The sequence below is a fragment of the Hypanus sabinus genome, unplaced genomic scaffold (genome assembly GCF_030144855.1).
Source record: "Hypanus sabinus isolate sHypSab1 unplaced genomic scaffold, sHypSab1.hap1 scaffold_1146, whole genome shotgun sequence".
Lineage (NCBI taxonomy): Eukaryota > Metazoa > Chordata > Chondrichthyes > Myliobatiformes > Dasyatidae > Hypanus > Hypanus sabinus.
In genome coordinates this window covers 73,281-137,754 of record NW_026779204.1, presented here as the reverse complement: position 1 = coordinate 137,754, position 64,474 = coordinate 73,281, and the positions used below count along the sequence as shown (strand labels likewise).

The 64,474-nt window shown below is 44.6% G+C and overlaps 2 protein-coding genes across 6 annotated transcripts; both read right to left on the bottom strand.

Annotated features, from left to right (window-relative positions):
• Positions 1-4,742: 4,742 nt before the first annotated feature.
• Positions 4,743-19,227, bottom strand: LOC132386404 (zinc finger protein 850-like). 4 transcript variants are annotated; one of them, XM_059958675.1, is made up of 3 exons: positions 19,115-19,185; positions 17,500-17,625; positions 4,743-8,105 (listed from the first exon to the last, which is right to left on the bottom strand). In XM_059958675.1, the coding sequence occupies exon 3, from the start codon at positions 7,699-7,701 to the stop codon at positions 5,554-5,556; it is 2,148 nt and encodes a 715-aa protein (XP_059814658.1). In that variant the 5' UTR covers positions 7,702-8,105; positions 17,500-17,625; positions 19,115-19,185; the 3' UTR covers positions 4,743-5,553. The 4 variants fall into 4 exon arrangements, 3 of the variants coding, with proteins under 3 accessions (XP_059814658.1, XP_059814659.1, XP_059814657.1); XM_059958676.1 differs by lacking the exon at positions 17,500-17,625 and having other exon boundaries at positions 19,115-19,174; XM_059958674.1 differs by lacking the exon at positions 19,115-19,185 and having other exon boundaries at positions 17,500-17,694.
• Positions 19,228-29,613: 10,386 nt separating this feature from the next.
• Positions 29,614-36,375, bottom strand: LOC132386406 (zinc finger protein 229-like). 2 transcript variants are annotated; one of them, XM_059958677.1, is made up of 2 exons: positions 36,366-36,375; positions 29,614-31,245 (listed from the first exon to the last, which is right to left on the bottom strand). In XM_059958677.1, exon 2 carries the CDS (start codon positions 30,832-30,834, stop codon positions 29,863-29,865), a length of 972 nt encoding a protein of 323 aa, XP_059814660.1. In that variant the 5' UTR covers positions 30,835-31,245; positions 36,366-36,375; the 3' UTR covers positions 29,614-29,862. The 2 variants fall into 2 exon arrangements, with proteins under 2 accessions (XP_059814660.1, XP_059814661.1); XM_059958678.1 differs by lacking the exon at positions 36,366-36,375 and adding an exon at positions 35,216-35,360.
• Positions 36,376-64,474: the final 28,099 nt, after the last annotated feature.

The window sequence follows — 64,474 nt, the reverse complement described above, 5'->3', positions numbered from 1 at the left end:
TACAACGGTACATCGAGCTGATATACGATAAAACAATAACTGTAACAAAGCATTATTGCTGCAGAGAAAGTGCAGTGCAGATAGACATATGGTGCAGGGTCACGTCGAGTTACATTGTGAGGTCGAGTCCATTTTATCATTCATTTGGCTTATAACTGCAGACAGGAAGCCATCCTTCAGCCTGGTGTTACGCACTTTAAGGCTTTTGTATCTCTTCCCCGATGGGGGAGCGGGTTTGCAGCGAGAATGTCCAGGTTATGAGGTTCTTTGAGTGCATGGCCTGCTTTTCCAAGGGAGGGGAAGTGTAGGGAGAGTCCATGGAGGGGAGGCTTGTTTCCCTGATGTTCTCTGCTCTCCAAAGTTCTCTGCAGTTCCTTGCAGTCATGGGCAGAGAAGTAGCCAGACGAAGGCGTGAAGTATCGACATGGAGCTCAGAGACCTCGGCCTTCACCCTGCCTTGTGTAGCTGGATCCTGGACTTCCTGTCAGATCGCCGGCAGGTGGTAAGAGTGGGCTCCATCTCCTCTGTCTCTCTGACCCTCAGCACACATACCACACAGGGTTGTCTCTTTGGCCCTCTCCTTTACTCTCTGTGCACCTATAACACTGTGTTGCCACCCACAGCTCCAACCTGCTAATGAAATTGGCTGACAACACTACGTTGATTGGCCTAACCTCAAATAATAACTTTCAATCGATCAAATGCCTCCCGACAAGGTTCGGTCCAAACAAACTTTTCACGCTTCTTCAGGAGATTGGTCAGAGGAAGAGCGATAGCAGCAAAGTTCTTACAGAACTTACGATACTATCCATCCATTCCCAGAAACCTTCTAAGAGCCTTCTTAGCAGTCAGAATAGGAACTTGAGAAATTGCCTGGACTTTTGCCCCAACAGGAGCCAACTTGCTTTGACCAACAACATAGCCAAGACAGGTCACAGTGGCATGGCCAAATTCACTCTTAGCCAAGTTAACTGTAAGGTTGTCCTGGGAAAGCCTGTCAAACGGCTTCTCTACTGCAGAGATATGCTCTTCCCAAGTGCCACTCCCTGTGGCTAAGTCATCAATATAGGCATCTGTATATTCTAACCCTCGAATTAGAGAATCAATCATTCCCTGGAATGATCCTGGACCATTTTTCCTTCCAAAAGAGAAAACATTGTATTCACACAACCCAGAAGGTGTCACAAATGCAGAAATTTCTCTACCTCTGTCCGTCAATGAAACACACCAATACCCTTTCAATAGATCAATCTTTGTAAGAAATTTAGCTTTTCCAACCTTATTGATGCAATCATCCTCCCTAGGGATAGGAGAGGATTCTGTTTTTGTTAATGAATTTACCTTCCCATAATCAGTGCAATATCTAACACCACCATCAGGTTAAGGCACAATAATGCAGGGTGAGCTCCAATCTGATGCTGAAGGACTCATAGTACCATTTTCAGCATATATTCAATTCCTTGCTCAGCCAATTTACATTTTTCAACGTTCATACAATATGGGTGTTGTTTAATCGGTTTGGCTTGACCAATATCTACATCATGTACTGCGACCGTGGTTTGCTTGAGAACATCGGGAAATAAATCTTTAAACATCCGGATTACTTCCTTCAGCTGTTGTTGTTGCTTTGGCTGCAGATGAGCCGACTTGTTAACAATGTTTTCTGGAACATCCGAGTTGATTAGCCTAACTGCGACCATGTTTGGCTTGTGAAAATTCTCAGACGAGTCAATTGTTTCATTCTCAGGGTTACCAGATTCATATGTTTTGACAACAACACTCACAGATGGAGCCTGCTTGTCAAAATAGGCTTTATCATATTTATGTGTACCACCTGTGTTAGTTTACGTTGGTCAGGTGTTTTAATAGCATTATTCAGATCATTAATTTGAGAGACTATTTCATGCGGTCTATTGAACTTAGCCTGAAGTGGATTCATCAATATTGGAGATAAGGCAAGCACCTTATCCCCCACCTGGTATTTTCTTTCCAAAGCCAACTTATCAAACCAACACTTCATTGTGTTTTGAGAAATCTTTAAGTTTTGTCTCACTGGACTACAGACTTGTAGTTTATTCTTGAACTTCTACACAAAGTCTAACAAGTTAAGATGTACATCCCCATCAATCCACTGTTCCTTTAACAAGGACAAAGGTCCCCTCACTATAAATTTTAAAAAGGGTTCACCGAATGCAGGTATAGGGCAGAGTGATTCGGTTTACCCACAACTTGACAAGTGTGACAGATTATGCAAAAGGTCACAACATCTTTCCTCAAATTAGGCCAGTAGAATTATTTCATAACTGTTTACAGTTTTATTCACTCCAAAATGTCGACCTGATGGCAGACTGCAGGCCAAAGTTAAAATTTCAGCCATATAACTTTAGGAACTACAACTTGGTGAACAATTGCCCATTCCTCACTCGCTGGAATAGCAGGTGGCCTCCACTTCCTCATTGACGCTCCATCCTTGAGATAATACCCTACTGGCACTTTCTTAATCTCATCATCTGAGAAAGTTGTTTCTTTTAAAGCTTCAATCTCAGGGTCTCGGTTCTGTTCTGCTATAAACTCCTTCCGACACAGGGATAAATCTTTCTCATCAGACTTACGACCTGAATCCTGTTGAAACAATGAAGGCAGAAATTCCCTGACATCATAACCTGAATCCCGATGTTGGCTATCATGGATATCAGAATCATGCTGCACAGAACCGTCTGCATCGGCAGACTTCTTAGCCATACTTTGAGTTCCTGCGCAGGAAGGATAAATGTTAAATTCCATCTGTGGGTCGTCAGTGGTTGTCTTAGTTGTCAATAGCGCTGCAGGAACAACTTTAGGTCATTCCCTAACAGCAAACCAACATCTTCCAATGGTAAAATGGAGTATAATCCGATTTTAACAGGTCCCGAAACCAACCCTGACAGTAAAGTTACCTTGTACAACGGCACAATGCCTTTAATAAGATTTACCTCACCAGTGTTAAATCTCATCACCAAACTTTAGAATGCTGTCTAATATAAGTGACCGAGAATCGCCAGTAACTCGAAGAATTTTCACTGGTTCTTGGGTTCACCCTTACTTTACTAATACAAACCCATTTGACATAAAATGATCAAAAGCCTTCTTAATTCGGTCAGAACTCTCAGTCCATAACTGAGCCTCAACAGAATGTTCAGAACCCTGTGGGTTGATAGGTGCTTCAACAGACTGATCACAGGTATTCGGGACTGACACCTTTTCCTTTTTCTTCTTCAGGACAGAACAATTAGCCATCATATGACCAGCTTTCTTACAATAGTAACAAGCAAGACCAGAATATTTCTCTTTCAACTGCTTCCCTTCATCCTTACACTTGTCACTAGTCCCAGCTATAATTTCGCGTTTACCCTGGTGATCCCTGCTACTCTTTTGGAAGCTCTTATTCTGGGTAAACTTAAACTTATGAGTTAAAGCAAACTCATCTGCTAATCTAGCAGACTCCTGCAAAGTGGCAGCATCCTTTTCATCTAAATATGTTTTTGTGTCATCAGGGACACACTTTTTGAATTCTTCAATTAAAACTAACTCTTTCAAGCTATTAAAATCATCATATATTTATCATCATCATATATATCATCATATATGTGCACCAGCAATCAAAACACACAGACTTCTCATAAGCAAATTACATATGTCCGGTTCACAGATTTCCACAAATTTCTAAACTTTTGCCTGTATGATTCTGGGACCAACTCATAAGCTTTGAGCACAGCCTGTTTCACTATGTCATAATCAGCTGCTTCATCAACTGTCAAAGCAGAATAGGCTTGCTAAGCCTCCCCCTTTGTAAGAGAACCAACCCTCTTTTGGCCACTTTAAATTCTAAGCAACCTTCTCAAAATGCTGTAAGTATTTATCAACCTCTGTCTCATCAAATGGAGGTACCAATTTAATTTCCTAACTGGCCTCAAACTCATCACCAGAGTCTAACGCTAGACCCCTTTGCTGCAACCACTGTATCTTTTCCAGCTCGAATAGCCTCTGTCCTTCTGCTTCCTCCCTCTGTTTTTCTGCCTCCTCTCTGATTTTCTGCCTCGATAGCCTCAAACTGCCTCTGCCTTTCCGCAGCCTCCATCTTTAATTTTTCTCACTCATACTGGAGCTCAAGCTCACTAGATTTACTTTCAGGAAACACCTCCAACTCCTCCACTTTAAACACACTCTCAGAAACATAATGTTCAGCTGTTATCCTCTGCAACTGTGCCCTCCTCATTGTCAATTTCAACATAACAAGTTTTAACCTTCTAACAAGACTCAACAACTCAATCCTTCTGGCATCCTCTAATGCCTCAGAGGTTGCTGCTTCCAAACAATAATCAGCATCCGCTGCTGATTTTCCACACACAAATAAATCAAAAGGGACTTCCCCAATGAAATCGATAATTAATGACGACGCCCCCATAGATGTTCATATCCCGGATGCAGGCCCCAATTTTGTTATGAATCGTAAAGCTTTAAAAAAGAATCAGCACCAATAGACTACACCTGGAACAACACACACAAAATACTGGTGGAACACAGCAGGCCAGGCAGCATCTATAAGAAGAAGCATAGTCGACGTTTCAGGCCGAGACCCTTCATCAGGACTGCCTGAGACTGCCGGACAAAGGGCCTCGGCCTGAAACGTTGACAGTGCTTCTCCTTATAGATGCTCCCTGGCCTGCTGTGCTCCACCAGCATTTTGTGTGTGTTTGAATTCCAAGCATCTGCAGATTTCCTCGTGAAGACTACACCAGGAGTCTGTTTTTGATCTTAAAACTATCTTTATTAGAATCGACTTATAATGTAGTAACTTAAGCAAGATAAACAAAAGTTAACAGTGTTATGTGTATATATGTGTGTAAATATAAATCCAAAACTATTGAGCTTGGGGAGAACAAGGCTTGGAGTCTTGAGATGGTAAAGTATGAAAGTTCAGTTCAACCACAGAATAGGTGATGAGAGAGATATATGTAATCCAGGGTAAATGTCGAGAGAAGGCAATTATGTCGAATTCCACAGGTTCCATGGTGGTAAAACAAGAGAACAGTCACTGTAGATATTATCTGTCATCCTTCCAAATCCACATAATAATTATCACCCAAAGTGACTTGTCACAAGACGTATCGTCTTCAAGTGAATTACCACACCACACCCAGGCAAGGGTTAACACATCGGTGGTCTTCACATGATACCCCAAATCAGATCCACTCCTATGGATCAAACGAGGTGACAACCACACATTCGATGTATGATGAATTGATAATTAACCCACACTTGCGGGCACCTATTTCCCTTGTATCGATCTTTCCATTTTTCCTCCTTCATCTCCGTCTGACTCTGAGTGTCTGTGTCCTCAGTTAAAACTAAACAAGCTGTGAGTGATGTAAACAAGCTGCAAGTCAGACTGATTAAACTTCCTAATCTCTCTCTCTTAAAATGACAGTCCACAGCAAACAAAACCTAGGGATTCATATCAACTGACTGGTGTGCCAGTAGTTGGAATGACTGAGTGAATCCTATCCCACATTCTCAGCAGGTAAATGGCTCCTCTCCAGTGTGAACTCGCTGATGTCTCTGTAGTGTGGAAGAGTGAGTGAATCTCTTCCCACATTCTGAGCAGGTGAATGGCCTCTCTCCAGTGTGAGCTCGCTGATGTTCCAGCAATCTGGATGAGTTATTGAATCTCTTCCCACAGACTAAGCAGATGAACGGCTTCTCCCCAGTGTGAACTCGCTGATGTTCCAGTAATCTGGATGACTCAGTGAATCTCTTCCCACAGACTAAGCAGATGAACGGCTTCTCCCCAGTGTGAACTGACTGGTGTCTCTGCAGGGAGCGTGAGTGACTGAACCTCTTCCCACATTCTGAGCAGGGGAATGGCTTCTCTCCAGTGTGAACTCGCTGATGACTCTGCAGGTCGGATGAGCGAGTGAATCTCTTCCCACATTCTGAGCAGAGGAACGGCTTCTCCCCAGTGCGAGCTCGCTGGTGTCTCTGTAGGGCGGATGAATGAGTGAATCTCTTCCCACATTCTGAGTAGATGAACGGCTTCTCCCCAGTGTGAGCTCGCTGGTGTTTCAGAAGGTTGGATGACAGAGTGAACCGTTTCCCACATTCTGTGCAATTGAACGGCTTTTCACCAGTGTGAACACTCTCATGTCTCTGTAGGTAGGATGACTCAGTGAATCCCTTCCCACATTCTGAGCAGATGAACGGCTTCTCCCCAGTGTGAGCTCGCTGGTGTCTCTGTAGGGCGGATGAATGAGTGAATCTCTTCCCACATTCTGAGCAGATGAACGGCTTCTCCCCAGTGTGAGCTCGCTGGTGACTCTGTAGGGCGGATGAATGAGTGAATCTCTTCCCACATTCTGAGCAGGTGAACGGCCTCTCTCCAGTGTGAACTCGCTGATGACTCCGTAGGTTGGATGACTGAGTGAATCCCTTCCCACATTCTGAACAGGTGAACGGCTTCACCCCAGTGTGAATTCGCTGATGACTCTGTAGGTGGGATGACACAGTGAATCTCTTCCCACAGACTGAGCAGGTGAATGGCTTCTCCCCTGTGTGAACTCGCTGGTGACTCCGTAGGTCGGATGACTGGGTGAATCCCTTCCCACAGTCTGAGCAGTTGAACGGCTTCTCCCCCGTGTGAACTCGCTGATGTCTCTGTAGGCGGGATATCAGAGTGAATCCTTTCCCACAGTCTGAGCAGGTGAATGGCCTCTCCCCAGTGTGAACTGGCAGATGACTCTGTAGGTGGGATGACTGAGTGAATCTCTTCCCGCATTCTGAACAGGTGAACGGTTTCTGCCCAGTGTGAAGTCGCTGATGTCTCTGTAGGGTGGATAACTCACTGAATCCTTTCCCACATTCTGAGCAGGTGAATGGCTTCTCCCCAGTGTGAACTCGCTGATGTCTCAGTAGGCTGGATAACTCACTGAATCCTTTCCCACATTCTGAGCATGTGAATGGCTTCTCCCCAGTGTGAACTCGCTGATGTCTCAGTTGGCTGGATAAATCACTGAATCCTTTCCCACATTCTGAGCAGGTGAATGGCTTCTCCCCAGTGTGAACTCGCTGATGTACCAGTAGGTTGGATAACTCACTGAATCCTTTCCCACATTCTGAGCAGGTGAATGGCTTCTCCCCAGTATGAACTCGCTGATGTCTCCTTAGGTTGGATGACCGACTGAATCCCTTCGCACAGACTGAGCAGGTGAATGGCTTCTCCCCAGAGTGAACTCGCTGATGTACCAGTAGGTTGGATAACTCACTGAATCCTTTCCCACATTCTGAGCAGGTGAATGGCTTCTCCCCAGTGTGAACTCGCTGATGTACCAGTAGGTTGGATGACCGAGTGAATCCCTTCGCACAGACTGAGCAGGTGAACGGCTTCTCCCCAGTGTGAGCTCGCTGATGTCTGTGTAGGGCGGATGAATGAGTGAATCTCTTCCCACAGACTGAGCAGGTGAAGCGCCTCTCTCCAGTGTGAACTCGCTGGGGACTCCGTAGGTTGGATGACTGAGTGAATCTCTTCTCACATTCTGAACAGGTGAACGGCCTCTCCCCAGTGTGAACTCGCTGGGGACTCCGTAGGTTGGATGACTGAGTGAATCCCTTCCCACAGACTGAACAGGTGAATGGCTTCTCCCCAGTGTGAACTCGCTGGTGAGCCATAAGGTCAAATGACTGAGTGAATCCTTTCCCAGAAATTCAGCAGATCACCAGCCTCTACCAGGTGTGGTGTGAACTGACTGGTGTGTCCACAGGTCCAACTGAATCCTTTCTCACACACAGAACAGATGAATGGCCTTGCCCAGTGTGAACTTGCTGATGTACCTTTAATTGTGATAACTGAGTGAATCTACTCCCACTGTCTGAGCAGGTGAACAGCCTTTCTCCTGTGTAAGATGACTGGCTTGCTATTTGGTCAAATGATCAATTGAATCCCTCTCCACAGTCTGAGCATGAAGGATGGTCGATTGAATCCCTCGCTCCACTTCTTAAATATCCAGACAGAGACAGCAAAACTGGCGTTTTCTGTTTGAGATCCCCACGACAAATTCCTTCTCGTTTTTAACCTGTGAAAAGATTTACAAAATCCATCAATGGGTTTAGGACAACATTTCAGATGAGATAACTTGAGTTGCCATGGTTTGACTTGGTATCACACGGTTACAGTGAGGTTCAACCCAAGTTGGACAGAGAAATCATCTTCTGACTGGGCACAGTGCTGGTATCTGGAAGACCATCAAACTCTCTGATGCTCTTCCTGTCTCTATAAGAATGGGGCATTTCTGCCATCTCCAATCTGTGACCTGGCTCAGTTTGACTCTCTCCATTGGTATTATTCCCCGTTCCTGCTGAGCTGCATGGGTGCCTGGCCCCACAGTAACTGAACCAGTCTCACGCAAATTGTCTTTGTGGATGTGCATCTGGGATTTTCTTTTATGTATTATTAACTTAAAGTGCTACAGCTTTAACACCATGTAAAAAAATTCCTGCTGAGATGACTGGTTGGTCCGCACAGCTGTTAAAAGGGGTTAGAGTGAATTTTTGTAATATTTCAGGTTCTTGTAGAAAAGTACAACACAGAAACAGGTCCTTTGGGCCATCTAGTCTTGTGCTGAACTATTTAAATTGCCCCTCCCACACCCCTACAATCCAGGTACCTACACGAACCTCCTAAATGTTGAAATCGAGCTCGCATGCACCACTTGTGCTGGCTGCTCATTCCACACCCAGATGACCATCTGTGTGAAGAAGTTTCCCCTCATGTTCCCCTTAACATTTCACCTTTCACCCTTAACCCCTGGCCACTGGTTGAAGTCCCACCCAATCTCAGTGGAGAAAGCCAGCTTGCATTTACACTATCTGTGCCCCTCTACCACAATCAAATCTCCCCTCAATCTTCTACATTCCAGAGAATAAAGTCCTGACCTGTTCAATCTTTCCTTATAACCCAAGTCCTCCAAACTTGACAACAGCCTTGTGAATTTTCTCTGAAATCTTTGAATCTCTTTTAAATCTTTCCTGTAGGTAGGTGACCAAAACATCACACAATACTCCAAATTAGGCCTCTTTTACAAGTCAACATAATATCCATCTATTGTCAGTATTTGGTTCACGAAAGCCAATGGGCTAAAATCTTTCTTTCCGTCACTATCGAACTGTGATACCACTTTCAGTGAATTAAGGACTTGTATTCCCAGGTCCCTTTCTTCTACAACACTCCTCCGTGCCCGACCAGTCACTATGAAAGACCTCCCTTGGTAGGTCAGACCAAAGTGCAACAGCTCACACTGGTCTGAATTAAATTCCATTTTCCATTTCTCAAACCATTTTCCCAGGGGGTCCAGATTGCACTGCAAGCCATGATAGTCTTCCTCGCTGTCCACAACACCACCAGTCTTGGTAGTCATAAATCTGCTAATCCAGTTAACCACACTATCATCCAGATTACTGATATAGATGACAATCCACAACAGATCCAGCAGTGATCCCTGTGGCAACCACTAGTCACAGGCTTCCAGTCAGAGAGGCAACCATCTGCTGCCACACTCTGGCTTCTCCCAAAGACAGTGTCTCATCCGATTTACTGTCTCATCTTTAATGCTGAGTGACTGAAACTTCTTGACCAACCTCCCATATGAGACTTTGTCAAGTGCCTTGCTAACGTCCATGTAGACAACATCCACTGCCTTGTCTTCAACCACTTTCCTGATAACTTCCTCAAGAGACTCTGTAAGACTGGTTAGACATGGCCTACCATGCACAAAGCCATGCTGTCTATCCTTAATCAGTCCACATCTATCCAAATACTTATATTTCCGGTTCTTGCACATACGTTCCAGTAACTTCCCCACTATTCACTACTAGTCACCACTCCGTGGGTTTGGAGATTTCCCTTGAATTTCATAGAATGATAGAAATCTATAGCACCTTACAGACCCTTTGGCCCACAGTGCTGTGCCGACTATGTAACTTACTCTAGAAACTGACTGGGGTTTCCCTAGCGCATAGTCCTCTATTTTTCTGAGCTCTAAGAGAGTGTTAAAAGTCCCTGTTGTATCCGCCTCGACAACCGCTGCTGGCAGTACATTCGACACATCCAACACTCTCTGTGTAAAAAACCTACCCCTGATATCCCCTCCGCATATATTTCCAAGCACCTTAAAACTGTGCCCCATCCTGTTAGCCATCTTAATGCTGGGAAAAAATCCTCTGGCTATCCACACACTCAATGCCCCTCATCATCTTATACACCTAAAAAAGGCTCCAAACATAAACAAGGAAATTTTACATTGCTCTGAGGATTTGTTAGAAGTAAACAAAATTATGAGGGTATAGATAGGGTAAATGCAAGCAGCTTTTTCCACTGAGGTTGTGTGGGATGACAACCAGAGGTCATGGGTAAGTGGGGAAGGTGAAAATTTAATGGGAACATTTGGAAAAGTTCTTTGCTGAAATGGTCGTAAGAGTGTAGAATGAGATGTCAGCACTAGTGGTGAATATGAGCTCGATTTCACCATTAAGAGAAGTTTGACAGGTACCTGGATGGTAGGGGTACGGAGGGTGATGATCCCTGTGCAATGGCATTGACTAGATGGGCCAAATAGCCTGTTTCTGTACTGAACTTCTCCATGTTTCTGTGACAGAGAAGCTGGCCAAACTTGTTTGGAAGGGAAAAGGTAGGAGTGACAACGGAGCAGCAATGGCTGGAGTTTCTGGGAGCAATTCGAGAGCTGAGTAATCGATACATCCCAAAGACGTGGAAGCATTGGAATGGCAGCAGGGCACAACCGTGGGTTAAATGAGAAACCAAAACCAACATAAAATCAGAGGAGAGGGCAAACAAAAGAGCAAAGGACCATTAGGAAGCTTTTAGAATCCAACAGAAGACAACTAAAGGAAAGTCAGATGAGTTCGGGAGTGGAATTATGAAATGACTGTCATTAATGAATTTTGGTTGCAACAACAGTCCGCGGCATTTAGAGGAACGAGATATCCAGGGCCTCAATATCTCTTGAAAACCAAGATTCCCTGCACTAGTTACCATTCAACTTTTATTTTGTCAGACACATACAAACTCTACACCCTTAAAATTTCACTTCTGAAGAACTCCCACTTACCAAGTTCTCCTTTGCTAAAAAACATCCTGTCCCAATCCACACTTGTCAAATCCTTGTAAGTATCATAAAAATTGGATTTCTCCAATTTAGAATCTCAAGAGAGGTCCAGGCCTCTGCTTTTCTGTATTTACTTGGAATCTCATGATCAGTAGATACAAAGTGTTCCCATACACTAATTTCTGTCACTCGCCCTAGATCACTTCCCAATAGCTTACTGCACACTTCTACATCGGGAATTTTACATACTGATTAAGGTAGATTTAATAAGCTCTACCCCATCTAGTCCTTTTACAGCCTAGGATTCCAGTCAATAAACGGAAAGTTAAAATCACTCACTTTAACAACCTTTGTTTCTTGGCATAGTCCGCAATCTCTCTACAGATTTGTTCCTTGAAATCCCTCAGACTGTTGGGCGCAAGCAAGTCCAAGTAATGGCTACAATATCGTAATCTCATGTCCTGAGGTCTGAATGACATCTGTTTGGTGTCAAAAACGGAACCTTGCCCTCAATGTCACTGAAACAAAGGAGCTGGCTGCAGACTACAGGAGAAATGGAGACAGGCTGACCCAGGATCTGGGGTTGAGAGGGTGAACAGCTTTAAGTTCCCTGGCACACACAACACCGAGGATCTCACCGGGTCTGTACATACTGGCTGTGTGGTGAAAAAGGCACAACAGCACCACTTTCACCGCAGGCGGTTCAGGAAGTGTGGAACGGGGCCCCAAATACTAACAACTTTCTACAGGGGCACAATTGAGAGCATCCTGACGGGCGGCATCACTGCCTGGTATGGGTGCTGTACTTCACTCAGTTGCAGGACTCTGCAGAGAGTGGTGCGGACAGCCCAGCGCATATGTAGATGTGAACTTCTCACTATTCAGGACATTGACAAAAACAGGTGTGTAAAAAGGGCCACTGTGTAAAAAGGATCTTTGGGGACCAGAGTCACCCCAACCACAAACTGTTCCAGCTGCTACCATCTGGGAAACGGTACCACAGCCTGAAAGCCAGGACCAACAGGCCCAGGGACAGCTTCTTCCACCAGGCCCTCTGATTGATTAATTCATGCTGATACAATTGTACTTTTATTTATCCTGACTGTCCTGTTGTACATACTATTTATTATAAACTAAAATTAACATTGCACACTTAGACAGTGACATAACATAAAGATTTCACAACTCGTGTATGAAGAATGTAAGTAATAAAGTTAATTCGATTCAATTCAACCTCTCCACTATCTGTTCTGTCATTCTGGCTCCAATCCTCCCTGCAACTTTAGTTTAACCACCCACCCCACAGGGGAGCACCAGCAAGCCTTGCCACTAGGATATTCGTCCCTTTCTAGTTCTGTTCCACTAACTAACAAATCCCCTATCACCCCTTTGACTTTCCTCTGCCAGGTAATTCCCCCCAACAGTTTCTAAAGTGTCCACCTGTTGTTGTGTGGGATAGCAACAAGAGTACTCGGCGATGGCTATTTAACCTCACTCCCCTTCCTGACTCTCACCCAGTTTCCTGTGTCCTGCACCTTGGGTGTAACTCACCTCTCTGCACGTCATACCTATCACACCCTCTGACGCTTGGATGATGCGGAATTCATCCAGTTCCAGCTCTAACTCCTTAAAGTGCAGCTGGATATACACCTTCTACGTGAGGGCGTCAGGGACACTGGAGGTCTCCCCGCCTTCCCACCAATATCCCCTCTAATTTGTAATGACCAGTGTGTGCAAAACCTTGTACTGTACAATTTTTACCCAGTGACAACAACATGTGCAAACTGAATTTTATATAGAGAGGTATTCATTTCAACAGCGAGCAAATCACTGTCAGTAAGAACTTTAATCTCCTCTGGTTGAGTCTTGATTGAGTTCATCTGCACTCTCACACAACCTAAGTAACAGGTTAATGAAGGATTTACTCGCCGCTGCTTTTGCAAACCACCTATTTGTGATTTTCTTGCTAAATGATGCTTTCAATTTCAGATTTCCAAATATCACTCCTCTTCTTCCCACTTGAAAATCCTCCAGCAACTCTTGCATCACCACAATACACGAAGTATTGTACATAAGTATTTCCCCTGAAGTCTCACCCAGGTGACTGACAGTGGTGAACTCAGTGATGGTAATGCCAAGGAATACTGCCTTTAAGGACAGTAGTCTGTCTCCCTGGAGTCTGGCACATTTCTGATGTGAAGGCTACTTGTTGCCCAGGGCAAAGGTGTTTGATATCATTATGTAGCCAGACAGAATTGGTGGAAGCGTGTTCTCACTGGTAGAAAAATGCAGACCGAGAGGAGGTAGAACAAGCAACACACACAAAATGCTGGAGGAACTCAGCAGGTCAGGCAGTATCTATGGAAAAGAGTACTAATGCTGAATTCCTCCAGCAATTTGTGTGTGTAGCTTGGATTTCCAGCATCTGCAGATTTCCTCTTTGTGATTGGAGGTAGAACAAAGATGATTTTCTCAACTGGTGATGTAAAAGATTTTAGAGCCACAGAATAGAACACTGCAGCACAGTACAGGCCCTTCAGCCCTCCATGTTGTGCCAACCCATATAAACCTTAAAAAAAAGAACTAAACCCACACTACCCCGTAACCCTCCATTTTTCTTTCATCCATGTGCCTGTCCAAGAGGATGTTAAATACCCCTAATGTTTTAGCCTCCACCACCATCCCTGGCAAGTCATTCCAGTCACTCACAACCCTCTGTGAAAAAAAAAACTTACCCCTGATGTCTCCCCTAAACTTTCCTCCCTTAATTTTATACATATGCCCTCTGGTGTTTGCTGTTGGTGCCCTGGGAAACGGGTACTGACTATCCACCCTGTCTATGCCTCTCGTAATCTTTTAGCCCTCTATCAAGTTCTAGACCAGGCATGGGCAAACTACGGCCCGCGGGCCATATGCGGCCCGTTAAGCTTTTTAATCCGGCCCGCAGAACTTGATGAAATTATATTAATAAACCTTGTTAACGTCTTTTCCCCACAATTCTGGCGTTTTCCCAATAGATGACGCACTCTATATACATTGACCTTTGTTGAGGTGCAGCGTATTACTCCACATTTGCGCTTTACTCTTTGTTCGGCTCGACCTATTTGTGTGAACAGGCGTTCAGCGTCATGAACATCAACAAAGCCAGCCACAGATCCAAGTTAACTGACCAACCCCTCAGATCCATCCTGAGAATCGCCACAACAAAACTAAATCCAGACTTTGATGCGCTAACTAAAAAGGGAGACCAACAACACTGTTCCCACTGAAATTAAAAATAAGTTTCTTCGTTGTGTTATGTAAAAAATGCATTTGAAAATATTTTTTTCAATAAGCCTTACATGTTACATGTCATTCCTGTTAAGTGATGGACACGAGTAGTACGCAGGTGCACGTACGTTCTCAAAATAAAAAATGCACTCCAGATCAATAACGCGCTCCGCATACTGGCACGCTGGTATTGTTCTGCCTTTGTGCTGGTCGTTGTTGAGTTTTGGCACAGTGGACAATTGAATAAGAAGGAGTAGGACAAGTAGACCTGCATCTCCTACCGGTTTTGAAATAAAGACAGTCAGGAGGAGAGTGATGATGATAATACCTTGAAGGATAACAGAATTTTCAGTGCTTTAAAATAATAACTGTTACTATTTAAAAAAGCTGTATTTTATTCATTTAATTTTCAGTGTTTTAAAAGTCATTTCAATAAATAGCTAAATACCATGGGACTTCAAAGACAGATATTTTGTTGTAATGCATTTGTTCATTTTCAATTGAAATTAAAGCACATGTTTTCTACATATCCCATGATATTTTATTTTCTCTTATGAGGTGTATTACCAAAACACTCCGTCCATCTGCTCCTGGTCTGGCCCCCCTGTCAAATTTTAGAACCCTTTGTGGCCCACAAGTCAAAAAGTTTGCCCACCCTTGTTCTAGACCTTTCATATTATTTCACATTTCATAAAGATTGAAACAGAATAGGCTGAAACACACTGTTCAAAAGTGCTGGTGTTCAATCCACTTGGTGCATTGACTCATTACATTTTTTGGGTTTATGTTTGTCAGAAACACATCCAACAGATTTCCCATCAGAAGTGCAGGAAAATTCTGGACCTGATTTCAAATGAACCACTGAGCACTCTGAAAAAAAGGTGTGGCAGAGGCCGATTTCTCCCCTGTGCTTTTATTTTCAGTGTGAACTATGTAACATTGATGGTGATTAATGATCATTACTTTCAGGCGACAGCCCTCCAAACATGTGACGAACCACAGTAAAACTTAGTGAACCTGCCATGGTTGGGTCTTGGGTGTCGGACCAGCAGATTTTCTGTATTATTAGATGTTCTCATATTAATACATCATACCTCACTTCCAAATCACTGTTTTTAGACATCACATTATAGAATGATATGTTCCACATAACCTGCAAGTTTAAAAGAAGCTCAGAAAATAAGGTCAAAGTAAGTTTCAAAGGCATCTCGGAAACAGAAACGTGCAAGTTTAAAGGGAGCAGAGATACCTGACTGACCTGCATGAGGTGTTGAGCTACCTAAAATGCATTCTTGAACGTATAATGTAGATTTAAAGCAATAATTGGATTTAAATTATTTTATTAAATTAACATTATCTTGGATCTCTTAATCGTAATTCACATTTAATGTAGTATTAACCTTTCTGCATTTGGATAACTACAATTTTTGTTCTTTTCTTTCGAAAAATGCAGTCACATCATAACACTATTCAAACTTCAGACCAAAAGTCTTCTTTCTCCCCCTTCTATTTTTTCCCAGGAAAAAAATACTATAAATTTTTTGCTATTTAAAATTGGTAACATTTATCAATTCATGCTGTTGTTTAAAATTAAATTGCTTAACTCCATGAAGCAAACTTGCAAGTTCACTAGCTAATAAAGAATTGAACAAAGAGGATTGTATATTTTACGCACAAAGCAGCATAATATCAATGCTCCTACATCATAAATTGGGAGACAAATGTACACATCCCAACCTTATTAGGTATTTGTACTCAATTTTTCCCACAGATGGTGAACTGCTAATCTTGGCTGGTTCATCAGGCACAGCATGGAGTAGATCTGAAGGGAGCTGGAGTGGTTTGTGTATTTGCAGCAGTGCTGGGAGGAAAAATCAGCATGAATGATGAATGTCTTTAATGTCCCTTCCTATAAAATGCTCGACAGATGGTTCACACTTATTTGACCTTGAGCTTTTTTTTAAAAACCATATTACAATTTAGTCAGGATTACTTAGAATTTCAACATCTCTCTTCCAGTGAAAATAATAAGTGGGAAGGGGTATAATTTAAAGATCCTATATATTCAGTTTAATCCACCCCGTTCTAATGAAATGTTTATTCAGTTATTTATGCTATTGACAAGGCTCCGAATAAAGCAAATGAGGACCAATAGGTGTGATCCATTCTTACAACCAGTTCAATGGCATAATTTTAAACTCACTTCCCCAAGTTTTCACATTTAGGAGCAGAATCACAAGAAGAGCTGGCAAATGACCAGGGAAAGCTTCACACAGAATCACAGAATAATTATTATAAAATTATTGTTGGCATGAAAGGAGATCATCAACCAGAACTATCCTTTCAACAACAATCCTTTTCTCTTGCCCTGCATCACTGCAAAAGTTCACTCTCATTTCCTTTCCAATTCTATTTGAAAGTACTGTCTTAGTCTTCGACAGTACTGTCCTGTGGATATCCAGTAACTGTGCTCTGGAAGTCCAATCCAAAGTAGAATCTTTGCTAATCTACAATGCTAGCAATGTACCTCACCATACTTTATCCCTATTTTCTAATCACAGGAAAGACTAAGTACTAATTTAAAACAAAGGCTAAGATTTAAACTTTCATCTTATGGTGATGATCATCTAATGTTATACTGCTATATATAAATAAAAGGGGTGATAGATAAGTTTGTGGCCTAAGGTAGAAGGAGACAATTTTAGAAAACCCAGCACATCTATTTTTCAACATAGTCCACTCCTACATTTACACACTTAGTCCAGCGGTCGTGGAGCGTACGGATCTTGCACCTCCAGAAAGTGTCCACAGATGGGTGATTGATAAGTTTTGTTCCCTTTCTCCGAGTTCCTAATCCTTGCATTTAGAAAGCTGGAGCTCAGCTCTGTCTGAGAGATCCATCGGTTCCCATTCCCTCATCAGCCGGGAGCTCCCCGGGGCCCGTGTACGGATCGTGGGGCTGAGAGAGAGGGAAGAGAACAGGACTGTCCCGGGATTGCTGGCCACGGTGTCCGAAATTCAAAGGAATTATCCCGAAGTCTGTGTTTAAGATAAAAACACGGAGAATCACTCTTACCTGCATCCGACATTTTCAAAGCCTTCTGTGTACTGCGCGCATGCCTGAAACTCAGGGACGTCCTCAGCCTGACGCCTGCGCATTTCATCGGCGCTTCAGCGCCGGCGAAATTCTTAATGAATGGCCCTATGGGTAATCACGGTGCCATTAAACATTTGTGCAAGCACCGGTTCAATGTCCATACTTCATTCTTTTCGTGTGTATAGAAAAATGTACACATCCCAATCTTATTAGGTATTTGTACTCAATTTTTCCCACAGATGGTGAACTGCTAATCTTGGCTGTTTCATGAGGCACTGCATGGAGTAGATCTGAAGGGAGCTGGAGTGGTTTGTGTATTTGCAGCAGTGCTGGGAGGAAAAATCAGCATCAATGATGAATGTCTTTAATGTCCCTTCCTATAAAATGCTCGCCAGATGTTTCACGCTTATTTGACCTTGAGCTTTTTTTCTAAAACCATATTACACTTTAGTCATGATTACTTAGAATTTCAACATCTCTTTTCCAGTGAAAATAATAAGTGGGAAGGGGTATAATTTAAAGATCCTATATATTCAGTTTAATCCACCCCGTTCTAATGAAATGTTTATTCAGTTATTTATGCTATTGACAAGGCTCTGAATGAAGCAAATGAGGACCAATAGGTGTGATCCATTCTTACAACCAGTTCAATGGCATAATTTTAAACTCACATCTCCAAGTTTTCACATTTAGGAGCAGAATCACAAGAAGAGGTGGCAAATGACCAGGGAAAGCTTCACACAGAATCACAGAATAATTATTATAAAATTATTGTTGGCATGAATGGAGATCATCAATCAGAACTATCCTCTCAATTCCAATCCTTCTCTTGCCCTGTATCACTGTAAAAATTCCCGCTCATTTCCTTTCCAATGCTATTTGAAAGTACCATCTTAGTCTTTGACAGTACTGTCCTGTGGATATCCAGTAACTGTGCTCTGGAAGTCCAATCCAAAGTAGAATCTTTGCTAATCTACAATGCTAGCACTGCACCTCACCATACTTTATGTCCAGTAATTTAACCAAGATTCCGATTTTCTAATCACAGGAAAGACTAAGTACTGATTTAAAGCAAAGGCTAAGGTTTCAACTTTCATCTTATGGTGATGATCATCTAATGTTATACTGCTTTTCCATATACATATATATATATATAAATAAATAGATAGATAGATAAATAAATAAATAAGGAGTGACAGATAAGTTTGTGGCCTAAGGTAGGAGTCAATTTTAGAAAATCCAGCACATCTATTTTTCAACATAGTCCACTCCTACATTTACACACTTAGTCCAGCGGTCGTGTAACATACGAATCTTGGACCTCCAGAGAGTGTCCACAGACGGGTTTTGTTCCCTTTCTCCGAGTTCCTAATCCTTGCATTTAGATAGCTGGAGCTCAGCTCTGTCTGAGAGATCCATCGGTTCCCATTCCCTCATCAGCCGGGAGCTCCCCGGGGCCCGTGTACGGATCGTGGGGCTGAGAGAGAGGGAAGAGAACAGGACTGTCCCCGGATTGCTGGTCACGGTGTCCGAAATTCAGAGGAATTATCCCGAAATCGGTGTTTAAGATAAAAACACGGAAAATCACTCTTACCTGCAACCGACATTTTCAAGGCCTCGTGTGCTGCGCGCATGCGTGATACTCGGGGACGTCGTCAGCCTGACGCCTGCGCAGTTCATCAGTGCTTCAGCGCCTGCTAAGATTTATTCGCGCAGGGCCTTTTGGGTAATACCGGTGCCATTAAACAGTTCTTGAAGTACCGGTTCAATGTCCATATCTCATTTTTTTTCGGGTATATAGAAAAAGTCTGCAGCTTTTTTAACGCAGGAAGCGGCTCACATGAACAATATACTCAATATCAACGTGTATTTAATGCCAAAGTAAAATGTGGATATAAAACACAAGAGATTCTGCAGTGGCTGGACATACAGAGACGCGCACACACACAAAATGCTGGAGGAGCTCTGCAGTTCAGGTAGCAACTAAGCAGCGGAGTCCACAGTCTAGGCATGCTGAAGAGGCTCGGTCTAAAAGTTGTTTATTTATCCCTTTCCACAATTGCTGCCTGATCTTTTGATTCCCACTAGTATTTTGCAGAAACTAACCATCTTTTTTTTCGGTCAACCAGTTTCCAAATTTTTCTGATCTTCCCTTTGTAGCCATATCCTGCTGGTCTGATTCCTCCTCCTCCTCGTAAACTCCAGACCCCATCTCTGTCTGGAGCCGCAAAGCCCTGGCTCAGGCTGGCAACTCTTTGGTTTCTGACTCTGCTCCATCGAAGATTCACTCGCTAGTCTGCTGTCAGACTTCAGAGGTGCATTGTGTTACGAGACCGCAGATTCGTTTACTGTGAGTGTCGCTTTGAGTGCCTGAGTGAGGCGGGGCTGTGACGTCAGACAGGCGCTGCAGCAGAGACAGAGAGACAGAGGGGGGAGGAGAGGGAGGGGAGAGAGAGAGATAGAGGGAGAGGAAGAGAGGAAGAGTGAGAGAGACTTCAGCTTGTCACTGCTATGCCCAAAAGATTGGGTTGATCATCGGCACGCAGTGCACAACGGATGTGTGACTGTCACTTCGTATAATCCATATGTGTGGATTTCCCTTACCCGGAATCGGGGTGTTTTGTGGTAACCACCCGAAGACGATATTCTTGTGACTGTCACCTGGTGATATTTCTAAGTGTATTTCGGAACTAATCGACGGATAAGATCTTCGGCGACTGTTATTCCGTTCACCCAGCGTGGAATGTGTGTGGAATTCTTCGTAGTTGCCTTCTCTCTACATCTTCGTGTGGATTTACAAATCTCTCCTCTCACTCACTTGTTCCGTAGATTACTGAACTTTTCCACTTTACCATCTTAAGACTTTAAGCATTGTTTCCCAAGTTTGATAGTTTGGAATACGTACAACACCGTTAATTGCTGTTTATTTCGTTCAATCTTTTAGATTTGGAGTAGATACTAATGAAGAGGGTGGTTTTAACATCGAAACCTGACTCCGTTAGTGATCTATTGCTGCTGGTACGTAAAAATTGCAACAACCCAGCTGTCTGAGGCACAGTCCTTTAAAATAGGTGAAAATGACACAAAACATTGAAAAGAGCGGAGAAGGAGTTTAACCAACTTCGTCCGGAGCCCTGAACAACGTCACAACCACAGTGAGCTCATCGTCTTGTTCAGCCCGGAGAAAATCATGCAGGAAATTCATGCAGGTGTATAAGATGATGAGAGGCATTGGTCGTGTGGATAGCCAGAGGCTTTTTCCCAGGGCAGAAACGGCTAACACGAGGGGGAATAGGTTTAAGCTGCTTGGAAGTAGGTACAGAGGAGATGTCAGAGCTAAGGTTTTAAAACAAAGAGTGGTGTTTGTGTGGAATGCATTGCCAGCGATGGTGGCAGAAGCGAATACAATAGAGTATTTTAAGAGTCTCTTAGATAGGTACACGGAGCTTAGGAAAATAGGTGGCTATGCGGTAGGGTAATTTTAAAGCAGTTTCTAGTGTAAGTTACATGGTCGGCGCAACATTGTGGGCCAAAGCGTCTGTAATGTGTTGTAGATTTCTATGATTCTCTGAAATTCAAGAGAAATCTCCTATCCCACGGAGCGGTGACTAGTTGTAACCTGTCATCTCAGGGAGAGTGAGAGAGGGGAACGGCAGGGGTAGATTTTAATATACTGATATGGAACAGAAACATGGGCAGGGACCAGATGGACAGAGTGGCCACTCTAGTGTACATTGTGAGTGTGTTAGAGACGATAAGAACCTAAGACACGGGATTTGATACAGAGCTGATTTATCTTTCACAGCTCCACAATATTAAACACCAGTCTAGTTTAAGTCTAACATCAGCAGAACAGACTCCTCCAATGCTCAGTGACCAGGGTTCTGTCCTGGGTACGATGAGCAGGCGCAAGAACTGCAGAATCTGACAGTAACAGTCCCTCATGAACCTGCAGCTGCCTTCAGTCACCGTGATGGTTAAACATTTAACACGGAGCTGATTTGAACTTCCTCCCTGATGTGAAGTTGCTGGTGTTGCAGCAGCTGGGATGATTGAGTAAAACTCTTTGCTCACTCCGGACAGAAATGTGGCCTCTATTTATTGTGAACTCACCGGAGCGTCACAAGGTGGGTTAACTGAATGAGTCTCTTCACACACACGGAGCAGGTGAACGGCCGCTTCCCAGAGCGAAGCTGTTGGTGAATCTGCGATGGCCGACTGAATCCCTTCCAAAATGAGAGCCAGTGAATGACGTCACAGTGCTATAACGTCATGGCGATGTATCCAATCAGATCACGGACATGGACACGTGATCGGGCTCTCCTAGTCGCGAGTGGGGCGCTGTCTTCTCCAACATCTCCGCCTCCACATTCAAGGATCGGCGACATTCAAGCGCTGGTGAACTGACAGATACAGCGGAACTAACGAGCTGTTGTGTTTGTGAGTCCCAGCATGAAAGTCGTTCAGAGAGAAAAATCAAACTCCCACCCCAACCCCAGCTTAAAAAAAGAACGGCATCCCGATCATCAATCTACAAACCCCACCTCTCTGGACAAAAGGGTTATTTCAGGTTGGAGAGGGGTGTGGAGTTTTGAAATCAATTCCTTGTGGTGCCACCATCGTTAATTTAGCATGTCCGGATTGGTGGATCACACAGCACGGAAACAGGCCTTTGAGCACTCCCCCCCCCCCCCCCCGCCAAAGGAAACAACCCTACCCCGCACAACAGCGGAGGAGCCGGTGTCACCAGGGTAGCTGAAATCTGGAACTCACTGCCCGAGGTGGCGGTGGAGGCAGGTCCCTTCACAACATTTACGAACAGGATGAGCATTGAAACTGCCGAGATACAGTCGGCTGTGAACCAAGTGCTGATAAATGGGACCAGTGTAGACAGTGAGTGGATGGTCAGAACAGGTATGGCCGGCCAAAGGCCTGTTTCCGTGCTGTGTGATCCGCCACTCCGCACATGCTAAATTAACGATGGTGGTACCGCGAGGCATTGATTTCAAAACTCAACACCCCTCTCCAACCTGAAATAAACCAGACTGCACCCCTTTCTTACGTCTGGGAATATCTGTTTCTGTCAAAGTAGCATAGAGATTGGTCACTTCTGCTAAACAACTGGCAACTGATGAAGTTCCTGTGTCTTCTTGCATTAATGTTGCTTCCTTGCAGCAAAACTAACCCTCTCACTGTGTCAGAATCAGTGATTAAATCAGACCCCAAACACTGTGCTTTCATCCCTGCACGTTATAACTGGAACCATCTCACTGAGGGTCTGATGGAGACATAGGATCACATCTCCCCTGCTTCTGACATTTCAAATACCCTCAGAATGGTTTTCTGATTCAGTCTGAAGGTTATGGTACATTCAGCTCGTCATCAGACCTGAAAAATCATGTCTTCCCACAGCTGGTTCCGCCTGTTGGTGTGTCCTCTTTCGTCCACCTCCAGGGAAGCTGCATCTCCACACAGACTCCTCACTTGAGAATACACACAGTGTATTCTGTTGACTAATACACCGTGTGTGGACCCCGCTGGCAATTCTGGTGTTGTGACCCGAATCGAGACAAACACCACGCTGCCCACTCCACCAACAACACGGCACAGCCGGACACATAACAGGGGACTTTACATCCCACAACACTGGATTCAGTGATGAAACCCGTCATTAATGTTGTTGTCCCACCGAAATAATAAGAAACGCCCATTTTGGTTCGTTTAAATACGGTGACGTCAGACACCCCCACTCGCCTGACGTCACACATGGACTCCCCATACCGGGATCTGCCCTCACGTGCGCGGTGTCTTACGTCACCCACGCGCTGCTGTGCTCGAGCTTTATCGGTTTAACGGCTGGGCTAATAATCACGTGACCAGCCCCTCCCCCCACAGCTGTCAACAGAGGATTCAGGAGCTACGCTATTTCTATTGGTGCTAAGCGATGTCAATCACTGTTTACAACCAGTCGCGAAGGCGGACAAGCCGAGTGGGCGTTACCCCGCCGAGTTCGTCTCCCGCTCGAGCGCCGACCGCCTCCTCAGAGCGGAGAAAACCTCAAAGTAAATGTCCGCTTTCTGATTTATTTCCATTTCCCTCCGAGGGAAGTTGGGGCGTTTGTGAAGCGTCTCCTGCGGCCGGAGTCTGATGTATCGCTGAGAGGCAGGAGGAGACCGCTCGGCCCGTCGGTTCGATGCCGGTTCCCCGGGGAGGGAGGGATTTTATTGAAAGGATGAAGATGGTGAGAGAGGGGGCGGACAGGATGTTTGTCCCGTTGGGGACAGGAGGGGCTCATCTGCGGAAATGTCTGAGCACACGGTGGTGTCGAGCAGAGGGATTCACCACATTGGAGGTAAACACCAGCAGACTGTTGCCCTGCAAGCGGGACCAATGGTCCGGGCAGAGTGACAATTATTTGTGCTTTGTTGAGATTGTACCTGGAATTTGGTGTAAAATCCCGCTCCCCATACTAACACGGGTTATACAGACCGAAGAACAAACTGCCGGAGGAACTCAGTGGGTCGGGCAGCATCTGTGGAGGGAAATGGACCGTCAACATTTCGGGCCGAGACCCTCCCTCTGGACTGAGAGTGGACGGGAAATAGTCAGAGAGAATAGGTGAGGGGTGGGGATGGGGTAAGAGCTGGGGAGTGAGAGGTGGATCCAGGTGAGGGGGGAGGTGGGAAGGTGGAAATAGTGACAGGGGTGGGAGGTGAGTGATCGGGGCAACACGGGGCTGCAGAAGATGGAAATTAATTCTATAGAGGATTAACAAAGTGGTTAGAGAGTATTTATTATAGAGAGTGCAATGAAGATACACCAGACTGATCCCTGGGGTGGTGGGGTCATCATATGAAGAAAGATCAAATGTGATAACCCTTTCATTTAGAGAATCGAGGACTGAGAGGTGAACACACTGAAATGCACAACATCATTACCGGTTGAACCAGGGATCTCAGTCTCTGAAACAGGGATAGACTGTGCGGGACTGAAATGAGGGGAAATGTCTCCATTCCGAGGGTGGTGAATGTTTATAAATCCCCACCACAGAGGGCGGTGAAGACTCAGTGATCGTCCGCACGTAAAACAGAGGCCGGCAGATGTGTGGAGAACGGAGGGATCGAGGAAATGAGGATCGGGCAGAAACACGTGGCTGAGATGGGTGAGCAGCCGCCATCTTGCTGATGGTTAGAGGGGCTGAATTGCCTCCTGCTGTTTCTCACTTGATGTTTCAGTGTTCCTGTCCAGCAAGGCTCTGGAGGAATGTGAATAGAAATTAGTGTTTAGAAACACAAAACTGATTTAAATGAAACGTGAACATTTCCTTTTTGCGTCTGAATTATGTTTTGGACCTGGATGGGAATTGAGCCGGTGACTCTGTGACCTGGACGTGGAGGGAAAAGGATCGGGGAAGATATGGTGTGGAAAAATAATCATGTATCTGGGGTAAATATGGAATAATCTGGGGAATGCGGTGGATGGGTCGGGCAGCATGTGAGGGGCGAGGAGCAGAGTCACCAGTTCAGGAGGGAGTCCCTCCACCCGTCACCTGATCCCGGTTCCTGTTCACGTTTTTCTGCAGATCTGCAGCATCTGCGGGTCACTGTTCTATGTGTCCGTGTAGCTTCACCTTTCACCCGTTCAGACAAGTCAGTGAGATCCGGATCTGTCACGTCCTCTCGTTGTGGGTGGACAGTGCTTTTATCTCTGTAATAGTTTCTGCATGTTTCATTCCACTGTTTTGTGGTGCTGAAGTGCTGCCAATGTTTCTGGGTGTCTGACCCGTTTATGTGAGAATTTAGCCTTTTGTATTTATCTGCGCTTCTCATAAATGTGTAAAGTTTAGTTCAGCTTCACTTCAGAATTTCCAAAGCAACACCCAGTCAGTCAAATTGCTCCACACAATTAAAATAGCTTATCACTTTTTTTCTCTATTTTTGTACTATATATATGTATATTCTTATTTTAAATCACAATTTTTCAAAACTATTGTTATGAATTAGGTTCTGCTGCTACCGCAGGGACAACAAATTTCATGACACATGCCGGTGCTATTAAACTTGATTCTGATATTGATCTGGGAGACCCACCACCGGTCACCTGATCCCAGTTACTGCAGATCGTAATGTGAGATTGAAGCATTTTCCATATATTTGCTTTCCACAGAAATTACAACAGTTCAGTTTCCTTCTGTGGTTCCAGAGCAGAAGCTCAGTCTGTCTAATATTTCCACACAATTAAACTGGGAAATTGGTTTATTATCATCATGTACTGAGCTACAGTGAAAATCTTGCCTGACATACCATCCAGACAGATGGATACATTTCAACTGTACACTGAGCTGATATACATCAAAATAATCACTGTAACAAAGCATTATGGCTGCAGAGAAAGTGCGGTGCAGATGGACATATGGTGCAGGGTCACGTCCAGTTACATTGTGAGGTTGAGTCCATTTTATCATTCATTTGGCTTATAACTGCAGACAGGAAGCCGTCCTTCAGCCTGGTGTTACGCACTTTAAGGCTTTTGTATCTCTTCCCAATGGGAGAGCAGGTTTGCAGCAAGAATGTCTGTGGTTGTGAGGATCTTTGAGTACATGGCCTGCTTTTCCGAGGCAGGGGAAGTGTAGGAAGAGTCCATGCAGGGGAGGCTTGTTTCTCTGATGTTCTCTGCAGTTCCTTGCAGTCCCTTGCAGTCATGGGCAGAGCAGTAGCCATATGAATGCGTGAAGTATCCACAAGAAGCTCAGAGACCTCGGCCTTCACCCTGCCTTGTGTCGCTGGATCCTGGACTTCCTGTCAGATCGCCAGCAGGTGGTAAGAGTGGGCTCCCTCTCCTCTGTCTCTCTGACCCTCAGCACACATACCCCACAGGGTTGTCTCTTTGGCCTTCTCCTTTACTCTCTGTGCACCCATGACTTGTGTTGCCACCCACAGCTCCAATCTGCTAATTAAATTTTGCTGACAGCAGTACATTGATTGGCCTAATCTGAAATACTGATAACAATCAATCAAATGCCTTCTGACAAGGCTCGGTCCAAACAAACTTTTCACCCTTCTTCAGGAGATTGGTCAGAGGAAGAGCGATAGCAGCAAAGTTCTTACGGTAATATCCATCCATTCCCAGAAACCTTCTAACCACCTGTGTTAGTTAACATCAGCCCGGTGTTTTATTAACATAATTCACATCATTAATTTGGGAGACTATTTCATACAGTCTATTGAATTTCACCTGAAGTGGATTCGTCAACATAAGGCAAGCACCTTATCCCCCACCTGGTATTTTCTTTCTCGAGCGCTGTTATCAAACCAACATTTTGTTTTGAGAAATCTTTAAGTTTTGTCTCGCTGGACTACAGGCTTGGTATAGTTTATTTTTGGACTTCAAAACACAGTCTAACAAGTTAACATGTACATCCCCATCAATCTACTGTACCTTTAACAAGATCAAAGGGCTCAAATGGAGTAAAGCCCAGTGATTCCTGTACTGACTCTCTTTCTGTGGACGAAAGCAAATATATTCCTTCATCCCAGTCTTTTCCATTTTCAACACAATATGTCTTAATCATTGCTTTGAGGGTAGAATGAAATCTTTCTAAAGCCCCTTCTGGTTCCGGATGGTATGCAAATGATGCAATCTGTTTTGCTTCCAATTCATAAACTACCTGCTTGAATAATGCAGATATACAATTACATCCTTGATCAGACTGTATTTCTTTAGACAAATCGAATAAAGTGAAAATCTTGGTAAGAGCCTTCACCACAGTTTTAGCTTTAATATTTCTGAGAGGCATTGCCTCTGGGAATCTGGATGTAGTACACATAATAGTTAGCAGATACTGATGGCCAGCTTTAGTCTTTGGCAATGGGCCAACACAATCCACTATAACTTTGGAAAAGGGTTCACCGAATGCAGGTACAGGCCACTGGGGTGAGCTCATTAGGTTTACCCACAACTTGACAAGTGCCTTTTGGAAACTCTTATTCAGGGTAAACATAACTTCATGAGTTAAAGCAAACTGATCTGCTAATCCAGCAGATTCCTGCGGAGTGGCAGCATCATTTCCATCTAAATACATCTTTATGTCATCAGGGACGCACCTTCGGAATTCTTCAATTAAAACCAACTCTCTCAAGCTGTTAAAATCATCATTTACATGTTCAGATGTGGACCAGTAGTCAATAGACACAAATTTCTCATAAGCAAATTCCGTATATCTGGTTCACAGATTTCTTTAAATTTCTAAACTTTTGCCTGTCTGCTTCTGGGACCAACCCGTAAGCTTTGAGCACAGCCTGTTTCACTATGTCATAATATGTGGTCATAATACGTGGCCATGTGGTTAAGGTGTTGAACTCGCGATCTGAAGGTCATGAGTTCGAGCCTCAGCCGAGGCAGCGTGTGTGTCCTTGAGCAAAGCACTGAACCACACACTGCTCCTGCACATTTATAGCCCAGTGGCGATGACTGGGGCAGCATAAATAAGTAAATAATCAGCTGCTTCAGCAACTGTCAAAGCAGAATAGGCTTGCTAAGCCTTCCCCTTAATTACACTTTGTAAGAGAACTTTTCTTTCTGCTTTTCTGCCTCTCCAGCCTGAAACTGCCTCTGCCTTTCCGGAGCCTCCATCTTTAATTGTTCTAACTTCTACGGGAGCTCAAGCTCATGAGGTTTACTTTCAGGAAACTCCAACTCCTCCACTTTAAACACACCCTCAGATACATAATGTTCAGCTATTATCGTCTGCAGCTGTGCCCTCCTCATTGTCAATTTCACCTGAGCGATTATTAACATTTTAGCAATACTCAACAACTCAATCCTTCTGGTGTCCTCTAATGCCGGAGAGGTTCCAGATATCTATCAACATCCATTGCTGCTGATTTTCCACACACAAATAAATCAAAAGGGATTTCCCCAATGAAATCGATATTAAATCAATCCTTAAATTTGTTCCTATCCCAGACACAGGCCCCATTTTGTTACAAACCGTAACGCTTTAGAAACGAACCAGCAGCAACAGACTACTCCCAGTGGCCACACATTTCATTTCCACGTCCCATTCCCATTCTGATATGTCTATCCATGGCCTCCTCTACTGTCAAAATTAATCCAAACTCAGGTTGGAGGAACGACACCTTATAGACTGGCTGGGTAGCCTGATGGAATGAACATTGACTTTTCTAACTTCCGTTAATGCCCCTCTTCCACTTCTTGCCCCATCACTGACATATTTAATTGTTTGCCTGTTTTCCATGTCTCTCTGGTGCTTCCCCCCACCTTTCTTTCTCCCGAGGCCTCCTGTCCAATGGTCCTCTCCCATCTCCAGCTCTGTATCATGTTCGCCCATCACCTTTCCAGCTCTTAGCTTCATCCCACCACCTCTGGTCTTCTCCTATCATTTCGTATTTCACCCTCCCCCAACTACCTTCATATCACTTAGTATCTTTCCTTTCAGTTAGTCCTGACGAAGGGTCTCAGCCTGAAACATCAACAGTTCTTCTTATAGATACTGCCTGGCCTGCTGTGTTCCACCAGCATTTTGTGTGTGTTGTTTGAATTTCCAGCATCTGCAGATTTCCTCGAGAGTGTTGTGTGTATAAATGTGTATAAATGTGTATAACTAAAACTCCCAAACTATTGAGCTCGGGGGAAACAAGACTTGGAGTCTTGAGATGGTAAAGTATGAAAGTTCAGTTCAACTACATAATAGGTGATGAGAGAGAGATATTTGTAATCCAGGGTAAATGTTGAGAGAAGGCAATTATGTCATATTCCACAGTTTTCATGGTGGTAAAATGAGACCAACAGTCACTGTAGATTTTATCTGTCATCCTTCCAAATCCACATACTAATTATCACCCGAAGTGACTTGTCATAAGGGGTATCGTCTTAATGAATTACCACACCACAGCCAGGCAATGGTTAACACATAAGTAGTCTCCACAGGATACCCCAAATCAGATCCACTCCTATGGATCAAATGAGGTGACAGCCACACATTCGATGTAAGGTGAATCCACCCTTGTGGGCAAAGGAAAGTTCCAAACAGTGACCCTTGGCCACTAGTTCCCTGGTTACAATCCTTCCATTTTTCCTCCTTCGTCTCCGTCTGACTCTGAGTGTCTGTGTCCTCGGTTAAAACTAAACAAGCTGCACACGATGTAAACAAGCTGCAAGTCAGACTGATTTGCCTTCTTAATCTCTCTCTCTCTCTCTCTCTCTTAAAATGACAGTCCACAGCAAACAAAACCTAGGGATTCATAACAATGGCCACTCCCCATTGTGAGCTGACAGGTGTGCCAGTAGGTGGAATGACTGAGTGAATCCTTTCCCACATTCTCAGTGGGTGAACGGCCTCTCCCCAGTGTGAACTCGCTGATGACTCTGTAGTGTGAATGACCGAGTGAATCCCTTCCCACAGACTGAGCAGGTGAATGGCTTCTCCCCAGTGTGAACTCGCTGATGTCTCTGTAGGGTGAATGACCGAGTGAATCCCTTCCCACAGACTGAGCAGGCGAACGGCTTCTCCCCACTGTGAACTCGCTGGTGACTCCGTAGGTGGGATGAACGAGTGAATCCCTTCCCACAGACTGAGCAGGTGAACGGCTTCTCCCCAGTGTGAACTCGCTGATGTACCAGTAGGGTAGATGACAGAGTGAATCCCTTCCCACAGACTGAGCAGGTGAACGGCTTCTCCCCAGTGTGAACTCGCTGATGTACCAGTAGGTCGGATGACTGAGTGAATCCCTTCCCACAGACTGAGCAGGTGAATGGCCTCTCCCCAGTGTGAACTCGCTGATGACTCTGTAGGTGGAATGGCCGAGTGAATCCCTTCCCACAGACTGAGCAGGTGAACGGCCTCTCCCCAGTATGAACTCGTTGGTGACTCCGTAGGTGGGATGACTGAGTGAATCCCTTCCCACAGACTGAGCAGGTGAACGGCTTCTCTCCAGTGTGAATTCGCTGATGACTCTGTAGGGTGGATGGATCAGTGAATCCCTTCCCACATTCTGAGCAGGTGAACGGTCTCTCTCCAGAGTGAACTCGCTGATGACTCTGCAGGGTGGAAGAGTCAGCGTATCCCTTCCCACAGACTGTGCAGGTGAACGGCTTCTCCCCAGTGTGAACTCGCTGATGTCTCTGTAGTTGGGATGACTGATTAAATCCCTTCCCACATTCCGAGCAGGTGAACGGCTTCTCCCCAGTGTGAACTCGCTGATGTACCAGTAGGGTAGATGACTGTGTAAATCCTTTCCCACAGACTGAGCAGGTGAACGGTTTCTCCCCAGTGTGAACTCGCTGGTGAGCCATTAGGTCAGATGACTGAGTGAATCCTTTCCCAGAAATTCAGCAGATGACCAGCCTCTGCCCAGTGTGGTGTGAACTGACTGGTGTGTCCACAGGTGGGATGACCGACTGAACCCCTTCTCACACAGAGAACAGTTGAATGGCCTTGCCCAGTGTGAACTTGCTGATGTACCTTCAATTGTGATAACCGAGTGAATCCATTCCCACTGACTGAGCAGGTGAAAGGCCTTTCTCCTGTGTAAAATGACGGGTTGCCAGTTGGTCAAATGACCGAGTGAATCTCTCCCCACAGTCTGAGCAGGAAGGATGATCGATTGAATCCCTCGCTCCACTTCTTAAATATCTAGACAGAGACAGCAAAACTGTTGTGCTGTGTTTGAGCTTCCTGGAGACAAATTCCTTCTCATTTTTAACCTGTAAAAAGATTTACAAAATCCATCAATGGGTGTAGGACAACATTTCTGATGAGATTACATGAGTTGCCAAGGTTTGATCTGGTATCACACTGTTACAGTGAGGTTCTACCCAAGTTGGACAGAGATATCAACTTCTAACTGGGCAGAGTGCTGGTATCTGGAATGACCATCAATTCTCTGATGCTCTTCCTGTCTCTATAAGAATGGGGCATTCCTGCCGTCTCCAATCTGTGACCTGGCTCAGTCTGACTCTCTCCATTGGTATTATTCCCTGTTCCTGCTGAGCTGCATGGGTGCCTGGCCCCACAGTAACTGAAACACTCTCACACAAATAGTATTTCTTGACGTGCAGTTGGGATCTTCTTTTATGTATTATTAACTTAAAGTGCCACAGTTTTAACGCCATATAAAAAATTCCTGCTGAGATGACTGGTTAGTCCACACAGCTGTTAAAAGTACTTAAGAGTGAATTTTTGTATTATTTCAGATTGTTGTCACAATCATAGAAAATTTCAACACAGAAACAGGCCCTTTGGGCCATCTAGTTTGTGCTGAACTATTTAAACAGCCCACTCCCACACTTCTGCCATCCAGGTACCAAACAAACCTCTTAAATGTTGAAATCGAGCTCGCATGCACCACTTGTGCTGGCTGCTCATTCCACAGCCGGATGACCATCTGTGTGAAGAAGTTTCCCCTCATGTTCCCCTTAACATTTCACCTTTCACCCTTAACCCATGGCCTCTGGTTGTCGTCCCACCCAATCTTTGTGGAAAAAGCCAGCTTGCATTAACAGTATCTGTGCCTCCATATCACAATCAAATCTCCCCTCAATCATCTGCATTCCAAGGAATAAAGTCCTGATTTGTTCAATCTTTCCTTATAACCCAAGTCCTCCAGACATGGCAACATCCTTGTGAATTTTCTCTGAAATATCTTAACTTCGTTTACATCTTTCCTGTAGGTAGGTGACCAAAACTGCACACAATACTCCAAATTAGGCCTCACAAATGTCTTCTAGAAGTCAACATAACATCCATCTATTGTTATCAGTACTTTGGTTCATGAAGGGCAATGGGCTGAAATCATTCTTTCCATCCCTATCTACCTGTGATACCACTTTCAGTGAATTAAGGACTTGTATTCCCAGGTCCCTTTCTTCCACAACACTCCTCCGTGCCCGACCAGTCAATGTGAAAGACCTCCCTTGGTAGGTCATACCAAAGTGCAAAAACTCACACTGGTCTGCATTAAATTCCATTTTCCATTTCTCAAACCATTTTCCCACCTGGCCCAGATCACACTGCAAGCCATGATAGTCTTCTCGCAGTCCGCTAAACCCCCAGTTTTGTTGTCATACACAAATTTGCTGATCCAGTTAACCACACTATCACCCAGATTACTGATATAGATGACAAACAACAACAGATCCAGCACTGATCCCTGTGGCAACCACTAGTCACAGGCCTCCAGTCAGAGAGGCAACCATCTGCTACCACACTCTGGCTTCTCCCAAGGACAGTGTCTCATCCAATTTACTGTCTCGTCTTGAATGCTGAGTGACTGAACCTTCTTGACCAACCTCCCATATGAGACTTTGTCAAAGTGCCTTGCTAAAGTCCATGTAGACAACATCCACTGCCTTGCCTTCATCCACTTCCCTGATAACTTCCTCGAGAGACTCTATAAGATTGGATAGAGCCATGCTGTCTATCCTTTACCAGTCCACACCTATCCAAATACTTACAGTATATACTTGGTTCCTACACACACATTCCAATAACTTTCCCAGATCTGATGTCAAGCCCACCAACGTATAATTTCCTAGTTCATTTTTACAGCCTTTCTTGAACAACAGAACAACATTGTCTGTCCTCCAATCCTCCAGTACCTCACCTGTCACTAAGGAAGATTTAAATATCTGTGCTAAGGCCCCGATAACTTCTGCACTTGTCTTCCGCAGGGTCCTAGTGAACAACTTGTCAGGCCCTGGGGATTGATCCACACTAATTTGCCTCAAACCCCTCCACCTCTGTAATCTGTACAGGGTCCATGAAGTTGATGCGGCTTTGCCTCAGTTCTATAGACTCGGTGTTCATCTCTTGGGTAAATATGGATGCAAAAAAAAATCTCCCCAAGTCTATGCTATCCTTCATATGGATTAGCATTCTGATGTTCCAGAGAAATAATTTTTTTCCCTTGCAATCTTTTTGCTCTCAACATCTGCAGAATCCCTGAGGATTCTCCTTCACCTTGTCTGCTGGGGCAACCTCATGCCTTCTTTTATTTCTTTCATGAGTGTTCACTTGAATTTCCTGTATTTCATAACTACCCCATTTGTTCCTATCTGCCTGTACCTGGTATGCACCTCGTTTTTATTGATCTGGGAGAGGAAAGCCAAAGGGGTGATAGATCTGCATGGTGGGAGGTGGGGGTAAGGAGGGTTAAACTAAAGTTGCAGGGGGAATGGGAGCCTGAATAACAGAACAGATTGTGGAGAGGTTGTGGAGACAGATGTTGTTCAGGCCTCAGGCAAAGTCAGGAATGAAAAAGTTGAGCATGGTGCAGTGAATATGCTGGGCCCTGTATATTTCAATAGAAGGAGCAGCGTAGGAAAGGTGGATGTGTTCAGGGCATGATCAACACCTGGAATCAACACTAGGACCTGGCAACTGTGGACTGGGACAGGCTGCTTTATGGCAAAGGTGTGCTTGCTAAATGGGAGGCCTTCAAAGCGAAAATTTGAAAGTACAAAGCAGGTATGTCAGAATAAAAGGTAAAGATAGAAACTGTAGGGAAACTCGGATTGCAAGAGATATTCAGACCCTGGTAAAGCGCAAAATGGAATTGCATAACAGGGATAGGCAGTCAGTTTCTTATGGAGTATAAGAAATGCAAGAGAACACATAAGAAATCAATCAGGATGGCTAAAAGATGGCATGAGGTTGCTGTCACAGAAAAGGTGAAGGATAATCCTCAGGGATTCTAGTGATAGATTAAGAGCAAAAGGATTGCAAGGCACAAAGTTGGTCCTCTGGAAGACCGGAATGGCAATCCATGTGTGGAAACAAAGCAGATGGGGGAGACATAAAATATTTTTCAAACTCAATTTACTCAGGAGATGGACAAAGGGTCTATGGGATTGTGGAAACATGACATTAACCATTTCAACCCTGGGTAAAAAACACTCCTCTGGCCACTCACACGCTCAATACCCCTCATCATTTTATACACCAAAAAGTGTCTCTAAATATAAACAAGGAAATTCTACATTGCACAATCTACTTTCCACGATTCAGTACATTTACATGGCCAGGTGTGTAAAAAGGGCCCAACGAATATCAGGGAGCAACAGGCCCAATTCACCACAACCACAAACTGCTCCTGCTGCTACCATCCAAGAAACGGTACCACAGCCAAAGGAGCAACAGTCCCCGGGACATCATCTTCCACCAGGCCATCAGACTGATTAATTCACACTGATACATTTGAATTTTAATGTTATATTGACTGTCCAATGCACAATCTAGCTATTATAAATTACTATAAATTACACATTGCACATTTAGATGGAGATGTAAGGTAAATATTTCTACTCCTCATGTTTATGAAGTATGTATCTAATAAAGTCAATTCAATTCACCCTCTCCACTATCTGTTCTGTCATTCTGGCTCCCATTCCCCCTACAACTTATTTTAACCACATCACCCCCTCCCCTGCTCACTACCACTAGCAAGCCTTACCACTAGGATATTCGTCCCCTCTTGTTCTGTTCCTATAACTAACGAATCCCCTATCAGCCTTTTGACTTTCCTCTGCCAGGTAATTCCCCCCAACAGCTTCTAAAGTGCTCCACCTGTTGTTGTGGGGGATGGCCACTAGAGTACTCTGCGATGCCTATTTAACCTCATTCCCCTTCCTGACTCTCACCCAGTTTCCTGTGTCCTGCACCTTGGGTGTAACTCACCTCTCTTCGTGTCATATCTATCACCTCCTCCAACTGCTGGATGACCTGGAATTCACCCATTTCAAGTTGCAGCTCATTGACGTGCAGGGTTACAAGCTGCACATCTTGTAGGTGAGGGCATCAGGGACACTGGAGGTCTCCCCTCCTTCCCTCCACTACCCCTCTAATTTGTAGTAATCTCCCCTCTAATTTGTAATAACCAGTGTGCAGATATATCTTGCACAGTGCATTTTTTACCCAGTGACAAGATGTGCACAGTGAATTTTATATAGAGAGGTATTCATTTTCACAGCTGGCGAATCACTGTCAATAGGAACTTTGATCTCCTCTGGGTTTGATCGAGATCATCTGCACTCTCACACGACCGATATAGCAGGCCTGTAACAGGAAATGGAGGATTTTCTCACCAAAGCTTTTGCACATTGTCCATATGCGATTTCCTTGCTAAATTACGCTTTAAAAAGTCAGATTTCCAAATATCACTCCACTTCTTCCCATTTGCAAATACTCCAGTAACTTTTCAATCACCAAAATGCAAACAGGCATCACTAGTTTCTGTATTCTACATAAATATTCCCCCTGAACCCTCCCCCAATGACTGACGGTGGTGAACTCAGTGAATGAAATCCTAATGAATATGAAGGGAAGGGCAGTAGTCTGTCTCACTGGAGTCTGGCACATTTGTGATGTGAAAGCTACTTGTTGCCCAGGGCAAAGGTGTTTGATGTCATTACGTACCCAGCGAGAATGGGACAAAACATGTTCTCACCGGTAGAAAAGTCCAGAGCAAGAGGAGGTAGAGGAAGCAACACACACAAAATACTGGAGGAGTTCAGCAGGCCAAGTAGCATCTACGGAAAAGTGTCCTAATGCCGATTTTCTCAACTGGTGACGTAAAAGATTTTGTTCCCTTTCTCCGAGTTCCTAATCCTTGCATTTAGATAGCTGGAGCTCAGCTCTGTCTGAGAGATCCATCGGTTCCCATTCCCTCATCAACCGGAAGCTCCCCGGGGCCCGTGTACGGATCGTGGGGCAGAGAGAGAGGGAAGAGGGCAGGACTGTCCCGGGTTTGCTGGTCACGGTGTCCGAAATTCAGAGGAATTATCTCGAAATCGGTGTTTAAGATAAAAACACGGAGAATCGCTCTTACCCGCGCCCGGCATTTTCAAAGGCTTCTGTGTACTGCGCGCATGCGTGAAACTCAGGGACGGCCTCAGCCTGACGCCTGCGCTCCAGCGTCGCCGAAATTCTTAACGCATGGCCATATGGGTAATCACGGTGCCATTAAACATTTCTGCAAGCACCGGTTCAATGTCCATATCTCATTTTTTTTATGGGTATAGAAAAAATCTGCAGCTGTTTTAACGCAGAAAGCGGCTCCCATAAGCAATATACTCAATATCAACGTGTATCTAATGCCAAAGTAAAATGCAGATATAAAACACAGGAGATTCTGCAGTTGCTGGAAATACAGAGACGCACACACACAAAACAATTCAGAGAGCAACTAAGCAGCGGAGTACACAGGCCAGGGATGCGGAAGGGGCTCTGCCTAAAAGTTTTTTATTTATTCCTCTCCAAAATTTCTGCCTGATCTGTTGATTTCCACCTGTGTTTTGCAGAAATTAACCACCTTATTTTTTTCGACCAACCAGTTTCCAAATGCTTCTAATCTTTCACTTTTAACCACATCCTGCTGGTCTTATTCGTCCTCCTCCTCTGGACCCCATTTCTCTCTGGAGCCCCTGAATCAAGCTGGCAACTCTTTTGTTTCTGACTCTGCACCATCGAAGATTCACTCGCTAGTCTGCTGTCAAACTTCAGAGGTGCATTGTGTTACGAGACCGTTTACTGTGAGTGTCGCTTTAAGTGGCTGAGTGAGGCGGGGCTGTGACGTCAGACACAAGCTGCAGGAGCAGGAGCGGGAGAGGGAGACAAGCTGTTGGAACTTCAGCGTGTGCCTGCTATAGGCTGCAACTCTTCCATGCCCAAAAGGTACGGTTGATCTGATCATCGGCACGCAGTGCACAACGGATGTGTGACTGTCACTTCGTATCATCCATATGTGTGGATTTGCTGGAGTATCCGGTGGTATCACTTTTGTTGTCCCATACGTGGAATCGGGGTGTTCTGTGGTAATCACTTGAAGACGATATTCCTGTCACTGTCACCTGGTGATATTTCTAATCTTCGGCGACTGTTATTTCGTTTACCCAGCGTGGAATGTGTGTGGAATTCTTCGTAATGGCCTTCTCTCTACATTTTCGTGTGGATTTATAAATCTCTCCTCTCACTCACTTATTCCGTGGATTACTGAACTTTTCCACTTTACCATCTGAAGACTTTAAGCATTGTTTCTCAAGCTTGATAGTTTGGGAGCTATATATATATATATATATATACGCATAACACTGTTAACTTCTGTTTATTTCTTTATAAAATCTTTTATATTTGGAGTAGATACTGTTACGCACCCCGTGACGGGTCAAAGAACCAGCAGAAATAGAAAACACCGTGAACACCGTGGAGCCTGGTATTGCTGTAAACTAATGCTGTTTATTAGTAACTACGCAATACAGCAATATAAATGCAGATATATCAATCAGGTTAGCAATGATTATATGTGTGTGTGTGTGTGTGTGTGTGTGTGTGTGTGTGTGTGTGTGTGTGTGTGTGTGTGTGTGTGTGTGTGTGTGTGTGAATAGGAAAGCCAAGCGTCTTCACGCCTCGGGGTGAATGGAGACCGTCTGACGGTGATAAGTGAAGTTCGGTTCAGTTCGTGGGATTGAGTCGAGTAGTGATGGAGAGAGAGAGAAGGAGAGGTTTGTGTCTTCAGGTAAGCTGACGCCGTCGATAGTCCCGTCGTCCTCCGAAATCCTTTGGATGTCACCGACTGTGACACTACAAACGGGACCGTTCTTCTGTGGTGGAGTTATTAACCCAGGCGAGGGATGGACACACGAATAATTCCCCACCGGTCACAGTCTTTTCACACTGCGAGAGCCACTGATCGATGCTCCGGATCGATCTTCCAAAGCCCAACTTTTTCTGTGGACACAACAAAGCTCATTCAGTGTCCAAAACCATGTGTCTGGAGGTCTATCAGCGGACCTCCTACTTATCTCATCGTGCTGAGCCCCAGCTGTCCATCAAACAGTTCCTCCCTTCTCTCTCTGTAAGAACACAGAAGCTGACAGTGTCCTTGTAAAAGTGTAAACAAGCTTGCAGAGAAACCATAACACCATCTCTCTCTCTCTCTCTCTCTCTCTCTCTCTCTCTCTCTCTCTCGCCAATGATTACAATACAACAACCATAACTACATCAGCACTCATGAACTGAACTGAACTGAACTATATACTTTTCTATGACAATTCATTTACCCCTAGACATCGATAGAGCTTCTTTATTATTGCTTGTTATTATTCCTACACTTTTAGGTTTATTACAGCTAACTTGTTTTATATGTATATTCGCATTATTGATATGGTTTTGCTTATTTTTATTAATAAACACCTTTAGTTTGGTACCACCAGACTCCAACAGATTCTTCTTTCTCTGCTGTTTAAATACCCAGTTACGGGGTACGTAACAAATCTCCTATCTCATAGAGTGGTGACCAGTTGCAACCTGTCATGTCAGGGAGAGCAAGAGGGGAACGGCAGGGATATATTTTTATATACTGATATGGAACAGAAACATGGGCAGGGATAAGATGGGCCGAGTGGCCTCTCCAGTGAGACACGGGATTTGATACAAACTGATTTATCTTTCACAGATCCACAATATTAAACACCAGTCTAGTTTAAGGCTAACATCAGCAGAACAGACTCCTCCAATGCTCAGTGACCAGGGTTCAGTCCTGGGAGCGATGAGCAGCCGCAAGAACTGCAGAATCTGACAGTAACAGTCCCTCATGAACCCGCAGCTGCCTTCAGTCACCGTGATGGTTAAACATTTAACACGGAGCTGATTTGAACTTCCTCCCTGATGTGAAGTTGCTGGTGTTGCAGCAGCTGGGATGATTGAGTAAAACTCTTTGCTCACTCCGGACAGAAATGTGGCCTCTATTTATTGTGAACTCACTGGAGCATCACAAGGTGGATGAACTGAATGAGTCTCTTCGCACACACGGAGCAGGTGAACGGCCGCTTCCCAGTGAGAAGCTGTAGATCTCGGGCTTCGGTCTTGGCCCGAAACGTTGACTGCTCATTTACACTGATGCTGCCCGACCTGCTGAGTTCCTCCAGCGTCTTGTACGTGTTGCTTTGACCACAGCATCTGCAGTGTACTTTGTGTTCAAGCGCTGGTGAACTGACAGATAGAGCGGAACTAACGTGCTGTTCTGTTCGAGATTCCCATACACAAATCCTTTTAATTTTCTACACTGTTAAAAGTTTACAAAGCACGTCAGTGGGTGAAGGACAACATTTCAACTCAGGTAATTTTAGTCTCCATGGTGCCTGTGCTGTCTTTACGACAGTTATTTAGTTTATAATATTTTCGCTTAGTAATTCATTCAATAGTATTTTCTAGTTAGAATTAGGAGTGTTTAAAGTATATTCATTGCATGTAAAATATATCGGCATGCGATGACGTCACATCCGGTTTCGCCGCGTCTTGTGGGAAAACACCGGTTTGAAATTAGCGCGAGGGTGGGGGCTTTCCACGAGGCTCACCTGAGCAGAAGCAGTTTTGCAGGCATGAGAAATCACAGTGAGAGCAACGCTGTAAGTTAATAGATAATCGATATATTGAACTAAGATGTTAATGCCGATCCTGTTAGAAGTAACGACGGTAGATAATGTTTATGCTTTTGTTAGTTAAAGAGTCGCGGATAGTTTGCATGGAAGTGTATTTAAAGTAGTCAATGGAGCAGGTAAACTCTCCCTGTATACTGCACCTTAGTGTAATGTAGTTATAGTCATCTTTGCAAGTATTTACACTTGAAATGTGATATTAAGGAAGGAACAAATACTGTATCAATCTTGTATTGTTTTATCAACAGTTTTCACCATATGTTAATGTGAAGAGTGAACAGTAAATGGTTAGTCTTACTGCGATCTGGTTTGCATTGGCTGTGGTTTATCCGGACGTTAAATTCGACGTTATCACTTACACGCGAAGGAGAACGTTACAGTGAAAAAGCGGCATTATCAGGTGTTTCAAGTGCTGCAATGTCAGCTCAATCCAGCATCAAGTCGACGCCGCCCAGCGACAAGGGCGGTAAACCGACATCAAGTAAGCCCACCCGGGCGTTATCAGGTGTTCCAAGTGCTGCAATGTCAGCTCGATCCGGGATCAAGTCGATGGCGCCCAGCGACAAGGGCAGTAGAACGACATCAAGTAAGTCCACACAGGCAAGAGCCAAGGCAGAAGCCGCCAAGGTGCGACTGCATTACGCCAAACAAGAAGCAGTTTTGAAAATGAAACTGGCCACCAAAGAAGCCGAAAGGGCCGCCAGACAAAGAGAAGAGGCCGCCAGAGAAGCCGAAACCCAGTTGGAAATGACAAAAATATCGACAGAGTTGCATGTGCTGCAGCTAGAAGGAGAAGGAGAAGCTGCCATGGCGGAAGCAAAGTACATAGAAGAAGCTGAAGGGTCGCGTGATCTGACCGAAACAAGTTCTACTTTAGAAAGGACCAGACTGGAACGCACAAGCGACTATGTACAATCTCAAATAGACAGGCAGGCTCGTCTCCCCTCTCCATACCTATTCGATAACTTCCCCAGCTACGAGGAACCTCAGAGAGTCACGATTGCATCACATCCATACGAGGAAGGAAATTTACCCTCACGGCTCCGTGATGAAGTCAAGAATGAAAGAACCGACAACGCTCCTTCACCCCCACAACAGGACGGCGGGGAGGGAGAGGTTCACTCCAGGACAACAATTGTCAGCTCGAACTGTACAGAAGTTTGCGGTCAAACTCAGTCAAGCCGTTCTTGTTCCGAGATCTGCCTCACTGAGGTGTACCCTAAAGAAGCACAACAAGACATTACCAAGCGTAAAGTAACCGACGAGACGCTAGGTCAGTCAGTTTTCGTTCAAACCGAGGACGGAAACAAACTTGCACAATCAGCTCAAGATACCATTTCTTTAAAACCCAAAAACACCAAGGTCTTCAGAGATGAAGCAAATAATGGGGTTGCCCCATTGCCTATCAGAGAACCACGCCAGCGCTCACCAGATAACAAAGAGCAGGCAGTCAAACGGTTCACGTCCTTACGGAAAACCCGGAAAAGGAAACCTGAGATGCAGCAACACACCCGATTGGCCCACGAGGTACTGTGCACCCTAATGGCAGAGGTCACAGCCATTATAAACGCACAATCATTCCTACCTGTGTCTTCTGACCCAGAAAACCCCTTTATACTTTCGCCATCAACGCTCCTTACGCAGAAGGCAGGAGCACCTCCTCCACCAGGAGACTTCTCAGACAAGGATTTGTACACAAAGCAATGGAGACAAGTCCAGGCTCTGGCAAATCAGTTCTGGCCTCGCTGGAGACAAAAATATCTACCTTTGTTGCAACAGAGACAAAAGTGGACAGAACCCCGCAGGAATCTTCAAGTTGGAGACAGTCCTGCTCAGGGACAAGCAAATCGCCCGCAACAGCTGGCCAACGGCCAGAATCACTGCTACATTCCCTAGCGAGGATGGACATGTCAGGAAGATCGAATTGAAAACTACCGGCCAAGGCGATGTGAAAGTTTACCAAAGGCTAGTTACAGAAGTTATTCTACTTCTACCCAATGACTGATTAAGAGACTAAGTTTTGTACTCTGCTCATTGTGACCTTACGAATGTCAAGCGGGGAGTGTGCTGTCTTTACGACAGTTATTTAGTTTATAATATTTTCGCTTAGTAATTCATTCAATAGTATTTTCTAGTTAGAATTAGGAGTGTTTAAAGTATATTCATTGCATGTAAAATATATCGGCATGCGATGACGTCACATCCGGTTTCGCCGCGTCTTGTGGGTAAACACCGGTTTGAAATTAGCGCGAGGGTGGGGGCTTTCCACGAGGCTCACCTGAGCAGAAGCAGTTTTGCAGGCATGAGAAATCACAGTGAGAGCAACGCTGTAAGTTAATAGATAATCGATATATTGAACTAAGATGTTAATGCCGATCCTGTTAGAAGTAACGACGGTAGATAATGTTTATGCTTTTGTTAGTTAAAGAGTCGCGGATAGTTTGCATGGAAGTGTATTTAAAGTAGTCAATGGAGCAGGTAAACTCTCCCTGTATACTGCACCTTAGTGTAATGTAGTTATAGTCACCTTTGCAAGTATTTACACTTGAAATGTGATATTAAGGAAGGAACAAATACTGTATCAATCTTGTATTGTTTTATCAACAGTTTTCACCATATGTTAATGTGAAGAGTGAACAGTAAATGGTTAGTCTTACTGCGATCTGGTTTGCATTGGCTGTGGTTTATCCGGACGTTAAATTCGACGTTATCACTTACACGCGAAGGAGAACGTTACAGTGCCTTCTGATTAAAACACTGTCACATCTCAAAACAATTTAGAGGAACAAGATTTCATCTTCTAACTGGCCACAGTTCCGGCATCAGGGTCAACATCAAACTCTCTGCTTCCCTCTCTGTGTCAAAATGGATCATTCCTCCCCTTCATCAGTCTGTGACTTGGCTCAGTTTGTCTGTCTCCTTCGCATTCTGAGCATGCGCCACACACCCACTGAGATCACATTTTATTTACACGGCTGTGACTAGAGACTTTCTGATTATTATGTCCCTCCCGGCATTTGACGGTGGTAAACTCAGTCAGTAATGGTATTGACCCTCAGGAGTAGGTGATTAGGCTTTTTCGTTGGAGATCGATAAACTGCCGGTAGTGTGTGTCTGGATGAGTGGGTCGTTTTCAGACTGGAAGGAGGTAGCGTTTGGAGTACCCCAGAGATCAGTCCCTGACCACAGTTGTTCACAGTTTAATGTCCTGGAGAGGCAACGAGATGTGAGATGTCCCAGTCTGCTGGTGAGGCAGAAAGTGTGGAGTAGGGGGTGGGGAGGCTATTCACATGCAATCTCGTAGCTTTGCAATCAGTACATAGTGCACTGTGGGGCTGCAGTGGCGGGATCCAATCTGCTAATTAGATTTGCTGAAGGCACTACATTGATTGGCCGAATCCCAAATAACAACGAGACAACTTACGAAGAAGAAGTCATCACTCCGACACAGTGGTGTCAAGAAAACAACCTCTCCCTCATTGTGACAAAAACACAGGAGCTGATTGTGGATTACAGGAGGAATGGAGATAGGGAGCACATTCAACATTTCCAAGTCTGTTATTGACACAAAATGCACATTTTAATATTGATCACTACACAATGCATTTTATACATTGTTAATGACATAAAACATATTTATAGATTGTTACCGACAGAGAATCGTATAACTTGTGTTCCGTGTGTTAACTGAATGTACTTGCCTGTGATGCTGCCACAAGTCAGTGTTTCTCTGTACCTGTACCTTCCCGTACTTGTGCACTTGGCAATACATTCAACAGGACCTGAGAAATCTCAGTGAGATTTGATTAATGATGATCATCTTGGCCGCTCGGTAGGTCGAATGTATGAGACAGTACACTGTTAAATGCAAATCCCTGAACAGTGTTGAAGATCAGTGGGATCTTAGACTCCAAGTTCATCGCTCCCTGAGAGAGACTGCACAGATTGATCGGGTGGTTAAGAAGGCAAATGGCATGGTTGTCTTTATTAGGTGAAGCATTGAGTTCAAAAGTCGGGAAGTTGGGTTGCGGCTGATCCGAGCCTGCGGTCGTTCTGTGACTGTTTCTTTAAGAGTCCGGCCTGCGGAGGCGGGGCTAAGACGTCAGTCACAGGCTGACAGCGCTGACTGTGGACTGAACCATCAGAGAGAGAAAGCGATCTGCAGACAGGCAGTCGGCCAGGAGAGAGAGGGAGAGAGGGGGAGAGGGGGAGAGGGGGAGAGAGGGAGAGAGGGGCAGAGGGGGAGAGGGAGAGAGGGAGAGAGAGAGAGAGAGAGACTGGAAAAGCTGATCGCTTCAGTTAGTCGCAGCTGAGGCTTGGAACTCTCCTATGCCCACAAGAGTGGGTTGATCATCGGTACACGGAACCACAACGAATGTCTGTGGCTGCCACTTCGTATAATCCATAGGAGTGGGTTTTGGAATGTCTTGTGTTAACCCTTGACTGGGTATGTTGTGTGGTAACCCCGGGAAGACGGTGTTCCTGTGACAGGTCACTTTCGTTAATCGTATGTGGACGGATTCAGCGGATAAGATCTTCGTCAACGGTATTTTGAAGTAACGGCCTTTTCACCCTGTAAGACTCTAAGCTTTGTTCCCTCAGGCTCGATAGTCTGGGAATTATATTTACACATATATTCACATAACACTGCTAACTTTCCTTTATTTCGTTAAGTTACTATATTATAAATAGATATTAATAAAGAGAGTGGTTTTAACATCAAAACCAGACTCCAGTGTGAACTCTATTGCTGCTGGTTCGTTTCTAAAACGTTACAGTTCGTAACACAGTTTTATAAAACTCGATTAGACCACATCTGGAGTTTTTCATACAGTTCTGGTCGCCCCCATTCTCGGAAGGATGTCGGGGCTTTGGAGAGGGCGCAGAAGAGGTTTACCAGGACACTGCCTGGATTAGAGGGCATGAGCGAGAACGAGAGGCTGGACAAACTTGTGTTGTTTTCTCCAGAGCGGCGCAGGCTGGGGTGAGACTGGATGGACGTTTATAAGATTACGAGAGGAATAGATAGACGGGACAGACGATATATTTTTCCTGGGAGTTGAAATGTCTAATACATTTAAGGTGAGAGGAGATCTGAGCGGCAAGTTTGCCTCTTTCCACAGAGTATTGGGCAGCCGGAGTGTCTGCTTGCGGTGGGAGACCAAAGCGGTCACGTGATCCCGTTTCCTGTTCACGTCTTACCGCAGATCTGCTGCATCTGCGGGTCACTGCTCTACGTGACGTGCAGCTTCATGTTTCCCCGTTCAGTCACGGCAGTGAGATCCGGATCTGTCACGTCCTCTCGTTGTGGTGGACAGTATGCTTTTTTCTGCAATATTTTCAGCATGTTTCATTTCACTGTTTTTATCTGCTGAAGTACAGCCGATGTTTCTGGGTGTCGGACCCACTTATGTGAGAATTTAGCCTTTTCTATTTCTCTGAGCTTCTCATAAATGTCTACAGTTCAGTTAAGCTTCACTCCACTACTTCCAAAGCAACAACCCGGTCAGTCAAAAAGTTCCACACAATTAAAATAGTTTATTACATCGTTTTTTTTTAATTTTGTACTATTTATATAATTTAAGTATGTAATATTTATATTCTTATATTAAATCATAATTGTTAAAATCTATAGTTATGAATTAGGTTCTATTGCTGCCGCAGAGACAACGAATTTCATGACAAATGCCGGTGCTATTAAACCTGATTCTGATATTGATCTGGGATACCCACCACCGGTCACCTGATCCCAGTTACCGCAGATCGTAATGAGAGATTGAATCCTTTTCCATTTATTTCCTTTCCACAGAAATGACAACAGTTCAGTTTCCTTCTGTGGTTCCAGAGCAGAAGCTCAGTCTGTCTAATATTTCCACACAATTAAAATGGGGAATTCGTTTGTTATCATCACGTACTGAGCTACAGTGAAAATCTTGCCTGACGGGCCATCCACACAGATCGATACATTACAACAGTTCACTGAGTTGATATACGACAGAACAATAACTGTAACAAAGCATTATGGCTGCAGAGAAAGTGCAGTGCAGACAGACATATGGTGCCGGGTCACGTCGAGTTACATTGTGAGGCCGAGTCCATTTTATCATTCATTTGGCTTTTAAACACAGACAGGAAGCCGCCATCGAGCTTGTCATTCCTAATAACTGCAGGTCTTCTTTTTTTCTCACTTTCTCGTGGCACTAGACAGGGATGTCCATTAACCCCTTTATTATTTAATCTTGTATTGGAGCCTCTAGCTATAACACTACGTGAAGCTAAAAGTATTCTTGGTATCTCTATGAATGGAACCATACATAAGATTTCTCTTTATGTAGATGATCTTTTGGTTTTTATTTCAAATTTTGAGGAATCAATTCCTAATCTTTTGGAAACACTTAAAGATTTCGCTAAATTTTCTGGATTTAAACTTAACTTGAATAAAAGAGTATTTTTCCATTAAATGTCCCTGTTAGTGTATATAATGATATTCCTTTTAGAACTGTTAATACATTTAGATATTTAGGTATTATAGTTACTAAAAAATATAAAGATCTCTATAAAGCGAATATAGTTCCTTTAATGGACTTAATGAAACAATTTTCTAGATGGAATCCACTTACTTTTTCTTTAATAGGTCGTATTCATGCTGTGAAAATGATTTTACCTAGATTTTTATATATTTTTCAAAATATACCTATCTTTTTAGCTAAAAAAATTTCGATCAAATTGAAAACCATATCAGCAAGTTTGCTGACGATACTAAACTGGGTGGCAGTGTGACATGCGAAGAGGACGTTAGGAGAATACAGGGAGACTTGGATAGGCTGAGTGAGTGGGCAGATACTTGGCAGATGTCATTCAATGTGAATAAATGTGAAGTTATCCACTTTGGAAGCTGGAACAAGAGGGCAGAGTATTGTCTGAACGGTGTCGAGTTAGGTAAGGGAGAAATGCAAAGAGACCTAGGAGTCCTAGTTCACCAGTCAATGAAGGTGAATGAGCAAGTGCAACAGGCAGTGAAGAGGGCAAATGGAATGTTGGCCTTTGTTACAAGGGGAATTGAATACAAGAGCAAGGATGTTCTTTTGCATTTGTACAGGGCCCTGGTGAGACCACACCTGGAATATTGTGTACAGTTTTGGTCTCCAGGTTTAAGGAAGGACATTCTGGCAATTGAGGAAGTGCAGCGTAGATTCACTAGGTTGATTCCTGGGATGGCAGGGCTGTCTTACGCAGAGAAATTGGGCTTGTACACGCTGGAATTGAGGAGATTGAGAGGGGATCTGATTGAAACGTTTAAGATAATTAAAGGATTTGATAGGATTGAGGCAGGAAATATGTTCCAGATGTTGGGAGAGTCCAGTACCAGAGGGCATGGATTGAGACTAAGAGGTCAGTTATTTAAAACAGAGTTGAGGAAGAGCTTCTTCTCCCAGAGAGTTGTGGAGGTGTGGAATGCACTGCCTCGGAAGACGGTGGAGGCCAATTCTCTGGATGCTTTCAAGAAGGAGCTGGATAGATATCTGATGGATAGGGGAATCAAGGGATATGGGGACAAGGCAGGGACTGGGTATTGATAGTGAATGATCAGCCATGATCTCAGAATGGCGGTGCAGACTCGAGGGGCCGAATGGTCTACTTCTGCATCTATTGTCTATTGTCTATCAACCGTCATTTCATATTTATAAAATAATGGAAGGAAACCATATAGCATAATTCAAATTATGATATTTGGCAAAAGAACTCTCAAATTCGAATCGAGGATCAAAGGTTCTACTTCTATTTTTTCCAAACTAAGACATAACATTCCTTGAGAAAACGATTCAATTAATGTAGGGGAAGAAATATCTTTCCATTTTAATAAAGTAGCCCTTCTTGTCAGTAGTGTAACAAATGCAATTACATGTTGATCTGAAGATGAAATACCCTGAATATGATGTGGAATTATTCCAAATAGACCAGTCAATCTATTAGGTTGTAAATTTATTTTCTGAGCTGTAGAACTTGTAGAAAATAAAGATTTCCAGAACTATTTTAATGAAGAACATGACCAGAACATATGTGACAAAGTAGCTACTTCAGTTTTACATCTATCTCAGCAATTGTCTATACTAGGAAATATTTTAGATAGTCTCTCCTTTGTTAAATAATAACGATGACTAGTTTTACATTGACTTAAACAATGGTTGGCACATATAGAAGAAGAATTTATGTTTTTCAAAACTCGAAGCCAATCTTCATTAACAAAGGACATAATAAGTTCTCTCTCCCAATCTTGTTTAATCTTTAGTGATAGGTTCTCGTTTTGTAACAAAAATAAATTATAAATTCTGCCAATGGAACCTTTCACGAAGGGATTCACTTTCAAAATTGTATCCAACAAATCAGATTCTTGTAAACATGGAATCTTAGGTAAATATTGTTGTAAAAAAGTCTAAACTGAACATATTGCAAAAAAATGTGTATGAGCGAGAGAAAATTTGTTAATGAACTCTTCAAAGATCATAATGGACCATCACAAAATAAATCTGTAAAAGAATGGATCCCTTTATTTTTCCATAGGAGAAAAATGGGGTCAGTTGTTGAAGGTATAAATAAGAAATTTCGATGTAAAAAACTAGTCATCTTAAATTGTTTAAATTTTTTAAAGAAACGAAACTGAACCCAAATCCGTAGGGATTGTTTAATAACCGGGTAAAGATTTAAATTTGGAATTTTAGAGAGATGTAAAAGTAATGGAGCTCCTAATATTGAAGTTAAATGAAATTATTTAACTGCTTTTAATTCCAAATCAACCCATAATGGATTTTGGTTCTTATCAAGACAATATAACCAAAAACAGAATTGTCTAATGTTCACAGCCCAATAATACTCTTAAATTAGGAAGTGCAAGTCCACCATCTTCTTCAGATTTGTGTAAATGATACTTATTAATTCTTGGTCTCTTATTGTTCCAAATAAAGGAAGAAATAAGTGAGTCAATTTGATCGAAATTTTTTTAGTTAAAAAGATAGGTATATTTTGAAAAATATATAAAAACTTGTATGTGGACGGATTAGCACACAACAAATAGAGAGATATTTGTAATCCAGAATGAAACGTATAGAAAAGACCGTTACATCAAAATAACCGTCGACGATGTTCTTATTCGTTGAATCCGTCCACATACCAGTTTACAGCGAAAGTGACCTGTCACGGAATACCGTCTTCCAGGGGTTACCACACAACATACCCAGGCAAGGGTTAACACAATGTATTCCAAACGCCACTCCTATGGATTATGCGAAGTGACAGCCACACACATTCGTTGTGGTTCCGTGTACCGATGATCAACCCACTCTTGTGGGCATAGGAGAGTTCCAAGCCTCAGCTGAGACTAACTGAAGCGATCAGCTTTTCCAGTCTCTCTCTTTCTCTTTATGGTTCAGTCCACTAGACTTCCTGACTGGGAGACCTAAGTCAATCCGGATCGGGATCAGCCGCTCCAACACCATCACACTGAGCACGGGGGCTCCCCAGGATTGCGTGCTCAGTCCACTGTTGTTCACTCTACTGACCCACGACTGTGCTGCAACTCACAGCTCGAACCACATCATCAAGTTCGCCAATGACACAACCGTGGTGTGTCTCATCAGCAAGAACGACGAGTCAGCTTACAGAGAGGAGGTGCAGTGGCTAACGGTCTGGTGCAGAGCCAACAACCTGTCTCTGAATTTGAACAAAACAAAAGAGATGGTTGTTGACTTCAGGAAGACACGGAGCGACCACTCCCCGCTGAACATCGACGGCTCCTCGCTGGAGATCTTTAAGAGCACCAGATTTCTTGGTGTTCACCTGGCGGAGAATCTCACCTGGTCCCTCAACAGCAGCTCCATAGCAAAGAAAGCCCAGCAGCGACTTTACTTTCTGCAAAGGCCGTGGAAAGTCCATCTCCCCCCCCCCCCCATCCTCATCACATTCTACAGGGGTTGTATTGAGAGCATCCTGAGCAGCTGCATCACTGCCTGGTTCGGAAATTGCAACATCTCGGATAGCAAGACCCTGCAACAGATAGTGAGGTCAGCTGAGATGATCATCGGGGCCTCTCTTCCCGCCATCACGGACATTTACCCAACACGCGGCATCCGCAAAGCAAACAGCATCATGAAGGACCCCACGCACCCCGCATACAATCACTTCTCCCTCCTTCCCTCTGGGAAAAGGCACTGAAGCATTCGGGCTCTCACAACCAGACTATGTAACTGTTTCTTCCCGCAAGCTATCGGACTCCTCAATACACAGAGCCTGGACAGTCACCTTACTGCCCTATTGTCTTGTTTATTATTTATTGAAATGCCTGCACTGTTTTGTGCACTTTATGCAGTCCTGGGTAGGTCTGTGGTCTGGTGTAGTTTTTTTTTCTTTTCTGTGTTATTTTTTATGTGGTTCAGTCCAGTTTTTGTACTCTGTCATGTAACACCATGGTCTTGGAAAAAAAACACGTTGTCTCATTTTTACTGTGTACTGTACCAGCAGTTATGGTCGAAATGACAATAAGAGTGACTTGACTTGAATCGGCAGCATCTGCGGATTTGTCTCCGAGGCCCCGCCCACGCTCTGATGACGCAATAAGCACACTGCGCATGCTCACATTCCCGGGCTGGGCAGTGATTTTTTTTCTTTGTGTTGAAGCGGGTCTGGAGCGGTGGATTGTCCACGGGATCCGGATCGGGAGAGGGTCCTCGCCCCCTCGGGCGGCGAGCCGCGGGGGCCGGTCGGATCATTCTCTGCGGAGCGGGACCGACAAGATCCATGCGGTGAGTATTGAGTTCGGTCCCGACCGATGCTGGGCAGTGAGTCCCAGTAACTTCCCCGAACTCGCGGTCTCACCCCGCTTCCTGAACAAAACCTACCGGGGTCTGTCCGGGTTGTGAGACCTTCACCTCGAACCTGGGGATATTTTCTACGATGTGTTGATAAAAGTTGGTTCAGGGAGAAGGGTAAATGCCAAAGTTCCTGTTGCTCTATCTTTGTCATTTTAGCACATAGTAGTGTGTACTGTTAATGCTGTATCTGTGTATTGCCGGAGGGCCATCAGTGATCGTCCTTGATCCCTGCTCCCCCCCCCCCCCCCGTTCCATCTGCTTAATCCCTGCCCATCTTGTTCAACCTCTGTCCAGCCTGTATCCCACCACCTCGCTGATAAATGTCGACAATCTCTCTTCTACCGTTGCCTTCATTGTGAAGTCTTTTGCCTCACGGAGTTATTTCTGAAATCAGTGTTTGTTACCTGGAACTGCCAGAGGATTTATTTAATGCAGAATGAGGGAGGATAAAGGCAGTCACTACAATTTTAGTTTCAAAGTTACCAAACGGCCGCTGTGTTAATCTTTGCCAGACGGAAACTCCCAGTATTTAAAGTTGAGTCCGATATTTCCTGTTTTGGTCATGTTTGGAGAGGCAAATTCCCTGTTGCCAGGATCAGCCACAGGATCTGCAGGGAGTGGAGCACAGTTTTATCGCTCTCTGGTCACTTCCTCTCATTGAGAGTTAGTGGCCTCGGGAGCAGATGTAACAGACTGATAGTGGGTGGGGAGGATGTTGTGAGCATTCACTGTGTCGAATGCATTAACCCTGTGTTGGAATGCAGAGAAAACTAATGAATGTGGGACTTAAATTTGTGCAACTTCGTTCAGGCCGTCACAAACATCTTGTAATCAGTCAATAGTTGTGCATCATTTAAAGTCAAAAGAGAAAATGCTGAAACCGTTCAGCAGATCGGGCAGCGTCAATTCTGATAGTGAGTCTTCCACAGTTTCTCTTTCCATAGATCCAATCTGATGTACCGAGTTTCCAGCATTTAATTTCAATTTGAAATGAAAAGCCTGTTGTTCCTGTTAGCCTACAGGAAATGCGACGGCAAATTGTACTGGGCAAATTCTCATTTAACAATCGGATAATGATAAAATGCTTTCAGTTTAGCTGGTGGAGACAATGTGAAACGTATCCCTGCCTGCTGGTGACCCGCGCCTGCTGGTGACCCGCGCCCGCTGGTGACCCACGCCCAGGTTTTCCAGCCCGATATCTGGCCCAGTCAGAGGTTTATCAGGTTCCCATTCTGCCATCGGTTGATGCAGGAGTGTCAGCCTTTGAACTCTGAATGGCGGACACATGTTACCGGCAGTAAGGGAGTCCTCTGAAAATTGGTGTTTGGACTGTATACCTGGGGTGTAGACTCCGGGAAGATGGAACAGTCAGTATTTGGGATTTGACCAGGTCAGTACTTCTGTAGCTGGGGCTGAATGTTCCTCCTTCCATAATGAATCAGAAGTCTCGGGTTGCTGGACATTGGTTGTGGGGGAATCCCTGATGTGGGGAGGATGTGTGAGGATTCTGGGGTCGGTAAGTGACACGTTCAGCTGTGTGACCCGATCACAGATTGTGGCCTTGGTGAAGTGGATCTGGAGATCGGGCTGCTCGGGCTCATCAGCTGTTGACAGAGTGTTTCTGGTCTGGTCTCAGTTGTTTGTTTTTGGGGTTCCTTTGGAGGCAATGAGTGATAATCTGAGGAGAGAATGAGGATGCTCAGAGGATGTGCAGACCAGCTAGCAGATGTTCTCACTGACATCTTCAACATCTCCCTGAGCGGCGCCACCGTTCCAACTTGCTTCAAGGCCGCCACCATCGTTCCCATGCCGAAGATGTCTTCAGCGTCCTGACTAAATTACTACCGCCCTGTTGCACTTACATCCATCATCATGAAGTGTTTTGAGAGGCTCGTCATGAGGCATATCAAGACCCTGCTGCCCCCCTCACTGGACCCCCTGCAGCTTGCATACCGTACCAACTGCTGAACAGATGACGCCATTGCAACCAGCCTCCACCTGGCTCTAACCCATCTGGACAAAAAAAACACATGCGTTCGGACGCTGTTCATAGACTTCAGTTCAACATTCAACACAATCATCCCCCAGAAACTGATTGGAAAGCTGTGACTACTGGGTCTGAACACCTCCCTCTGCAACTGGATCCTAGACTTCCTGACTGGGAGACCTCAGTCAGTCCGGATCGGGAGCAGCATCTACAACACCAGCACACTGAGCACAGGGGCTCCCCAGGGTTGCCTTCTCAGTCCACTGCTGTTCACTCTGCTGACCCACGACTGTGCTGCAACACACAGCTCGAACCACATCACCAAGTTCGCCAGTGACAGGACCATGGTGGGTCTCAATAGCAAGAACGATGAGTCAGCTTACAGAGAGGAGGTGCAGCGGTTAACGGACTGGTGCAGAGCCAGCAACCTGTCTCTGAATACGAACAAAACAAAAAAGATGGTTGTTGACTTCAGGAGGACATGGAGCAACCACTCTCCACTGAACATCAACAGCTCCTCAGTAGAGATCATAAAGAGCACCAAATTTCTTGGTGTTCACCTGGCGGAGAATCTCACCTGGTCCCTCAACACCAGCTCCCTAGCAAAGAAAACACATCAGCGTCTCTACTTTCTGTGAAGACTGAGGAATGTCCATCTCCCACCCCCCATCCTCATCACATTCTACAGGGGTTGTATTGAGAGTATTGGAGCAGCTGCATCATTGCCTGGTTCGAAATTGCACCATCTTGGATCGCAAGACCCTCCAGCGGATAATGAGGTCAGCTGAGAAGATCATTGGGGTCTCTCTTCCCACCGTAACGGACATTTACACTACACGCTGCATCCACAAAGCAAGCAGCATTATGACGGACCCGACACACCCCTCATACAAACTCTTCTCCCTCCTGCCATCTGGGAAAGGGCACCGAAGCATTTGGGCTCTCATGACCAGACTATGTAACAGTTTCTTCCCCCAAGCTATCAGACTCCTCAATACCCAGAGCCTGGACTGACACCTTACTGTCCTATTGCCCTGTTTATTATTTATTGTAATGCCTGCACTTTATGCAGTCCTGTGTAGGTCTGTAGTCTAGTGTAGTTGTTGTTTGTGTGTGTTTTTTTTTTCTCTTTGTGTTGTTTTTTTTACGTAGTTCCATCTAGATTTTGTACTGTGTCCTGTAACACCATGTTCTGGAAAAACGTTGTCTCATTTTTGCTATGTACAGTGCCAGCAGTTGTGGTCGAAATGACAATAAAAATGACTTGACTTGAGTTGAGCTTCAGGGTTACAGGAGGAAGGCAGGAATATTGTTTTGGAATAAAATCAGCCATGGTTGAATGGTGGAGCAGACTCGATGGATAAAATCACCTCATTCGGTTCCTGTGACTTATGTCTTTCAGTGAGTTTTTATTTAGGAACATTCAGATCATTATATTTGTCTTCAATCTTTAGATTTCAGTGAGCAGAAATGTTTTGACCTCCTTTGTATTGTTAACATACTTCATTATCTTTCATGTTAAAGTTAGACCTGTGGTGAGAGATTTATTGGAAGAAAAGCCCACAACTGGAAGCAAACCACGACTGAAGACGAGGGAACAGCAACAAGTGAACCAGCCCGAGGACGGAGATCATCAACTGGAGAGAACCCATCTGACTCGGAGACTCCAGTAATTCAGTCAGGAGAAAGTTTGGTGAGTCTCCTTTACTCAAACACCGGTCCTTTAGACATTACATACCTGTACAAAGGAAGGTAGGATATAGTTGGAGTGAGACCGAATGTGCCCAAAAGTACCAGTTATGCCTCTGTCAGAACAGTTGCAATCACTCCAGCTCTGGTGATGTGCTGTCAGTATCCCAGCTCTTTAAATTCACTCACATTCCCTCAGTGTTTGTTCATTTCAAGGTCTTCCATCCTGTGAAGCAGCTTTTGGTCACTTCTGAGTGGGGAGATGGAAACGAAGGGGAGAGTTTATACTTAATATCTTTCCAAATAAAAAATACTTTGAAATTACTTGCTGCAAACTTGCTTGAGCTTTTCTCAACAACACACACAAAATGCTGGTGGAAGACAGCAGGCCAGTCAGCATCAAAAAGGAGAAGCACTGTCAACGTTTCAGGCCGAGACCATTCGTCAGGACAGGAGATGAAGGGTCTTGGGCTGAAACGTCCACAGTGCTTCTCCTTATAGATGTTGCCTGGCCTGCTGTGTTCTACCAGCCTTTTGTGTGTGTTTGAATTTCGAGCATCTGTAGATTTCCTCGTGTTTGCCCTCAGCATCACCCCCTGCTTCCTGCCATTCAGCTGTTCCCAGACTCTGGGGCTCTGTCACAAACACAATGTTCAGGAAGGTTAGTCAGATGGACCAAACAGAGGGTCTGGCTGACCTGTCCTTTTAATGTGACACCCCTGAACTCCACTTCAACTCTATTCAACTATATCTGGGAGAACTTCAATGACCATTCCTCTCAGCAAACAGCTGTTTGAATGATACACTGACTTACAGGAAGGGGTATCTGTGGTTCTCATTGTCAGGGTGTTTGGTTTACCAGGAGACAAAGACTCCTGTGTTTACACTGCAGCCGAATCCGGTTTACATCAGTCAAGCCATTGTTTATGAAAATAGTAAACAGTAGATTACTGCACTGGCTGAACCACCCAAACCAGATCACCCTGGAAAGTCCTCCCCAGAAACATTTGGGGCTTTGTGACCCAATTCAAGAAAATGGCCATGCTGCCCACTCCGTCAACAACATGGCAAATCCGGGCATGTGGCAGGGGACTTTTCCTCACACAACACTGGGTTCAGCGATGACATCTGTTATGCTTTCTTCATTATCCCCATGAAATCATTAAAAATGTCCAGTAAACAACTTTTGAAAACAAGTTCTCACCCACATGTGCTGTCACTCTGCACCCCCACATACCTGATGTCATGTGTGGGTTCCCCACATTGGGATCTGACATCGCGTGTGCAATTCCTTACATCACACTGGCGCAGAAACAGTTGAACTTTACTGGCTGAGGTAACAATGGTCTGACCCACCCACCCCACCCCACAGTCAACAGAGGAATTACTCTCTTCCCATTGGTGTGAAGCAATGACACAAGGGACAAGGGGGCTCGTCTGTGGAAATGTCTGAGGCCATGGTGGTGGCGAGCAGAGATATTCACCACTTTGGGGGACAATTGCTGGCAGACTGTTGACCTGCAAGTGGGGCTAATGGTCTGGGCAAAGTAGATTGGATTGGTGATGGGAGCAAGGATGGACTGGTGTTGGGTATTATTAAATTACAGGATGGACATGATGGGCCAAGTGGCCTGTTCCTGGTCCTGTGTTTAAAGAGAAAGAATAACCAGACCCTTCTTGGCCCTACAGGATGTCCCAGTTGGTGTTTTAGCGACCAGTGCTTGGAGCTCAGTTGTTCCCAAACTGTGTCAACAATTTGGCTGAGGGACCAAATTAAACATTTCCAAGTCAGCTCTTGGAAAAAATGTATATTTGTATAATGTTAATGACAGAGAATGTATATTTATGATTATTGATACATTTTTGTTTCCATATTGTTAATGATATAAAACTTATATTTACAGATTGTTACTGACAGAGAATCGTATAATTTGTGTTCCGTGTGTTATCTGAATGTACTTGCCTGTGATGCTGCCACAAATCGGTGTCTCTTTGTACCTGTACCTTCCCGTACTTGTGCACTTGGCAATAAATTCAACAGGACCTGAGAAATCTCTGTGAGATTTGATTAGTGATGATCATCTTGGCAGCTCGCTAGGCCAATGATAGAGATACTACAGTGTCAAGTACAAGACCTTAACAGTGTCGATGAACAGAGGGATCTTGGAGTCCCAAGTTCATCGCCCCCTGAAAGTGGCTACACAGATTGACAGGCTGGTTAAGAAGGCAAATGACATGCTTGCCTTTATTAGTCATGATATAGCATTCAAAATTCAGGAAGTTATGTTGCAGCTTCATGAAACGTGAGTTTGGCCACATCTGGAGTATTTCATACATTTCTGGCTGCCTCATTCCAGGGAGGATGTCAATGTCCCTGGAGAGCGTGCAGAAAAGGCTTACCAGGATATTGCCTGGATTCGAGGGCATGAGCTATAACAACTTGGGTTGTTTTCTCTGGAGTGATATAGGCTAGGGTGAGATGATGGAGGTGTATAAAATTATGAGAGGCATAGATAGAGAAGACAGACAATATTTTTTTATCCTGGTTGTAAATGTCTAATACAAAAGGCCATGTATTTGATGTGAGAGCGGCTAGTTTGAAAGGAGATGTGAGGTACAAGTGTTTTTACCAGACAGAGTGGAGGGTTGCTATGATGTGCTGCCGGGGTGATGGTTCTGGCAGACACAATATTAAGAGATATTTAAATCAGCACCTGGATGTGAGGAAGCTGTGGACATTATGTCAGCAGAAGGGATTATTTGGCCATTTGATTCCTAATTTAATTAGCTGAGCAAAACATTTTGGGCCGAAGGGCATGTTCAGGTACTGTACTGTTCAATGTTCTGTGTCTTTTGTCGAGAGGTTTCAGGCAGACGGAGGCAAAAGGAGTGAGTGGGAGCAACAGGTCAGCTGGAGCCCAGTGTGAGATCACCCAGTTCTGTAGGAGAAACAAAAACTGTGTGTTTAATGGTGAGGGACTGAGGTGCAGTGGGTAGGGAGGGAGGTAGAAGGTACATTGGGTAGAAGGTGTGGGAAAAGGCTCCGAAGCATTCAGGCTCTCATGACCAGACTATGTAACAGTTTCTTCCCCCAAGCTATCAGACTCCTCAATAGCCAGCACCTGGACTGACACCTTGCCCTATTGTCCTGTTTATTATTTATTGTAATGCCTGCACTGTTTTTGTGCACTTTATGCAGTCCTGTGTAGGTCTGTAGTCTGGTGTCGTTGTTGTGTTTGTTTTTTTTTTCTGCTATGTGTTGTTTTTTTACGTAGTTCAGTCTAGTTTTTGTAATTAACACCATGGTCCTGAAAAACGTTGTCTCATTTTTACTATGTACTGTACCAGCAGTTATGGTCGCAATGACAATAAAAGTGACTTGTCTTGACATTGTATTTATTGTAAGAGTTATTAGGTATAAGAGTGAAAATGACTTTAACGATTATTTGGACTTTGTTGAGATTGTACCTGGAATATGGTGTAAAATCCCGCTCCCCATACTAACACGGGTTATACAGACCAAAGAACAAACTGCCGGAGGAACTCAGTGGGTCGGGCAGCATCTGTGGAGGGAAATGGACCGTCAACATTTCGGGCCGAGACCCTCCCTCTGGACTGAGAGTGGACAGGAAATAGTCAGAGAAAAGAGGTGAGGGGTGGGGATGGGGCAAGAGCTGGGGAGTGAGAGGTGGATCCAGGTGAGGGGGAGGTGGGAAGGTGGAAATAATGACATGAGTGGAAGGTGAGTGGTTGGGACAACACGGGGCTGCAGAAGATGGAAATTAATTCCATGGAGGATTAAAAAACCTAGTGAGCTGGGATGCAGTCCATCTGGCCCAGTCTCTGAAAAAGGGGATGGACTGAGATGAGAGGAAATGCCTCCACTCTGAGGGTGGTGAATGTCTGAAAAACCCCACCACAGAGGGCGGTGAAGACTCAATGATCATCCTCACGTAAAACAGAGACTGGCAAATGTGTGGAGACTGAAGGGATCAAGGAAATGAGGATCGGGCAGAAACATTTGCCTGAGATGGGAGAGCAGCCATCATCTTGTTGATGGTTTGAGGGGCTAAATGACCACCTCCAGCAGATTCTCACTTGATGTTTCAGTGTTCTTGTCCAGTGAAGCTCCGGATGGATGTGGATAGAAAATAGTGTGATTCCAATGAAACCTGCACAATTCCTGTTCGGGTGGGAATTTTACGTCGGACCGGGATGGGAATCGAGCCCGTAACTCTGAGAACCGGGAGGTGGAGCAATGGGGACGGGAAGATACAGAGGGAAAAATTAAAAATGTAACTGGTGTAAATATGAAATAACGTGTAAAATGCGGCAGGTCGGTCGGGCAGTGTGTGAGGGGCTAGGAACGTAGTCTCCAGTTCAGACGGGAGACCCTCCACCCGTCACATAATCCAGGTTCTCGCTCCCATTTCAAATGCAGATCTGCAGCATCTGAGGTTTTCACTTCCGAGGCCCCGCCCCCACTCTCACAGTCTCCGGATGGGCTGGGGTTTTCTTTCCGTTCTCTGTTGAAGGGGATCGTCGACTGGGAGCCAGTGAACCGATCACTGTCTGCGGGACAAATTGATCAAGTTCTCATCGGTCAGTATTGAGGCTGGTCACTCGGGGTGAACGCGACTGACAATTTCCCATCGGTGACTACTGGGGGAGGGGGGAACCTGATGTTAGGAAGTGAGTCCCATAAATTTCCTCGAACTGGCGGCCTCGTCCCACTTCCTGGATACAACCTGTTGTGGTCGTTCTGGTTATAGGACCTTCACACAAAACCGTCTGACATGAACTGCCGCTCAGCCCCTGGTGTTCTGGTCCCAGGAGCGATGTCAGGACTAAGCCCATGCGTTAAGTTGTACCTGGGGAACTTTACCTCCATCACTCAGCCCGGTAGTGGATCTAGTCTTCACCTGGATCGATGTCTGGGGTCGATAATTGTTTTACATATTTCCAGCACACTGGAAGCGGACGTTCGGTACATTGTGTCCTTGCAGACGGAGGGTTAAACAGAGTAATCGCACCCTCGGGACACTGCTCCTCGTGTATGGGTAGTTTCATCTTCCCCGTTCAGACAGGACAGTGAGATCCAGATCTCTCACGTCCTCTGGGGAGAACTGGGAAGTTTACATCATCTTCTTCTATTTCTGCGACTTGACAGCATGCAGCCAATGTTTCCCGATGTGTGGCCCTATTAATGGGAGAATTAAGTTTTTTTTCATGTATCTGAGTTTCCCAGAAATCTGTACACTCCTTCCGGAATTTCTAAAGGAGCAACCCAGGCTGTCTAATATTTCCCCACGATTAAAATGGGGAATCTTCTTTTTACATGTTACCAATGTACAGTGAAACATTGTCTTTGGTGTCATCCCCACAGATCAATACATTACAACAACACATTGAGGTGATATAAGGTGAAACAAAAACAGAATGTAACAACTCATTCTGGTTACAGAGAAACTGCACTGCAGGTAGATATGTGATGCAAGGTCACATCTTGTTAGACTGTGGGGTCAGGAGTCCATCTCATCACACTGGGGAACATTCAGTTTGCTTATAACAGCAGAATGGACACCGCCCTTGACACCGTCAGTGGGAAGTATAGGCTGACTCCATGGAGGGGAGGTTGGTTTCTATGTTGTACACAGCTGTGTCCACAGTTCTCCGCTATTTCGTTCAGTTAAAGGAAGAGCAGTAGCCATATGAAGATGTGAAGTATCAGGATGGGATACTTTCTGCGGTGCATTGATAAAGTGTGTAGAGTTGAAAAGTATACCAAAATTCTTATTGTTTGTTCTGGCTTTGTTATATTGGAATCTGTTATCTCCTAGCATGTACTATTATCTCAGGATCTGTGTACTGCTGGAGGACCATCAGAGATTGCCCTTGATCCTCTTCTCCCATCAGGCTCAATCTGCTCATCCCCTGCCTATTTTGCTCAACATCTGCCCTGCCTGTATCCCAACACCTCAATGATATATATCAACCATCTTGTTCAACCTCTGTCCAGCCTATATCCCACCTCCTCAGTGAGATATATCAACCAACTTGTTCAACATCGGCCCTGCCTGTATCCCATCACCTCAATGATATATATCAACCATCTTGTTCGACCTCTGTCCAGTCTGTATCCCAATGCCGCAATGATAGATTTCAGCAATCTCTCTTTCAAACTTTGTCTTCATTGTGAAATTTTGTTTTGCATCTTTTCCAGGATATTTTTATATAGACAGGACTACCAGAAGTTTAATTGAACACAGCACGTGGCAGGGTAATTGCAGCCATTTCAATTTTAGTTTCACCGTTACAAAATGGCTGCAGAGTTAATCTTTGTCATAATTGAACTCATAGCATCTGATGTTAAGTTTGTTATTTCCTTTCTCGGTTATTTTCAGGGAGCCACTTCCTCTGTTTCCAGGGTAACGGCCCGTCAGAGCTGAAGCAAGTGTTGCACTTTTTATCGCTTTGTGGTCACCGCCTCTCAGCGTAGAGACAGTGGCCTCGGGAGCAAATGTAACAGAATGATAGTGGGAGGAAAGGATGCTGTGACTATTGACTGTATAGGATGTGTTACACCAGGGTCAGAATGAACTCAGAACTAACAAATTAGTTGGGGTGGGGTGGTATTTACAGTCTAGGGTGGCAATCAGTTACTATCTGTGCATTAAAATGAAGATGGAGAAAATACTACAGTTGCAGGAAATTTAAGGAGATAATACTGGAAACGCTCAGCAGATCGGCCGCATTTTGGACAGTCTCAGTTCTGGAGCTGGGTCTTCCACCATTTGTCCTTTCAGAGATGTAGTCTGATGTACTGAGTTCCCAGCATTTCCTACTTTATAATTTTACATTTTGTTCCTGCTACACTGCAGGAAACATGGCAGCCAGCTGTGCTGGGCAAGATCCCACACAGCAGGAAGATTGTGATCAAATGTGTTCGGTTTAGCCTCTGGTGTCAGGCTGAAGTGTACCCGCATTCTCTATACAGACCGGGGAACCAGCCTGAGCACCGGCCCCGGCAGAGGGTCATTAGGTTCCAATTCCACCTCAGTTTGTGAATGGGAAATGGCAGAAACACCACGGCAAATCGCCGGCACCAAAGCGTCTTTGCATGGGTGATGATATTGGGCCGGTGACTCTGAGGATATGGAACTGGCAGTATACGGGCTTCTGTCCAGGTTGGTAATTCTGCAGCTGGGATCGGAATTTTCTCAGTCTGCAGTGAAGCTGAAATCCCGGGATGTTGGACATTGGTTATGGGGAAATCACCATCAACACTGCCCAATAGGCCATCACATCTGTGAAGTATTTTGGAGATTATTTAAAAGTTAACTAGGTAGTTGGGTGAAGTTGGGCAGTGATGTTGTTCATCTGAACTTTGGTAAAGTCTGTAACAAGATCCCGCATGGCAGCTGATCGGGAAGGTTCAGTCACGTGGGATTCACGGGGAGCTGGCGAGGTGGATTCACACCGGGATCGAGAACAGGAAACAGAGGGAGATGATTGAAGATGGTTTTAGCGAATGGAGGCCTGTAGCGAGTCGAATGTGTGTGTCAGTGTCGACACCTCTGTAATTCATTATTCATGCCATTGATTTGTACATGAATGTACAAGGCACGATTAGCAAATTTGAATTGAATTGTACTAAATTGACTTTATTTCTTACATCCTTCACATACATGAGGAGTAAAAATCTTTACGTTACGTCTCTAAATGTGCGATGTGCAAACAAAGTAATTTATAATTTAAAATCACTTGAACATTCCATATAATATAGATTACCACAGATCAACGTGAGTTAATTAGTCTGATGGCCGGGTGGAAGGAGTTGTTCCGGAGCCCGTTGGTCCTGGTTTTTTATTCTGCGGTGCATTTTTTCAGAAGGTAGCAGCTGGAATAGATTGTGGTTGGGGTTTCTCTGGTCCCCAATGATCTCTCGGGCCCTCTTTACACACCTGTCCTTGTAAAGGTCCTGAATCATGGGAAATTCACAACTACAGATGTGCTGGACTGTCCGTACCACTGTCTACAGAGTCCTGCGATTGAGGGATGTACAGTTCCAATACCAAGCAGTGATGCAGCGAGTTAGGATGCTCTCAGTTGTGCCCCCATAAAAAAAAACTTCTTCTGATTTAGGGGTGTTGGCATATAGATGAGGGTAGTGCAGTGGACGTGATCTACATGGATTCTAGTAAGGCGTTTGACAAGTTCACACAGTAGGTTTATTCAGATAATCAGACGGCATGGGATCCAGGGAAATTTGGCCAGGTGGATTCAGAATTGGCTTGCCTGCAGAAAGCAGAGATCGTGGTGGAGCGATTACATTCAGATCGGAGGGTTGTGACTAGTGGTGTCCCACAAGGATCGGTTCTGCGACCTGTACGTTTCTTGATTTTTATTAATGACCTTTATGTCGGGGTAGAAGGGTGGGTTGGCAAGTTTTCAGACGACACAAAGGTCGGTGATATTCTACATAGTGTAGAGGATTGTCGAAGATTGCAGAGAGGTATTGATAGGATGCAGAAGTAGGCTGAGAAGTGACAGATAGAGTTCAACCCGGAAATGTGTGAGATGGTACACTTTGGAAGGAAAAACTCCAAGGCATAGTACAAAGTAAATGGCAGGATACTTGGTAGTGTGGAGGAGCAAAGGGATCTGGGGGTACATGTCCAGAGATCCCTGAAAGTTGCCTCACAGGCAGATAGGGTAGTTAAGAAAGCTTAAGGGGTGTGAGCTTTCATAAGTCGAGGGATAGAGTTTAAGAGTCGTAATGTAATGATGCAGCTCTATAAAACTCTGGTTAGGCCGCACTTGGAGTACTGTGTCCATTTCTTGTCGCCTCACTATAGGAAGGATGTGGAAGCATTGGAAAGGGTACAGAAGAGATTTACCAGAATGCTGCCTGGTTTAGAGAGTATGGATTATGATCAGAGATTAAGGAAGCTTGGGCTTTACTCTTTGGAGAGTAGGAGGATGAGTGGAGACATGATAGAGGTGTACAAGATATTAAGAGGAATAGACACAGTGGACTGCCGGCGCCTCTTCCCCAGGGCACCAATTGCTCAATACAAGAGGACATGGCTTTAAGGTAAGGGGAGGAAAGTTCAAGGAGGATATTAGAGGAATGTATTTTACCCAGAGTGTGGTTGGTGCGTGGAATGCACTGCCTGAGTCAGTGGTGGAGGCAAATATACTAGTGGAGTTTAAGAGACAACTATGGTAAACGGAGGAATTTAAGCTGGAGGGGGGTATATGTGAGGCAGGGTTTGATGGTCGTCACATTATTGTGGGCCGAAGGGCCTGTAATGTGCTGTATTATTCTATGTTCTATGATACCGAACTTCCTCAACCGTCTGAGGCGCTTTTGTGCCTTTTTCACCACACAGCTGATGTGAACAGACAGTGTGAGATTCTTGGTGATGGGGATGCCGAGGAACTTAAAGCTGTTCACTAACTCAGCCCCAGATCGACTAATGTCAATAGGGGTTTACCCGTCTCCATTCCTTCTGTAATCCACAACCAGCTCCTTTGTTTTTGCGACATTGAGCAGAAGGTTGTTACTTTGCCACCACTGTGTCAGAGAGATGACCTCTTCCCTGTAGGCCACCTCGTTATTGCTTGAGAGGAGGCCAATCTATGCGGTGTCGTCGATAAATTTCATTAGCAGATTAGAGCCGTGGGTGGCGACACAGCCATGGGTATACAGGGAGACTAAATTCGGGAGACTGGTTGTTATGGCAACAGCTGACACTGAATTTCAAAGACATCTTGGTCAGCTTTTGAGATGGGCTGAGGAATGGCAAATGGTTTTGAACTTGGTCAAGTGAGAGATGATGCATTTTGGACAGTCAACTAGGTAGGATTGGTATAGTGAACAGGAGGACTTCGGGTGTTGTGGAACAGAGCGACCTGGGGTGAAAAGAGTACAGTTCACTGAAAGTGGACGTGCAAG

Excerpts from the sequence above, each read along its gene's own strand:
- LOC132386406 (XM_059958677.1), bottom strand. The coding sequence starts at position 30,834 with ATGGCTCACCAGCGAGTTCACACTGGGGAGAAACCGTTCACCTGCTCA.
- LOC132386404 (XM_059958675.1), bottom strand. The coding sequence starts at position 7,701 with ATGGCTCACCAGCGAGTTCACACTGGGGAGAAGCCATTCACCTGTTCA.